At 41.3% G+C, this 72,089-nt stretch overlaps 1 protein-coding gene across 1 annotated transcript; it reads left to right on the top strand.

Moving 5' to 3' along the window:
• The first annotated feature begins 18,070 nt into the window (after positions 1-18,070).
• On the top strand, positions 18,071-67,762 carry LOC126259372 (dnaJ homolog subfamily C member 22). The gene is made up of 5 exons (XM_049956111.1): positions 18,071-18,416; positions 19,031-19,178; positions 39,951-40,152; positions 44,257-44,524; positions 64,237-67,762. Exons 1-5 carry the CDS (start codon positions 18,177-18,179, stop codon positions 64,441-64,443), a joined length of 1,065 nt encoding a protein of 354 aa, XP_049812068.1. The 5' UTR covers positions 18,071-18,176; the 3' UTR covers positions 64,444-67,762.
• Positions 67,763-72,089: the final 4,327 nt, after the last annotated feature.

Raw genomic sequence — 72,089 nt, 5'->3', positions numbered from 1 at the left:
AAACTTTTCGATTATTCCCTCTCTAAATGGGCTCAGATTTCACCCATTCCATAGCTTAATAAGAGTTACATTACTATTTCCAACACTATCCATGTTAAAGTTACTGTATTTTCGTGCATTTTAGAGAAGTGTTCTGCGTGTTGTCTTCGCATTTGGTTGATACAGCACTCGTTCTGCAGTAAGTAACGAATTTTTTCAGGCATGTCTGGATAATCTCGTTAATCTTAACAAGTCCGTACACCTAGCTGCTATTTTTCTTCTACAATGCCCACATTTGAGAAGGTCCCAGACCAAAAGGTCTAGGGAATTGAGGACTGGTGAACTTGGAGGCTAACGTGGAGGCTTCGCCTGATCTGCTCATCTCTCACACAGTTGGCGCATTATATCTTCGTCTTACATCAGTACAAAGCGTTCCGTTGCCCCGCCATGCCTGTAGCTCATTCCCCAAACATGACCCATTAGTAAAACTTGAGCCCAGTTACAGGTAGCCTTAATCAAAAAGTTTATACTTTTTAAACACATTTGGACAATATTTTATACTGAAGTCAAAAATGGTTCAAATGGCTCTGAGCACTATGCGACTTAACTTCTGAGGGCATCAGTCGCCTAGAAGTTAGAACTAATTAAACCTAACTAACCTAAGGACATCACACACATCCATGCCCGAGGCAGGATTCGAACCTGCGACCGTAGCGGTCGCTCGGTTCCAGACAGCAGCGCCTAGAACCGCACGGCCACTCCGGCCGGCTACTGAAGTCAGTGGAGCCTCGAAACCATAGTCTCGGAGTTATTTTGCTAACGGCTCTTTTGCAAACCCGTGTCTACTGTAGCGTTTTGCTTCTATAAGAGGCAGTCAGACGAAAACGAGACAGATGGGAAAAAGGAAAGTTTATTATTTCGAAAGTAATCGCCATACCTGTTAATACATTTATTCCACTGTGAGACAAGACAATGGAAAAATATTTGAATTTGCCTGCGCAACCGTGAGTGCAGCCAGCCGTGCACCTCTTCGTACGAAGCAAATCGACGACCACGGATGTATTTATTCAGGACTACAAAAGTATGGTAATCGTATGGGGAGAGATCGGGACTCTACGGAGGATGTGTAAGGGCTTCTCAGCGAAACTTCCGCAGCGTAAAACCTTGTTAGGGCTGTCATTATTCTGCAACAGAATGATACCGTCCGTGAACATTCCTGGGCATCTGGACTTAATTGTCCACTTTAATTAATGCACATTAGTACGTGGACACTATGCAAAAACTAAGCACGCCGTCAAGTCCAGCTCCCAGGAATGTTGACGGATAGTATTTCCCGTTGCAGGATAATATCCGCCCACATGTTGCCAAGGTTGTTTCGAGAACGCTACAGACCTTCGGCTGTGAAGCCCTTACACTTTCTCGATAAAGTCCCGATCCCTCCCTCTTACATATTTTTGGAACCATGAAGAAAGACATAACTCCGCTTGGGATCAGTTGCCTTGCAACGGCCACCGCCGGTCCCTAGCCCGGATGAAGGAGGAGCGTTGGGCATTGGGCTAACTATCCAATCCCGTATAAAGGTGTTTGTTACAAAACACAAACTTGCCTTGGACATGGACGGGTGTAATGGAAGACGAAAAGTGCAATGGGATATGACCTACAATTTATAAATTTAAATTTTGGGTCTTGGCATGTTCAAAGACTATGTAGATCAGGAACCATCCAGAGTATGGTCTCAGAAATTAAGCATTACAATGTAGACTTTGTGGCAGTACAAGAGACAGTAATGGTACTCTCAAAGATGATAAATATGTGATATTTCATGGAGGGTGTGTAGATAAACGTACTTCGGTTCTCGTTTTGTGATACATCACAAAGCAGAAAATTCAGTTAAAGAATTCAAAGCTGTTAACAAAAGAATATCCTACATAGTAGTCGAAAACCAAGTGTCAGACATCACACTTATCAGTATTCACGTCCGACAGAAGACAAAACAGACGAGGAAGAGTTCTGTGACCAACTAGAACAAACAATTAAGAGCACACCAGCTAGAAATATCAAGATAGTTCTGAGAGATTTTAATGCAAAAGCAGGCAAAGAGTAATTATATATACCAGCAGTAGGAAGGCACTTTTTCACGACGAGAACAATGAGAATGGTCAGAGGATGATCAACTTATCTATCTCAAAGAACCTGAGAGTAAGTTCTACTTACTTCGAACACAAGAAATACGCAATGGAACGCGGTGCTCACCGAATAGAAAGACTACCAACCAGATACACCACGTCTTAGTGGACTAGCACTATAGCCAGAGAGTTATGAACATTTCAGGTCGTATAGAGGAGCCGACTGTGCACTTGCTCATTGTGCGTAGACTTAAACTCATGTTCACCTGCATGCATAGGAAGAAGAAGGAGACACTAGAACCTGTGTAGTGTCCCTTTTGCAATATTCACCCTTATCGAGGTGAAACATAAATAAAAACGACTGTATGTGACTCAAAATGAATTGCAAACATTGATTTTTCATTGATTTAACTGTAAAAATATACAATATATATCGATAAATGCAGAAAAGACATTATTTTTAGTGTATGAGATTATAATGTGTAAGTAATTAAAAGAAGTATTATCATATCTGTAAGAGTATAAAACACAATGCAATGTTCATTCTTCTGTCTAGTCTGTTTTGTTCTGTTCGTTCTGGTGTTAGCTGGAATAAGGTACGCAAGCTATTGTGCTGCGCTAGCACTTGTTTCTGTCGTAACGTAATTGCAAATATTTAATCGTGTAAACTGTGTCCTAGTAAGAATATATTAGTATAAAGTGATCTCCGTGTGTTATTTCAAGAAACTACGCCACATTTATCTTATGAAAAGAATATTTAATGAAAATTATTTAGCATGTTTCCAGCTGCTGCGGAGCGAGTAACAGTGATCTCTGACTGTTAACAATTAGCCGCCATTACGCGGTACATTTAAAAATATTTTTTCACAGCACGTCTGATAGCCGGAGCGGAAGAAATTACGTAAAAATATTCAGTGAGATTAATTGAAGTAATCCAGTGAAATAATTTTATCAAAACTTGTCTATATTCTGTGATAGTAATAATTTCAGAGCTGAGTAATACTACACTATTGCATTTACAGCAATTTGTAGGGAGCCTGGCGCTCGGTAAAACCAGATACAATATGTAATTGGCAACCTACGAAATTCATTATTTTGCTTATTATATCTCTTTTGTATTTTTTTGAAAGCTAAACGTAAAAACTAACTTCACTAAAAATCAGTAACAGTTCACGATAAATCAAAGGACAAACAAATTTACTAGGAGAGTGTTTCCACAAAATAAAATAGTTACATTTTTTTAAGAGATATAATACCTGCTTTCAATGTCGGGAAACTGAGAAAAAATGCAGTTAAACAACAATATGGTATAGAAATAAAAAACCATTTTGAGATCCTAGAAAGCCTAGAAGCAAGACAAAACGTAGATGAAAAGAAGGAAGAAATAAAGGCTACAGTACTAAGTGTAGCGGAGGATAAGTTGGGAAGAAAGAAGAGAATGAAGAAGAGAGGATGATTCAATGAGACGTGACAGAAGGCTGCCAGAAAGAGAAGGAACATGAGGAAGGAGTGGCTGGCTGACAGGGAAAACAAGCAGACAAGGCGACATTTTCTCAACATCGGATGGGAGACAAAACGAATCCTGAGAACAGAGAAGTGAATATATCTAATAAGTTTATTAGAACAAGTTGAAGCAGAGAGCCACGACAGCAATTCAAGACAATATTTCCAATGAATCGAAAATCGCTAACGTGAATTTTAGAGCCCAACCTATTTCATTAAAGACAAGAACAGCAACTTGGCAAACGACAAGGAGAGAATTGTAGAAAGATGGAGAGACTACTTCTCAAAACTCTTGAATCGTCCAGACCCAGATGAAATGCTACCTGCAGACACCACGGAGGAAAGGAAAGATGAAGAAGAATGGAAAATGACTGAAGGGATGGGAAGATTGCAATAAAAAATCTCAGAAACAACAAGGCCTCAGGGGAGGACAGAGTAACAGGAGACTTAATCAATGACGGAGGATAGAGCTTGCACTTAGAATTATATAAACTGATCCAGATGATATGGAAAAATGATGCATTGCCTGAATAATGTAAATTGAGCATAGTATGCCCGATATACAAGAAGTGAAGCAAAATGGAATTTGGTAACCACAGAGGTATCAGCCTGCTGAATGCAACCTACAAGGTACTTTCTATCATTATCCTCAGAAAATTACAACAATTAATAGAGAATAACATACAGGAATACCAAGCTGGTTTCGACCAAACTGATCGACAATAGATAGCATTTTCACCGTAAGACAATTGTCTGAAAAACACTAGGAATATGATGAAAATATCTATATCAACGTTCTACGACAGCATCCACAGGAACAGCCTATACAATGCACTATGTAACTTTACAATCCCTGAGAAGCTAGTGAGAATAGTGCAAACTTGTGTGGATGGATCAAGGGCAGCTGTGCGTTTGCGAGGGTTCGCGAGAGAAAAGTTCGAGACTGAGACAGGTCTCAGACAAGGGGATGCCCACTCATGTGTTCTGTACAATGTCATGTAGGCAACAGGAATTGGCTGGAGTACAGATGGATGGTAATTTCAATTGTCTAGCACATGCAGGTGATATAGTACTACTAAGTGAGTCAGTCCATGAGTTGAAAGAAATGTACAAGGAAATGGATAACTACCCACAGAAGATTGGGTTAAAGACGACTCAAGACGAAACGGAGTTTTTGTAATTAGGACGAAGACAAGAGCAGCAAGAGTTCCTTGAGATACATGGCATGAGGTTCAAGAGAGTTCACCAGTTCAAATGCTTGAGATCTTGCTTTACCAGCAACAACAACATAGAAATAGAGTTCAAGGAAAGAATAGCAGTGGGAATTAAATGCTTGTATTCTCTCACGGAGACGCTCAACTCAAAATCTATTTCAGCGAATACTAAGATGAAAATCTATAAAACGGTGATATGCCCAGCTGACGTGTACGGTTCAGAAATATGGAGCAAGTCAAAACGCGAAAATGAAAAAGTATTAATATTTGAAAGGAAAGTAATGAGGAAGATATTGTGACGAATCTTAGATAACAGACAATGGAGAAGGAGGGGAACGAGGAAATCTACCTCTTGATGCAACAACCAAAAGTAGTACTGAAGCTGAAGAGCAAAATAATCCAGTGGGAAGGCCATATAGCCCGCATGCCAGAAGCATGACAGGCGAAGAAAGCATTTGAAGGGAAACCAAACACCAGACGCCACATAGGACGACCAAGGCAGCGCTAGCTGGACGACGTGGCGGAGGACATAGCAGCGCTGGAGCTTGAAGACACCTGGAGGAACCGAGCACAAAACAGAAAGGAATGGAGGCAATTTGTGGAAGTAGCGCGTGGTCTACAGGGCCTGTGACTGCTAGGTATGTATGTACGAAGAAAAACCTTCGTGGGCGTCGATTTGCTCCGGACGAAGAGGTGCACGTCTGGATACCATCATTGTTCCATAGCGTAATACTAATAACCCAAGGGAAATTCTCTCTATTCCAAATTGACTCTGTGGATGCCGCTCTCACTATTAATACACTACTGGCCATTAAAATTGCTACACCAAGAAGAAATGCAGATGATAAACGGGTATTCATTGGTTGGTTCAATTGGCTCTGAGCACTATGGGACTCAACATCTGAGGTCATCAGTCCCCTAGAACTTAGAGCTACTTAATCCTAACTAACCTAAGGACATCACACACATCCATGCCCGAGGCAGGATTCGAACCTGCGACCGTAGCGGTCCCGCGGTTCCAGACTGTAGCGCCTAGAACCGCTCGGCCACAACGGCCGGTAGGTATTCATTGGACAAATATATTACACTAGAATTGACATGTGATTATACACTCCTGGAAATGGAAAAAAGAACACATTGACACCGGTGTGTCAGACCCACCATACTTGCCCCGGACACTGCGAGAGGGCTGTACAAGCAATGATCACACGCACGGCACAGCGGACACACCAGGAACCGCGGTGTTGGCCGTCGAATGGCGCTAGCTGCGCAGCATTTGTGCACCGCCGCCGTCAGTGTCAGCCAGTTTGCCGTGGCATACGGAGCTCCATCGCAGTCTTTCACACTGGTAGCATGCCGCGACAGCGTGGACGTGAACCGTATGTGCAGTTGACGGACTTTGAGCGAGGGCGTTTAGTGGGCATGCGGGAGGCCGGGTGGACGTACCGCCGAATTGCTCAACACGTGGGGCGTGAGGTCTCCACAGTACATCGATGTTGTCGCCAGTGGTCGGCGGAAGGTGCACGTGCCCGTCGACCTGGGACCGGACCGCAGCGACGCACGGATGAACGCCAAGACCGTAGGATCCTACGCAGTGCCGTAGGGGACCGCACCGCCACTTCCCAGCAAATTAGGGACACTGTTGCTCCTGGGGTATCGGCGAGGACCATTCGCAACCGTCTCCATGAAGCTGGGCTACGGTCCCGCACACCGTTAGGCCGTCTTCCGCTCACGCCCCAACATCGTGCAGCCCGCCTCCAGTGGTGTCGCGACAGGCGTGAATGGAGGGACGAATGGAGACGTCTCGTCTTCAGCGATGAGAGTCGCTTCTGCCTTGGTGCCAATGATGGTCGTATGCGTGTTTGGCGCCGTGCAGGTGAGCGCCACAATCAGGACTGCATACGACCGAGGCACACAGGGCCAACACCCGGCATCATGGTGTGGGGAGCGATCTCCTACACTGGCCGTACACCACTGGTGATCGTCGAGGGGACACTGAATAGTGCACGGTACATCCAAACCGTCATCGAACCCATCGTTCTACCATTCCTAGACTGGCAAGGGAACTTGCTGTTCCAACAGGACAATGCACGTCCGCATGTATCCCGTGCCACCCAACGTGCTCTAGAAGGTGTAAGTCAACTACCCTGGCCAGCAAGATCTCCGGATCTGTCCCCCATTGAGCATGTTTGGGACTGGATGAAGCGTCGTCTCACGCGGTCTGCACGTCCAGCACGAGCGCTGGTCCAACTGAGGCGCCAGGTGGAAATGGCATGGCAAGCCGTTCCACAGGACTACATCCAGCATCTCTACGATCGTCTCCATGGGAGAATAACAGCCTGCATTGCTGCGAAAGGTGGATATACACTGTACTAGTGCCGACATTGTGCATGCTCTGTTGCCTGTGTCTATGTGCCTGTGATCATGTGATGTATCTGACCCCAGGAATGTGTCAATAAAGTTTCCCCTTCCTGGGACAATGAATTCACGGTGTTCTTATTTCAATTTCCAGGAGTGTATTTTCACGCAGTTTGGGTGCACAGATCCTGAGAAATCAGTACCCAGAACAACCACCTCTGGCCGTAATAACGGCCTTGATACGCCTGGGCATTGAGACAAACAGAGCTTGGATGGCGTGTACAGGAACAGCTGCCCATGCAGCTCCAACAAGATACCACAGTTCATCAAGAGTAGTGGCTGGCGTATTGTGACGAGACAGCTGCATGTCCACCATTGAGCAGACGTTTTCAATTGGTGAGAGATCTGGAGTATGTGCTGGCCAGGGCAGCAGTCGAAAAAAATCACAGCTCACACCTGTCTAGAAGAAGGGTAGTAGAAGTGAAACTACAGTCCAGTATCCTTGACATCGATTTGTTGTAGAATCTTAGAACATATTCTGAGCTCAAACATAATGAGATATCTTGAACAGGATGACCTCCTCAATGCCAATCAGTAAGGGTTCCGGCAACATCGATTACATGAAATCCGATTCGCACTTTTCTCACATGACATAATGAAAGCTTTGGATCAAGGCAATCAGGTAGTGCAATATTTCATGATTTCTGAAAAGCATAAGACTCAGTACCACACCTACGCTTATTGTCAAAAATACGATCGTATGGGGTATCACGTGAAATTTTTGACTGGATTGAGGACTTTATGCTAGGTAGGTCATAGCATGTTATCTTGGATGGAGAGTCATCGTCAGATATAGAAGTAACTTCGAGCGTGGCCCACGGAAGTGTCTTAGGACCCTTTCTGTTCACGTTTTATATTAATGACCTAGCAGACAATATTAATAGTAGCATCAAACTTCTTGCAAGTGATGCAGTTATCTATAATGAAGTACTATCAGAAAGAAGCTGCGTAAATATTCAGTCAGATCTTGATAAGATTTCAAAGTGATGCAAAGATCGACAACTTGCTTCAAACGTTCAGAAATGTAAAACTGTGCACTTCACAAAACGAAAAAACGTGGTATCCTATGACTTACACAAATATCTGAGTGTAACACTTTGTAGGGATATGAAATGGAATGACGACATAGGCTCATTCTTGCGAAAAGTAAGTGGTAGACTTCGGTTTGTTGGTAGAATACTAGGGAAGTACAATCACAATACAGAGGAGATTGCTTAAAAATCGCTCCTGCAACCAGTTCTAGAATAGTGTGTGGGCCGGTACCAAATAGGACTAACAGGCAATATTGATCGTACATGTATACAGAGAAGGGCAGCACGAATGGTCATAAGTTTGTTCAATCCGTGGGAGAGTGTCACAGAGGTACTGAAGGAACTGAACTGGAAGACTCTTGAAGATAGACGTAAACTATCCGGAGAAAGTCTGTTAACAAAGTTTCGAGAACCGGGTTTAAATGATTACTCTAGGAATATACTACCATCCTTTACGTATTGCTCCCATAGGGACCGTGAAGATAAAATTAGAATAATCGCTGCACGCACGGATGCATTCACACAATAATTCTTCCCGCGCTCCATACATGAATGGAACGGGAAGAAACCCCAATGACAGGTACAACCGTACCCTATGCCACGCACCTCACTGTGGTTTGCAGAGTATAGATACATAGGCTGATGAAGATTGTGAAAACATAGACCGCAGAGTCATGGTATTCTGCTGGTCGGGGAACGAGGTGTGATCAAGTATTCTGTGGAAGTGTTACGCAACCAACGGCGTACGGATTTGGAGAACACAATTCCACAACGAGACAATGCCACGGATAGTATTGCATGATCTAGTTTAGAGACTGCTGTACACACCGGTAACTCTAATACCCAGTAGCACGTCCGCTTGCACTGATGCATGCCTATATTCGTCGTGGCATACTATCCACGAGTCCATCAAGGCACTGTTGGTCCAGATTGTTCCACTCCTCAACGGCGATTCGATGTAGATCCCTCAGAGTGGTTGGTGGGTCACATATCAATTTATCCCAGGCATGTTCGGTAGGGTTCATGTCTGGAGAACATGCTGGCCACTCTATTCGAGCAATGTCGTTATCCTGAAGGAAGTCATTCACAAGATGTGCACGATGGGGGCGCGAATTGTTGTCCATGAAGAAGAACGTCTCGCCAATATGCTGCCGATATGGTTGCACTATCTGTCGGAGGATGGCATTCACGTATCGTACAGCCGTTACGACGCCTTCCATGACCACCAGCGGCGTACGTCGGCCCCACATAATGCCATCCCAAAACATCAGGGAACCTCCACCTTGCTGCACTCGCTGGACAGTGTGTCTAAGGCGTTCAGCCTGACTAGGTTGCCACCAAACATGTCTCCGACGATTGTCTGGTTGAAGGCATATGCGACACTCATCGGTGAAGAGAACGTGATGCCAATAATGAGCAGTCCATTCGGCATGTTATTGGGCCCATCTGTACCATGATGCATGGTGTCGTGGTTGCAAAGATGGACCTCGCCATGGACGTCGGAAGTGAAGCTGCGCATCATGCGGCCTATTGCGCACAGTTTGAGTCGTAACACAACGTCCTGCGGCTGCACGAAAAGCATTATTCAACATGGTGATGTTGCTGTCAGGGTTCCTCCGAGCCATAATCCGTAGGTAGCGGTCATCCACAGCAGTAGTAGCCCTTGGGCGGCCTGAGCGAGGCATGTCGTCGACAGTTCCTGTCTCTCTGTTATCTCCTCCATGTCCGAACAACATGCTTTTGGTTCACTCCGGAACGCCTAGACACTTCCCTTGCTGAGAGCCCTTCCTGGCACAAAGTAACCATGCGGAAGTGATCGAACCGCGGTATTGACCGTCTAGGCATGGTTGAACTGCAGATAACACGAGCCACGTACCTCCTTCCTGGTGGAATGACTGGAACTGATCTGTTGTTAGACCACCTCCGTCTAACAGGCGTTGCTCATGCATGGTTGTTTACATCTTAAGGCGGGTTTAGTGGTATCTCTGAACACTCAAAGGGACTGTGTCTGTGATACAATATCCACAGTCAACGTCTATCTTCAGGTGTTCTGGGAACCGTGGTGCTGCAAAACGTATTTTGGTGTGTGTATATTCATAGATGCATAAATAATACTACCAAACTTTACTAGAAATACTTCGCTAGTTAGGTATATCCAATGCTCGACGTATAGCAGCAACAACATGATGTTGCCCGATACAATATTAATCACGTTCGAAGCCGTCCTCACACTGGGCAAGGCAGCTAACATTGACGTGGACGCGGACGAGATATCTCTACCTCACGAGAGATGGCGGCGTCTGCATACTGGGTGTAAAGAGCCTATATAGAGGGATGTGCTATTTAACATGATTTTTGCTCTAAGCGGATCAAGCGACCGTTGTCGGCTTTATTTGGCTCGCAAACCGCACAGTTTCTCTATCAGGGTGGACGCCTGTAAAATAACCGTTAACTCGCGAAACAGATTCTGTACTTGTCGATGGCTTGAAGAGTGAACTGCTGGAAGTGGAATACCATAAAACGCTGTGCAACGATCTGAGATACATACTTGTTGAAGTCATTCGTTAACTCTATCGTATTTTCATCTAATTTTCGGTTTTAAATTTAATATAGTTAAGATTGTTGTTGTTGTGGTCTTCAATCCCGAGACTGGTTTGATGCAGCTCTCCATGCTACTGTATCCTGTGCGAGCTTCTTCATCTCCCAGTACTTACTGCAACCTACATCCTTCTGAATCTGTTTAGTGCATTCATCTCTTGGTCTCCCTATACGATTTTTACCCTCCACGCTGCCCTCCAATGCTAAATTTGTGATCCCTTGATGCCTCGGTCCCTTCTTCTTGTCAAGTTGTGTCACAAACTCCTCCCCGATTCTGCTCAATACCTCCTCATTAGTTATGTGATCTACCCATCTAATCTTCAGCATTCTTCTGTAGCACCACATTTCGAAAGCTTCTATTCTCTTCTTGTCCAAACTATTTAACATCCACGTTTCACTTCCATACATGGCTACACTCCATACAAATACTTTCAGAAACGACTTCCTGACACTTAAATCTATACTCGATGTTAACAAATTTCTCTTCTTCAGAAACGATTTCCTTGCCATTGCCAGTCTACATTTTATATCCTCTCTACTTCGACTGCATAGTTAAGATATAGCGTCTAATATCAGTTTGTGCATGCGTAATATCCATAATCTCAATGCTTTCCAATAGAGTACTGAAGATTTGTTCCCATATAGTAAGCCCGGTATTGTCCGAAATATGTAAGGCATCACCAACTCAAGTCATTTTTCCAGAGAGACTAAAATATGCCGTTGTTAAACCTCTCTTTAAGAAGGATGGTAAGAGAGACGTCAGGAACTACTGACCTATTTCACTGCTGACATCATTTTCCAAATTTTTTGAGAAGGTGATGTATTCTGGAACAGTATCTCACCTTGGCAACAATAATATCCTCAGAAAATCACAGTTGGAGTTCCAGAAGGATTGCTCTACTGAGAATACCATTTACATGTTGACACTCCAGATATTACAAGCATTAAATAACAAAATAGCATCGGTAGGTATTTTCTGTGGCCTATCTAAGGCATTTTATTGTCTGAATCATAGTATACTCCTAGATAAATTGAAGTTTTATGGGACTGATGGTATGGCTAACCAATGGATCATGTCATATCTAACCAAAAGAATGCTCGAAGTTGTACCTAGTAGTAATTCAACCACAGAATCCAGGAACATAATTCTGATTGGGGAGAAATAACGTATGGGATTCCTCACGGCTCAATCTTATATCCACTACTGTTTCTGATATAGACTGTGTAAATGATCTACCATCTAACGTACTACAAGCAGAATTATTTTGGCAGATGACACCAGTATTGTAATCAATCCCAGTATACATACAGAAATGGAAGAAATATCGAACAAAGTTCTCAAAAGTATCGTTGACTGGTTTTCTGCGAATGGTCTCATCCTGAATTTCAAAAAGACACATCTGCACCTCTAGGGGTACTGCACCAGTGATAAGTGTAACACATGGCGATGAAATAATACATAGGGTGGAAACTTCAAAATTCTTAGGTGTCCACATAGATGAGAATTTAAACTGGAAAAATCACTTTTTGGAATTCCTAAAACAACTTAGTTCAGCCACATTCGCACTTAGAATCATAGCAAATTCTGGGGAGAGAGAAATCAGTAAGTTGACATATTTTGCTTATTTTGATTTAGTAATGTCAGGAATTATTTTCTGGGGTAACTCATCTTTAAGAAAGAAGGTCTTCATTGCCCAAAAACATGCTGTAAGATTAATATGTGGTGCTCATCCGCGATCATCGTTTAAGGGGGTGGACATTCTGACTACTGCTTCAGAGTATATTTATTCTCTCATGAAGTTTGTTGTAAATAATCCACTACAGTTCTAAAGGAACAATGAGGAACATAATTACAATACTAGAAAAAATGAAATTCATTACTCAACATTAAGGTTGTCTTTAGCACAGAAAAGGGTGCACAACGCTACAACAAAAATTTTTGACCGCTTACTCAGTGATATAAAATGTCTAACAGCAAAGTAAAATCTGAAGATAAATTGAAAAAGTTTCTCCTTGACAACTCCTTGTATTCTGTAGAAGAATTTCTGTGTTTGTAATGTGTAAAAGCTGGTGCGTAAGAATTGCCAACTCAATCTGTATATCTTGTTTTCATTTCGGGGAAAAAATATAATTATGATGTTTAGAGTACAAATATATTTACAAATTAATTTGCAATATGAATGTAAAATGACTAGTTCCACATCATGAGGATTTATCGTGCAAATTACCTACGGAACATGAAAGTAACTAACTAACTAGCTGAATTGACTACCGACCCTCTGAAATAACGTACGTCATCACATATGTATATAAATTTCAAGATCGAGATTAGTTTAGTAATTTCATTCAAATGGAAGGAACAAATTTTTCGAAGCAGCTGACATCACTGAGAAAGACATTTACCGGCAAGATACAAAGCTTAGCGAGTCCATAAAGTTAGAGACACCTATACATATTTTGCAGGAAGTTTCATAACAGCAAAAACTTCCAGTGTGTAACTTGTATTTACTTTCAAAGACTGGAAGTCACGTTAAGGTTTCTGGCCACAGGGAAAACATTCCAGTCGTTGATCTTTGCAACAAGAATTGCAAAAAATACATTATTTATAATAAATGAATCGCCTTTTAAGATAATGCTTCTGTTGAATGAATAAGAAAGACACAGAGTCTTTTAGAAAACAAAAGATGAGAAAAAAAATATTTCGAAAGAAATGCGGTCGATCCCGCTACGTTTTTCACTGCTGTGGGACGAGCACATTACGCTATCAGCTGCGCTACAAATGCAACTTACTGAATTACCGTATATGGTATAAACTCCGTAAAGACTGTAACTACAAATGTCACTATTTGATATTTAATATACAAATTGTAGCAAACAGGCGCGCGATTGGTATATCATTGTGATGTATCATTGAAACTTTCGTAGAACACAAATTTTCACAGTAAAAACATCAACTACTGGAAGCCTTTTCTCAGGCCAGCTGATATCTAGTTTCCCGTCATTTTATTTTAACAAATTGCAACTAAAACGAGACGCTTTCGAGAGATCATCAGCTTATATTCATACCATGAACTCTGTGAGAAAGAAAACCCAGTAATTACGATGTTTATCGCCATACAGTGGAACATGGAATCCCACGCTATGACGTCACCAGCTCCTCGTCCACGTGCGTTGTCACGTCCCATGAGAGGGCGGCTTTAAAGATATTTATGTTTTTCTGGTAGCCTGACACTGAACACGTTTCGTCAAGTCTTGGTCTATCGTAGACACATAACGGGAAGCGCTGACACTGCGGCGGCTGCTGACGTGTAAATTAACGATTGGTTACTGGCAATCATCAGTACTAGTGGTGGGCAGGAAATCGCGTATCTGTTAGAAATCGCAGTGACTGAGAAGTCACAGATATCACAGTAGCAACTTTACAGAATCTAACTGCGATTTCAGTCACAGTTAGCAGTAGTAGTATTTCACATTCAAAGACGTGAGCCATCTATTGGTCGAATTTAGCACTGCTTTCTGCGATTTCAGTGACAAGTCGCAACTAAGAGTCGCAAGTAGCAACTAAAAAGCGCGGTTAACAGTGCCATCTGTTGGCCAAAGTTCGTACTACGTCCATCTCTGCGGTACGCTATGGAGTCTAACTGCGATATCCGTGACAAGTCGCAACTAAGAGTCGCAAGTAGCAACTAAAAAGCGCAGTTAGCACTGCCATCTGTTGAGCAAAGTTCATACTACGCTATTCGCTACCGAGTCAAACTGCGATTTCTGTGACAAATCGCAACTAAGAGTCGCAAGTAGCAACTAAAAAGCGCAGTTAACATACTTTTCCTAGTGTCATCTGTTGACCGACGTACGTACTTCGTTATGAGAGCCTTGTGCCTCACGAGATCGATGTGCTGTGTGTGCATATGAAGGGCTTATTTCAATAGTGGTACAAGTCCATTTTTGTTAATTTTGAGATATAGAGTCGTAAAGTTAAATGAGCGCTGAAAAATCTGCAGTTGAGATACCAGAAATATTCAAGCATATGGTTTCTTGCTAGAGATGAACCTTTATTTATGTTTGTTTGGATCACTAATTTCAGAAGCATTATAGACAGAAAAGTGGAGGTAATGGACTTGTACCACTATTGAAATAAGCCTTTCATATTATATGACGACATGCACATTCAGCATCAGTTATGGTTGGTCAAATACTGCTGTGACTCTGAATGTATTATATTAATAAGAAGCAACATTGCCGTTTTCTCCTGAAAATATCAAGTAACGTAACAAATGTGTTTGATTCTGCTTCCAATATGACACTTTTGGTTAATACTCCACATGCCTACAGGACTTTGCAATGTTAACACAGCAGAACTCAGACATTTGTATAAGTGTAGAGAAATGAAAACAGTCATATGAATGCCTCACTTTTGTTCCGACACAGTTCAAGACTCGGGAGAAAGGTTTTACACCTGGTGTTCTACATGGCAACTTCACACACAAGAACTTTTTGCCGACACTACTACCACCTACATAAGTAAGCTTTTCCTGTGTTACTTTCAAGTAATGCACTTAAGCTATTCCTGATTTAACTGGAAGATCTGTACTTCTCACTTTCATATCAACAGCCTCAAAATGCATATTGTAGACTTCGGGATATGTTACAGGTCAGTGTCACACCAAGATTATGGAGAAAGGGGGCGGGGGGGGGGGGGCGGCATGTCGCTCTCCAACAAGTGTTTACCAATAAGTAAGTGGCGGAAAATTATGGGTATAGGACGGCTTAACATGTGGAAAATGAGATTTTTATTATTCACTCACTGTATTTGACATTTATTATTCCTTTAAAATCGCACTACAACTACAATAAAACACAGCTTAATCATTCACACACTTATTTCACAATTGTTTCACTTTTAAACTGCAAATCCTCTAAGAGCTGTCTTGAATCTCCACGAGTCTCTCCCAACAGCCTTGATGTGGATAGATACGTACAGCAACCAGTAATCAGAGTCAGAACTGTGTCTGCAAAAACACAAGGATTATTAAACAATTTTTGCTGTCATTAATTACTAGAAATATAACTGACAGAGTAGATTGCTAATATTTGCTATAATGAATATCACATTTGCAAGAACGATCTCACTGAAGTAATTAAGTCCATCAAACGCTTAGAAACTAACCTCTCGTCTGACGAAAACGGTCTAAAGACGCAGTGGCAATTTCTTCAGATCTGTTGACAATGATATTTTGAGTTATCACTTTACTGAGTGACTGAAATGTAGTTCAGGTACCTGTGAACATAACAATATGTTAGAATTCATTTTCTAAATACGAACTATTACGGTACTGTACGGCTACTTACATATTAATTACACTATTAATATTTTCACAGTTGTTTCTTTAATACAAAATTAAAGCCAACGGAAGAAAAAAACGTAAAACATACTTGCCAATGACAGGTTTGTTGCGATGCAATTTTCCGTGTTGACAGATGTAACTTTTTCATACAGTAGTAAGTCGCAGAAATCGCAGGAGTCACAGAAATCGCAGAAGTAGCAGAAGTCACAGAAATCGCAGAAGTAGCAGAAATCGCAGAAGTCACAGAAGTAGCAGAAATCGCAGAAATAGCAGAAATCGCGGAAGTAGCAGAAATAGCAGTGGCGGAGGGATACACGACCTATGTTCCTTAACTGCGACTCTTAACTGCGACAAATCGCAGTTAAGAATAACAGATACTGAAAAGTAGCATTCACAGAAATCACTGATATCGGAAAATCGCAGTTTAGCCCATTACTAATCAGTACATTTGCCACGTGACTAAACCACAATACCTCCTCCAGGGAATTTCCCGGTACAAGTTGCCAACCCTTAAAAATGTAATCACTTGCAAGGGCGTGAACTTGTGAAATCTTACGTACCGCTAAAGTTGTTTTTGCAGTAAATCCAGCAGAATATGAGGTCTCATGCCTACCTGTTGGGAACTGTGCTGCAGCCAACTTTTATTTTCATCATTTCCAATGGGATTTTCCGTCCCTTTGTCATAGAGATCAGTGGAGACTGAACATTATTGGTCCATCTGTACGTGGGTTGTTGGAAAGAACTGTTCGCCTTCTGAAACGAATGATACGATCTAACCTAGCAAACACGGAAAATCTGAATCGCGATGGAAGAAGGGGGACGTAAGCATCAACTTGTCCCGGATACAAATCTACTGTATTAAACTCTAACCGTACAATGTATTATATTTTAATTAATAAAGAGAGAGAAGGAAAGAATGCAATTTAAAAATAGTTTCTGTATGTTAGTAGAGTTAGTTATTCCTCGTCTTAAATACTTTCATAGTTGGGCGCATTCGTTCCTTTACGGTTACAGAGGATATCAGCATTTGAGGCCCGTCGAATTTCTCTCACAGCGTCGCAACATCACCCTGTTGACGAGGGAAAACAATACAGTATGTCCTGCTAAAGCGTAACTTGTAGCATAGATATTATGTCCGCTTCGAAGTTCCATAAAGCTACTAGGTTTCCGAGGTTTAACTGGAAGACTAGTTCAGTATTAAAATGGTTCAAATGGCTCTGAGCACTATGGGACTTAACTTCTGAGGTCATCAGTCCCCTAGAACTTAGAACTACTTAAACCTAACGACATCACACACATCCATGCCCGAGGCAGGATTCGAACCTGCGACCGTAGAGGTCGCGCAGTTCCAGACTGTAGCGCATAGAACCACTCGGCCACACCAGTTCAGCTGTTCGGTATTAGCGGGGGGAAAAAAAGGAAAGGAAACGCTTATTATCAATCATATCAATGTTCGCAATTTAAATGACATCGTAGATTACCTGATATTTACACATAAAATCTTACTTTATGGCATCTGACGAAATTGTAGTTCACGTCAGGATTCTGAGTTTACCCAGCTTTCGAAATTTCCTCCAAGCTTCTCGATCAGCAGAAACAATAGCCAAGCGGAACAGAACATCCCAATCACTCAAGTATGAAATCACGAAAACAATTTGAAAAGCAGCTATGACATATCTCCGAGTCAATTGTGTATTGCTCGTTATAAAAAAACATTTTATGTACGTAAGAACTGATTTTATCTTGTAACTTGTAAATATTACATCGATGAACAAAATTATTTAAGTCACCTGACAGTTGCGTTCATTCCACAGACGTTGGCAGCCGTGGGCCATGTGTCATAAGGCCGGAGTACCGTAAGCGCGAACGGTGAATGTGTGTCAACGAAACAGTTCTGAATGCTGTGGGTTTTGTAAGAGTAGGTAACCTATTTTATTTTCGCGACCAACGAGAAGAGAAGAAATGGCGAAGAAGAGTGTGTTTTTAACTTATCTATTATGGTTAGTTGGTGGTGTCTTTGGTTTGCATCACTTGTACTTAGGAAGAGATTTGCAGGCTTTTCTGTGGTGTTGTACCCTCGGTGGATATGTTGGATGTGGTTGGCTGCGAGATATATTTTTTATCCCGGAATATGTGGCAGATGCAAATGAAGATGAGAAGTTTATGGAAAAGTACGTCGAAAAAATCCGGAAACATAATACAGTAAGTATTCAGTGTTACATTAAATACTGTGCTTGCTAATTAAGCATTATATCTATTGATGTTTTCATTACATCATTTATTGTGATAAAGTTAAATGCTCTAGATAGCAACGACGAACAATAATAGACATTTGTTACCTACAGTTGCGTAATAAGGAACTTCTAATATATGCATTTTTGCGCTGTTAGCTGCAGATGGTTTGTGGGGACATAGCGTATAAACAATGGTTGACGAACTTTTCAAATGTTTGTCAATACCTTTTTTTTTCCGGGGTGTCATAAGATCTTTTCGGAAAATAGTTACATATCATTGGCCTTTGAGCACAGAAGTGCTCTGACAATGTAATCTTGTCACCTAACGTTCCCAACAATAGAACAATTGCTGTCAGAAGTTACTCAATGTTATAGTTTAATTTTTTGTATAGTTTAATTTTTTATTTCAGTAACTCTATCAATAGGAAAACAGAGCAAATAAATTGGGACATTCAAGTGACATGTCTGTCTGCGTTGCTGTATTCAATGATCGGAAAAGCCTAATGGGGAAGGGTATGAAAGAAACTAACATTTTGAAAATTAAATCTTCGTGCCATATACTTATGACTTGCCCAATTTCAGCCTCCATTCTCACTGACGAGGTACACAGGAATGATAATTGTGGCCTACGTATTTACCTCTGTTTTGATGTTAGCCATACCAGAAGAAGAAGTTGGTGGTATTGACTGGAACTGGTTGGTTGTCTTCGTGCCTCTTGCATGTGCCTTAGGTGAGAAATAATTTAAAATACCTACCTGAGCATCACTTAATGAGTGTTCCAAAATGAAGTGTGCTATAAACATTTTATCTTTCTGTCTCAAAGAAATAAATGTGCTCTACAAATAACAAACATAATGATGGAATTTGTGTTTCATTGATAAGTGAAACATTTGTGAATAATGTTCCTTTTAAATACAGAATTGTATGATGACCATAGGCTACGGACATTAATTTATTTGGATACAGTGTATCAGTTCAGTCTCATGGCCTGCTCTGCATGAAGTATTTAATCACTGGATTTCTGAGTCCAACTGTCTGGATCTTAATGGAAATATTACATGAACTTTTTCTAAACCAAACTCAACAATAAAGCAGTCCATTTCACAATAATTTTGCTTGTGTGGCAGCTTTTACTGATTTGTTCTGTAATTCAGTACTTTTCATGTATTGTTATTTTCTGGATTTACCTTTGTATGAGCTAAGGGCGAAAGCAAGAATAATAGAAACACACATTATTCATAAGTTAGGGAGTTACTTGTCCACACAAGTTACTGAGATACTGAATAGCTGCAAAGGAGGAGAGGGTCTGGAGCGCAGCATTAGGGTCATAAACAGTTTGTCTGAGAGGCCTTGTGAAAGATGCACTAAAAAAACTCAAAGTTATAACTTAAGTAATTTACAGGACACTGATGGTTCAGAGAAGGACACCTACTTAATGAATACAAAGACAATCAGTGGGAGCACAACTGACATCCATTGATAGCAGAGAAGTTTTGGTCATATATCTAGCTGTCACATGTCAAGTATCAAAACTACTGAATTTAAGAAGTTGTTTCTCTGTTAGGAGGAAGATACTGATAGGGATAAAAACTACAGTAACACATAACTAGAGGATGCTAGTAAAACATTTGTTCTGAGGCATAAATTGTAAGACACCAAAGCTAAACAAGATTAAGATACCAAATTCAAGATTTGAATTCTTGAATACTACAATTTTGGAAGTTCAGTCTTAGCAATCGCAGTCACTTTTCGCAGCAAGATTTGATTTTGGTTTTTTTGTGTTTGGTCCTGTTGATTACATACGTACACAAGTTGTACTAGTAATATCTACATCTACACAAATACTCAGTAAGCCACCGTACAGTGCGTATTGGAGGGTACCCTGTACCACTACTTGTCATTTCCTTTCCTGTTCACTCGTGTTTAGAGCAAGGGGAAAAATGACTGTCGGTATGCCTCCAAATGAGCACTAATTTCTTGTATCTTATCTTCATGGTCCGTATGTGCAATGTATGTTGGCGGCAGTAGAATCATTCGGCAGTCAGCTTCAAATGCCAGTTCCCTAAATTTTCTCAATAGTGTTTCACGAAAAGAATGTCACCTTCCATACAGGGATTCCCATTTGAATTCCCGAAGCATCTCCATAACATGTTTTGTTCAAACCTACTGGTAACAAATCTAGCAGCTCACCTCTAAATTGCTTCGACGTCTTCCTTCAGTCTGACCTGGTACGGACCCGAAAAACTCAAGCAGTGCTCAAGAATAAGTCGCGCCAGTGTCCTATATGCAGTCTTGTATAGTGAAATAATACAAAACTATGTGAGCATTTTATGTATCGTACAAATACTTATTTTCTATAAATGATTGATTGTGGACAATATTACAGCCCACATTCTACTGGTAAAAGTTTGATTGAATGCTTAAAGTAGCAGAAGGAATGGAAGTACACACTTTTATCCCTGTGCCACAAATAAATAATGAAATTTACATTTTGTCATTATGATTTAAATTAAAATACAAAATTTTTATCTTCATCACATAAGTCAAATGAATACTTAATAGTGTAGAATGAATGGTAGTACACATTTTGACCTGTAGTAGAAATAACTTGACATTTTATCACTATTATTTGTTATAAGTACGCAATTCTGTCTTCATGACGCAAGTAAAAAAAAAATAAATAAAAAAATAAAAAAATAAAAAAAAATCTGCTATTTTTACTCACAAGGATGCCTTTTTACTCTAGGAGTTCATTCATTTTATAATACATTTCTTCTCTGAGTAAGGTTTTTAGTTTAGTGCTTGGAGCAACTCCTTATGTGCTGCCTGCTTCTGTCTTCTGAAGAAGAAACTGTCTACACATTCTGAGTACTAGGAATTCAAAATTTATTTGTTGGTCTTTGTATTAACTGCTCATGGTTTTTATTGTATTTGGTTAGTATATGCTCGCTAGTTAACTCACATCGTGTTTCTGTTGATTTATGACTGTCTTCAGTGTGATAGATTGCCAACAACATTTTTTGCTATTATGAAATTGAAGTTGCATAATTGTGAGAAGCTGAAAAAAAATGGGTAATCTGCATTGGTGATGTAGGCTACATGGTTGGGTTGAAATGTGGTAACTCGTCTTTTTGGAGACTGGAGCATTAGTTTGTTCAGTTACTCATTTATCGAGTTTCATAGATTCCATCAAGGAGAGCCTTCATAAATGTGAGCAGAATGAGGTATACATTTTCAAAAGACACAGAAATTAGTAAAGATGGCATTTATTTGCATTAGCAATAAATTACCACTACACTGCTTAATGCTATTCATATCTATGTCAGCTATAATCAAATAAATTACAAAGAAAGTAGGTAGGCCCTACTATCAAAAAAGTTTCTGGCTCTTCTGTTAAACTAATTATCTCCTATTGTAGTGTAATTTTTGCATGATTGTTGGCATTCTTAAAGGAAATGGCATCTTACATCTATAAATACAGGCTATTAAAAACAGTGTCACATACTCATACAGGAGATAGTAGTGATCAAAACTAGAAGAAAAATTCCTCTAACGATATATGTGGAAACCAGTACTATATTGAGATAAGGGCCTGTACATCCTGTCCTTCCCCGTATGTCTGTTACATTAAGGTAGACACTGTAGGCAGTGCTGCTTGTGGTTAATGTGCTTCCTGACTCATCCTTCAGCCCTCCCTTGCAGCAAATCGTGAACTAATTCAAATACATGTGGCCATATACAGAGTGTGACACATGCATCTGCAACATGTGTATGCAGTGCCTGCACAATAACCATTGTCAGTGTGTCAGGATGTACACAAATGCCTTGAAATGTCCCCGTAGTCAGATATCCGTGGATTAAGGTACGTTGAACAGAGAGGCCATTGGGCACCTTCAACTAATCCATCACTTATGAAACATTTCAGTGAGGTGACGTCACATGAACTGTATAAAATATGATGGTGCTCCTGTCACGCATAAACCAGTCATTGTCTTCTTGCAAGAGTAATCGTCTCCAATAGCACTGGTATTTCATCGCACAGTGTAGTGCAATAGTAAGATGGCTACCCACTACAAATTTCTCATCACAAGTAGAGTGGCCAGATGCAACAGGTATTGGTTTCCGGGCATGCAGTTACAGGAATTTTTTGCCAAAGTGTCACATTTCATGCTGATGTTGGCAGTCCATAGGCATTGGTTGTAGTCAGTTGGGTGATAGTGTACAGAAGCCAATGACTGTCACTGAATTTAATAATTTATTTTGCCTCTAGTCACGAATTGATTACATTTATTTTTGGGTAATTTCTAAGAATAGGTGGGCATCAAAGTTGCAGACCCACTGCGAGCGATATATTTCGAACGTTTGACTCTGTCAAGTCTCAAAGTACTATGTATGTCCAAGCTCTATTGTATTTGTCTTATACAAATATGCAACATGCCTAGATGTCTTGTTACTGAACATCACACTGTACATCGAGAACCAGTCATTACATGGGTTTAGCAGTTCTATTTCATTAATGGAAATTCAGTGGGGGAGTTACTGGTAGAAGGTGGCAACATGCTTAGATGTTTATCAGACATCGTGACAAATGTTTTCAAGGAACACACAAATGTAATTACTGATGGTTTCAGTCGCAGTAATTCAACCTGTACACTTAGGTTTCTGCATAACCGCATATATGTATATCATGATACATTAGTAGGAAATAGGAATTGTAGCTTTCCCCTTCCACTTCCATTAATTAAATAAAACTGTTACACCCACTTAGTGACTGGTTCTTGATTTATGTCTTGATATTCAATACCATATAGTATCTTTCTGTTTTGGATATGTTCATCTTTTGTTGCGTGTCTTGTCAACATCTCTGGAGGCAACTATTTGATATGTATCAAAATAGGTCAGCTACTTCAATGTGCACAGATTCTTGGAAATTACCTATTTTTGGTATGGAGAAAGCGAGAATTACTTTTACTGAACTTTTAATATTGGTTACCGTTTTCGTATTCCTTCATATGGCTGGCAAATTCCAGATGAGCCAACAGACCTACCTGTAATAAAGCCTGAGGCCTAGGTTAGATTGGAATGTTGTAATTTGCTTATGAGATGACAGTCAGTGAATCTCAGCATGAAAATAAAAGATTGCCATAGTAGATTGATGAGTATTGTAGCTTGTGGTATATGGTTGTCATTGCAATAACTGATGTTTTATTTTGATGTTACCGAAAATTCAAATGAGTAAATTCTAACCTAATTGAGCAAAGTACCAGCTAACTTCATTTACAAATTGTAGGAAATCTCATTGCCGTCTACATCTGACTCATAGTTTGTCATGGTGACTTCCCATGATCACCATAAGTGCACTTTTAGCTTTAAAATTTTCTTCTAGTGTTGGCCAATGCTACCTTCTGTATAAAAATGTGGCATAAAAAAAAAGGATGGTGCATAAAGCTCTGTTTATGACTCATTGTGTGTTGTGGAGCTTTACAACAAACCCTACTACCTGCCACATAGCTCCAGAAATCCCCCTGCGGGTCCGGGGGTTAGATAGGCCCGAGGTATTCCTGCCTGTCGTAAGAGGCGACTAAAAGGAGTCCCTCCCCCTCAAGGGGGTAGGTAGCGCCTGCGTCCGGAGACGGACGGTTCCACGACCTATATTTGTGGTCATTTTGGTTTTTCTGGTTTCTTCCTTCCTTTGTTTGGTTCCTTTCTTTGTTCTTCTCCATCTCACTGTCTTACTTACTCTTTCCCTTGCCTCCTTCTCCTTGCCTTCTTCTCCTTGCCTTCTCTGGTCTCCGCCTCGGCGTTTGAGACAGTCTGTCCTTTCTCTCCCTCTCTCCCTTCTTTTTCCTCTTCTTCCTTCCTCCCTGTGCGTGCCTGAAGGCCGACCCACGCGTAGCCGGTGACGGGGTAACGCGTAATTCCCCGCCCTGGGTAGACAAGTAAGGCACGCACGTACCCCCTGGTAAAGGCCAGGCCCAGGGAGGGTGATTGCCTGAGCTGACACCTTCCGACCATGCCAATTGGTCCCTCCGTCCGTTTCTCGGGAGGTGTGACCTGAGGTGTAAACATTCACCTAAGGCGGGAGTGCCCTCTGAGAGGGTCCCCACAAAGAAGGAGCGCGCCATCAGAGACGCTGGCAATCATGGGGGATTCCTCCGCAATGGATTTCTCTTCTCCTCCTCTCTCGACTTCTGCCCAAAAACGGAAACTTGACCAGCCACCAGTGACAAAAGTACTACCACCTGCCCCACAGTTCCACGTAGTTTCTCGATCTGAGGACGGAAAGGATTTTTCCTCTGTCAACCCTTTCGTTATCCAGAAGGGCGTAGATGCCATAGCCGGATCTGTCAAGTCTTGTACCAGGTTGCGTAATGGTACCTTGTTACTAGAAACTGAGAGCGCCTTTCAGGCGCAAAAACTGCTTCGGGCCACACTCCTGTACATGTTCCCTGTCCGGGTGGAGGCTCACCGCACTTTGAATTCGTCTCGTGGTGTGGTATATACTAGATCACTCGGCGGATTGACTTACGAGGAGATTCAGTCTTTCCTCGCTGAGCAGGGCGTGACGGCTGTCCATATAGGGTCATGAAACAGGTCAACAATGACCTTGTACTGACCCGGACACTTTTCTTGACCTTTGATAGTGTTCAGCTGCCGTCGCGCATCAAAGCGGGCTACGAGGTTATTTCTGTTCGCCCCTATGTCCCGACACCTATGGGCTGCTACCAGTGTCAGCGTTTTAATCACACTCACCAGTCTTGTTCCAATGCGGCTAAATGTGTCACTTGTGGCAGGGATGCCCATGAGGCTGACTGTCCACCTCCGTCTCCTCATTGTGTGAACTGTCAGCGTCCTCCCGCGACTGTCCCATCTACAAGGAAGAACGCTGTGTACAGGAAATTCGGGTGAAAGAGAAAGTGTCCACCTCGGCTGCTCGCAAGCTATTTGCTAGTAGGAAGCCCACGCTGCTCACAGCGGAGAAATACAGTACTGTCCTCGCCTCTCCTTGGACTACCAGGGAGGTGGCGACGCAGACATGCGATCTGACCTTCAGCACTAAGGTCGTCCGTTCGGCCAGTGCTAAGATCTCCCGGTCGACGTCTCCTCTTCCTCCCGTCACCCCTCAGACAGAAGCACCTTCATCAGCTTCTGCCAAGACGAAGACCCAGAAGTCAGATGCATGGGCCTTCAAGAAGGAGCCGTCCCGTGCAGACTTCCTACGTACCTTGGACTCCCAGCCATCGACCAGTACTTCCACTAAACGACCTTCCAAGAAGGCGTATAGGAAGCACAGCTCTCCTTCTCCGCCACAGCGCATTTCTTCTCCTGCGCCACCCAGCGGTTGCCGCCCCAGGCCGTCATCCGTTTCGCTTGGCCACACCGCTGGTAGCCGAACATCTGGTCGTTCACCGGCGGAGGAAGCTCCCCCTCCCGGCCATTTTAACAAGATGGCCAATGAACCTATAGAACCAATGAACGATGACTGTCCGCCTACTGACAGCAGTGGCAGTGCTCGCTCGAAGCCAGGACCACAGCGGCCTTCGAAGTGACCCCTTCTTGCATCTTCTTTTTCTTCTCACGATGGCACTTATTCACTGGAATATTCGCAGCATTCGCTCCAACCGAGAGGACTTAAAGTTGCTGCTCCGCTTGCACCGTCCGCTAGTCGTAGCCCTCCAGGAAACGAAGCTACGCCCATGCGATCAAATTGCCTTGGCACACTACACCTCTGTGTGTTTTGACCTACCCCCTGTGCCAGGTATTCCGGCTCATGGAGGGGTTATGTTGCTGGTCCGGGATGATATTTACTACGATCCCATCACATTGCACACCGGCCTGCAGGCAGTTGCCGTCTGAATTCCTCTCCCCACTTTTACATTTTCCATTTGTACCGTTTACACTCCATCGTCGTCTGCCGTTACCAGGGCAGACATGATGCAAATTATTGCTCAGCTACCTGCACCATTTTCGTTAACTGGAGACCTCAATGCCCACCATCCCCTTTGGAGCTCTCCAGCATCCTGCCCGAGGGGCTCCCTGTTAGCAGACCTTTTCAACCAGCTCAATCTTGTCTGCCTCAATAATGGCGGCCCCACTTTTCTTCCGGACACAACTCACACCTATTCCCATTTAGACCTCTCTATATGTACTACCCAACTTGCATGCCGGTTTGAGTGGTATGCACTTTCTGATACATATTTGAGCGACCACTTCCCGTGTGTTATCCATCTCCTGCTTCATACCCCCTCTCCGTGCTCAACTAGTTGGAACATCTCCAAAGCAGACTGGGGGCTCTTCTCTTCCAGGGCAACCTTTCAGGATCAAACCTTCACAAGCTGCGATAGTCAGGTTGCACACCTCACGGAAGTCATTCTCACTGCGGCTGAATATTCCATCCCTCACGCTACTTCTTCTCCACGTCGCGTACCGGTCCCCTGGTGGACCGCAGCATGTAGAGACGCTTTATGTGCTCGTCGACGTGCTTTATGCATCTTTAAATGCTACCATACAGTGGCGAATTATATCAATTATAAACGATTACGTGCACAGTGTCGTCGTATTATTAAAGAAAGCAAGAAAGCCAGCTGGGCTGCTTTCACAAGCACCTTCAACAGTTTTACTCCTTCTTCTGTTGTCTGGGGTAGCCTGCGCCGGCTATCTGGCACTAGGGTCCACTCACCAATTTCTGGCTTGACGGTCGCGAATGACGTCCTTGTGGTCCCTGAGGATGTCTCCAATGCCTTCGGCCGCTTTTTCGCAGAGGTTTCGAGCTCCGCACATTACCACCCTGCCTTCCTCCCCCGAAAACAGGCAGAGGAGGCTAGGCCACCTAACTTCCGCTCCTCGAATCGTGAAAGTTATAATCCCCCATTCACCATGCGGGAACTCGAAAATGCACTTGCCCGGTCACGGTCCTACGCTCCAGGGCCTGATCCTATTCATATTCAGATGCTGAAGAATCTTTCTCCTGCGGGTAAAGGTTTCCTTCTTCGTACTTGTAATCGCATCTGGATTGAGGGACATGTTCCCGCATGCTGGCGCGAGTCTATTGTTGTACCAATTCCTAAGCCGGGGAAGGACAAGCACTTGACTTCCAGTTATCGAATCATCTCGCTTACCAGCTGTGTCTGTAAGGTGATGGAGCGAATGGTTAACTCTCGTTTGGTTTGGCTGCTCGAATCTCGACGCCTACTTACCAATGTACAATGTGGATTTCGTAGGCGCCGCTCTGCTGTTGACCATCTGGTTACCTTGTCGACCTTCATTATGAATAACTTCTTGCGGAAGCGCCCGACCGCGGCTGTGTTCTTTGATTTGGAGAAGGCTTACGACACCTGTTGGAGGGCGGGCATTCTCCGCACCATGCATACATGGGGCCTTTGCGGTCGCCTCCCTCTTTTTATTCGTTCCTTTTTAATGGATCGACAGTTCAGGGTACGTGTGGGTTCTGTCCTGTCAGACAACTTTCGCCAGGAGAATGGGGTGCCACAGGGCTCAGTTTTGAGCGTCGCTCTCTTCGCCATAGCGATCAATCCAATAATGGATTGCCTCTCAGCTGATGTATCAGGCTCCCTTTTCGTGGACGATTTTACCATCTATTGCAGCGCGCAGCGTACATGTTTCCTGGAGCGCTGTCTTCAGCGTTCTCTTGGCCGTCTTTACTCCTGGAGTGTCGCCAATGGCTTCCGTTTTTCTGCCGAGAAGACGGTCTGTATTTCTGTATTACCTTCCGGCGCTACAAAGAGTTTCTCCCACCGTCCTTACGACTCGGTCCCGTTGCTCTCCCATTCGTGGAGACAACAAAATTTTTAGGTCTTACATTTGACAGGAAACTTAGCTGGTCTCCACATGGGTCATATTTGGGTGCCCGTTGTACCCTTTCTCTAAATGTCCTCCGTGTTCTCAGTGGTATGTCGTGGGGAGCGGATCGAAATGTCCTACTTCGCCTATATCGGTCGATCGTCCGCTCCAAACTGGATTATGGGAGCTTCGTATACTCCTCTGCACGGCCGTCCATCTTACGCGGCCTCAACTCCATACAACATCGGGGTTTACGTCTTGCGATCGGAACGTTTTATACTAGTCCCGTCGAGAGTCTTCATGCTGAAGCTGGTGAATTGCCACTCACCTACCGGCGCGATATACTGCTTTGTTGTTATGCCTGTCGGCTACTGTCAATGCCCGACCACCCATCTTATCGTTCCTTTTTTGACGACTCTCGACCGTCAATACGGGTTGTATGTCTCTGCCCTGCTACCCCCTGGAGTTCGCTTTCGTCGCCTCCTTCAACACCTTGATTTTTCACTCCCTGCAACGTTTAGAGTGGGTGAGAGCCACACGCTATCTTGGCTCCAGGCTCAGGTTTGTGTTCACCTTGATCTCAGCTCACTCCCAAAGGAGGTTACCCCCGGTTCGGTATACCACTCCCGTTAATATGACCTTCATTTATACAGATGGCTCTAAGACCAATGACGGGGTTGGGTGTTCTTTTATTGTCGGAGCACAAAGTTTCAAATACCGTCTCCTTGGCCATTGTTCGGTCTTCACAGCTGAGCTCTTTGCCCTCTACCAGGCTGTTCTTTACATCTGCCGCCACCGACATTCTGCTTATGTCATCTGCTCCGATTCCCTGAGCGCCATCCAGAGCCTCAGTGATCCGTATCCGGTTCACCCTTTCATGCACCAGATCCAACGCTCTCTTCAGCAGCTGGTGGACGATGGTTCTCCGGTTAGCTTTATGTGGGTTCCTGGCCATGTCGGTATCCCTGGGAACGAAGCTGCAGATGCCGCAGCCAAGGCTGCGGTCCTCCAGCCTCGGACAGCTTCTTGTTGTGTCCCTTCATCAGATTGTAGCAGGGTCATTTGTCGGCGCATTTTATCGCTGTGGCATGCCGATTGGGCTGCACTTACGGACAACAAGCTCTTGGCCTTGAAACCTCTTCCCACGGCTTGGACGTCCTCCTCACGCCCTTCTCGGCGGGAGGAGGTCGTTTTGGCCCGGTTACGAATTGGGACACTGCTGGTTCAGCCATCACCATCTGCTGACGGCTGCGCCGGCGTCGTTCTGCCCATGTGGGCAATTGCTGACGGTCTGCCACATTTTAATGTCCTGTCCGGATTTTAATACACTGCGTCTTGATCTTGGACTGCCATGTACTCTGGATGCCATTTTAGCGGATGACCCAGGAGCAGCTGCTCGCGTTCTTCGTTTTATCAACTTGACAAACCTGTCTAAGGACATTTGATTATGCTGTTTTTTTTTTAATCCTCTGCCTATGTCTTTTATCTTTTAGCTGCTGTTTTAACCTTGTGCCTCGCGGTGCATTCCTAACTAAGTCTGTGTGCTAATGACCATTGTAGTTGTGTGCCCTAAAACCACAAAAAAGCTCCAGAATTTTGTATTCCTTAATTCTAGATACACAGATAATTTGTTGAACGAGTGGCTAATTGGTATGTTTTTAATTTTGTTTGAACTGTTTGAGATTCCCAGTTTCTTGCTTTTGTTAGATGGCTAGTGTACACCATAGTTCAGCTGAAGCTGATTTTTGTTGCCAGCAACAAAAACAATCGAGGAGAAAATATGCAACTGAGTGTAAGGATTCTGAAGATGTCAAAAAGGCTTTTTCATGATGTAGAATCATCTACTTCACATGGTATTTTTTCTACTTACGTCTTCTGAACGAACACTTGATTAACTTTATGTACACTACCCCAGAAGATCATTCCATGAATGGAGTTCAGACGTACTTAATATGCCAACACCGTTGTCATTGGCTCAAGACAATCAGAGGTGCTTAATAAGCAGAATATGATGAACTTGGATTCGTAATTAGTGTAGCTATGTGTTGACTTCATTTTAAATAATTGTCCCACAAGAACCAAAGGAATTGCGGAGTATTTCACCAGTTCTACGCCCATTGAGGTCTCCTGGTGCTAGCAGGTTATTTTTGCTCGTTGAAGTTGCAGAACTGGCCTATAAATGGTTCACATCTGTTACCCGAGTTATGTTTATGTCGACAAACATAGTTTTTCAGCTATACCTCAAATTGTAAACTTTGCAGCTGTGGGTTGACTTCCATGTTTCGACAATACCGATAGCAGTGACATAAGTACAAGAACATAAGAGAACTATCTGCAGAGGGGCCAGATATATAGTTCCTGAAGAGAGGCAGCAGCCTTATTAGTCCAGTCAAATGGTGCGATCAGGAGGAAAAATTTGTAGAAATTTTTTGATAAGTTTCCTTTATATTTTCAAGTATGCTGAATCCAAATTTTCAAAGTCTCCTCAAAATTTTGGCCTGGGAATGGATCAGAAACAGAAGAAAAACAAAAAATGGGCCTTTTTTTGTTTGTAACTCTGAAATGATTCAGTTTTTGGCAGAGTTGATTATGAAAATAAAGAGGATAAAATTTCCCACAAACTAGGTATAGTGACCATTTTCACCAGACCAACCATACGGCATGTAGCACATGTTGAAGTTAGCCACCCCCAAACCGAACTTCACATCCCTCAGTATGCTATGATGTTCATTTAAAGAGCAATATGAAAGCTTCAGTCACACCTTCAGTTACAAGGTGTTCAAATAACTTATGTAAAGACATAATAATATTTCTTTATATGGCATTTGGAAATAATAATAAGAATCATCTTTATATTGTTAATATAATGACTTTAAACAAATTACATATATGTTAGTGCTAAAAATAGGTTAATTTCAGTTCATACCTCATAATAGGAAAATAATTATTTACCTACTAAAATTATAAATGGTTATAATACATTAGAGTTGAAATCAAAGTGTAGTGCTTCTTACAATAATGAGGTCATGAGATTTCACAACAGGAAATTATAACAATAATAATGTGAAACACAGCTTGCCTTTGGCTATAACCATCCTCATTTCAGTCTCCTGTTTCTTCTCTACTTCCAGTATGGGATATGCTAAGTGTTGTGAATTGAGGTGCCTGACATTCTCACAAACCGTATTGCATTTGATGCAGAGCTTCAAGCAGTGGAGGCCTGTTGTTTGGAAGCTACAGGAGCAGCCACGACACCCTGTTTTGCATTTGCGTACAATGTGGGTCAGAATAACACTGGGTGCTGGCAGCTGAAGTATAGTGACTGGAATCCAGCAATCCTTAAACATCATCCTACCCCATTCCGGAGACTTTTACTTCTGCCCAGCCACTATTTTACCTGGTACAATGGACTCACATTTGGGAGAACGACTGTTCAAACCCACATCCTGCGTTTGTGACTTAGGTTTTCAGTGATTTAAGGAAATCACTTCAGGCAACTGCTGGGAGGTTCCTTTGATAAAAGGCATAACTGATTTCCTTCCCCATCTTTTCCTAATCTGAGCTTGTGCTCTGTCTCTAATGACCTCATTGTTGATGGGATGTTAAACACTGATCTCCCCTCCTCCCTGTTGTACATAGTGGTACACTGAGAGAATATGCTGGCAAGCCGCATCCTCAGTTGATGGCAGAGAAGCAATGTTGGTGCTATTTTGAATGTCTATTTGATGTAGCTTCTGTATCTGAGGTGGTTTAGAGACTCTCCACTTACACCACCACACACTTTGATGACGGATCGTTTACCACACTCCACTAGGGCTTCCTTGTCTGCTTCCATACCTTTAAATATACCTGTTACAATTCAGGGTTTTTCTTCAATGTAGTGATACATTTCACTTCACCCGGATTGTAAACAGCAGAGTAGTGTCACAGCCAGTGACTGCATTCAAAAATAAGATATTCTCTCAAGCAGGCTGCCAATTCCATGAGAAGAGTAAAACTGCTGTAGGGTTTTGTCTCCCACTGGTTTCATCAGTAATACACCACTGCATGTGTTCAGCATCAGTGTCCATTAACTACTCATACACTGCAAGTGGCAGCACTAACAGAGGAGGGTATATGAAGTGTGTTGGGTATACGCGGAAAAACTGTGCAATCATTGTTGTAATGTGGCAATTGAGCAGTTTATCTGACATCGTAAAGGATATGATAATTGGCCTTCGGGCTGAGAGTAGAAGCATTTCTGAAATGGTTATGTTTGTAAACTGTTCGTGTGCTGCCGTGTTTGATGCGTACTGTGCATGGAACAATGGGGCTATCCAAAACTGGCACCGAAGCAACTGTGGTGCACCACTGTCATAGATGACAGACGAACAGCAGTTGCGGAGATGTGTACGGCTTAATAGACATTCAAATGTTGCTCAGATGAACCAAAGGACTACCAACAGTGTCTCCTTAATGACAATTCAGCTAACATTGCTTTGTACGGGCCTCTGCATCAGGCACCTGGTTCAAGCACTGATGCTGACTGCTTTTCATCAGCAGAAAAGGTTGGAATTAGCATGCCAATACCGCAAGTGGATGTCCACTGAGTGGTGGCAGGTTGCGTTCTCAGATTAATCACATTTTATGCTCAATTGGACAGATGGCCATTGGCGTGTAGGGCATGAAATGTCTGAAAGTGAACACCCTGCAACAATCATTGGGGCATTATTGTCTGTGAAATGTTTTCATGTCATTCCCTGGGTGATCTAACTATTCTAGAAGGCACAGTGGATCAACACAGATATGCATGTATCCTTGGGGACCATGCTGTTTGTTTTTCCACTGCATGATATCTACCAGCAGGACAACACAACATGTCAGATACCTCACAGTTTATGTATGTGGTTCGAAAAGCATCAGTATGAGTTTTCCTGGCCACCAAACTCCCCGTATTTAAACCCAACCAAGAGAGTGTGGGATGACCTCAATTGGGCTGTTCACAACATGTGTCCTAACTGAGAAACACAGTGCAGCTGGCCTTGCCACTGGAGTCAGCCTGGCTCTATATCATTGTCAGTACCTTCTAAAACCTCATTGACTCTCTCTTCCAGCACATCTTGCACTGGCCTGTGCTGCGAAAGGTTATCAGGTGTCTGACAGTTAGTCACATTAATGTGACCGGACAGTGTACATTACTTTGTTGATTGAGGCCTTTGAGAATGATAAAAAGGCCTACAACTATGATAGTTGAATGTGTAGGGGTCATAGATCTTGCAGTGTTGATAATCTGGATATCAGCATTGTCCATAACTTGTTTGGAAGCTATACCTGCTTTGGCCAATTTGTCCATTAAATTGATACTAAGTGGTCCTTATGCTTTGAATTAGCGAGAAATTTTTCCTGAGTGACAGTTCTTACTATCATTTCATTGAAGATTATTTCTGCAGATCTGTGCTCATAGGTCTTCCTCGCTCACTAGTTCTTTATGCTCGTGCTCAACTTACACAAACAACTCGATGCAACAGGTATCTCTCCCATCAGGAGAGCGCGTCAGTGCCATCTGACACAGCTTACTCCTGACCACTGCAATTACCAGCTACCAACCAGACCAATAACACTGTGACACTTCTGGAGCACGGAATTCGGTAATGTCTGTGCAGTTAAGCACGGTAAGGTGTGGAGCGAAGGTCTTGAGACAACCCATCCCTTAAAATTGAAATCGTGGATCTTCCAACATGCACCACTACAATGATGATGGTAATAATGGCACATAGAAAAAGTATTTACAAGTGCAGAAAATACATATTTTCTGATACAGCAATTTCTGGGGAGGTAAATTGAAGAAGACTGCACCAGGTAAGAGAACTAGGAAATCGGGAAGATTTAGTTAGAAAGGAGAGTGTAATGGGGCAACGAGTATGTGCAGGGACAAAGTTAGACATTACTGTTGATTCAGTAGATATGCCGTTATCTGTCTTAAGAAACTAGAGATGTTATTCAGTTCGCTGATGTGATGATGTATTCTAGTTCCTGCTACTGGAAAGGACTTCAAGATAATGGCTGAGTGTTAGAGTGGGACAGAAAGGAATTTGCGTTGATGGGAACAACTGTTTCTACTATGTTAATCAGACAAAACCATTAAGGTCAAGGAGAGACAAGAGCAACACTATATGTTATAAGACAATAGAGGACGCAGAGTGTATGGAAACCTACGTGCCTGTCTTCATGCGGTCAGGATAGCTGTGCATGTGGTAGTTAACTTTGAACAGTGCTGACATCTCAAACACAGGCATTCATAACCAATACCAGGTGCCATGAGTTTTCCTGAGAAAGAGAGAAAGACGTTGCAGGATAACATAACTGTAATCAATTACTGGCAGTATAAGCATTTCTGCAAGTGTCTTTTTTCAGGTCAAGAAGGAAGAGCTTTTTATATTTTGTTAGGGCGCAGAAAAATGCTGATGCCTTCTTGCACATTGCAGCTATTTGCTCCAATTTAGATTTTCGTCTGTTGCTACTCTATTTTGAAAAGACAGTTGCAAGTGCTGTATTTTTGTGTTTCTTCAGTTTCTGTATTTGAAATGTTCTTATGTCTGGAATGCTGTGTATAGGTTCAGATTGTGATGATGATGCTGATGATGATGATGATTGGTTTGTTGGGTGCTCAACTGTGCGGTCATCAGTGCCCATACAAAGTCACAATTTTTACCCAGTCCATTTTTTACTCAGTCCAGTTGAGCCACTGTCACGAATGATGACGACGTGATGATGATGATGAGGAGGAGGACACAAACACCCAGTCCCCGGGCAGAGAAAATCCCCAACCCATCTGGGAATTGAACCTGGGACCTTGTGATCCAGAAGCAGCAACACAAGATCTGCAGATGGTTCAGATTGTGAAGTTAGTTGCTCTCAAGTTGTGAACTGCTGCTTCTTGAAATACTACTCAGACAATCAAATAGCTTTTCTTAAAGTGTACTTCTTCACTGCTGCAGCCATTCTTGTGCTGGAATCTTGAAGCTTTTATAAATTCTGACTTTCTTCTGTTTATTAGAATGTATATTTCCTCTGACAAAAGTTAAATTGTGTCTTCTGCTACAATTGATGTGTAACGGACCATCACATTTACGATGAATGTTCATGCGTTCGATAGGATGTTCCATAAACACAGCCTGACAGTACTGATAACAGTTTTGTAACAATCTGACAGATAGAATGCAATGATTGTCATATGTCCTCTGTGATGTTAGCACCATTTTCTTAGAGGCTCCTTTACTCAGTTGCGCGCACCACTTCTTAGAGCTGTATTATCATAGCACAGAAAAACTGCCAAGTGAGCGGATATGGCAGTGCACATCAAAATTGCCATTGTTGTTGTACTTTGGGGACTGCAGTAACTAACCTTCTCATTGTATAAGCACAACCAATAACCAACTTAACTTTGAGACAGTTTACAATTCTAAACAAACCAGCTAATAATAAATCCTTTCACTGTTTAGATCTTTTGTTGTATATCTAGATGTTCAATAATACTCGCTTTACCAGAAGCTATATGTTACAACACAGGTTATTATAGACAGTGCACTAGGGCAACTCGTACATGTACCTGGGTGTAACACTTTGTAGGAATATGAAATGGATTGATCACGTAGGTTCAGTCATGGGTAAAGCAGTTTATTGGTAGAGTACTGGGGAACTGCAGTCAGTCTGCAAAAGAGATTGCTTATGAATCATTTGTGTTGCCCATCCTAGAATATCACTAAAGTGTGTGTGACCGGTACCAGATAGGACTATCAAGGGATATTGAACGTGTATAGAGAGGGGCAGCACGAATGGTCACAGGTTTGTTTAATACATGGGAGAGTGTCACAGAGATACTGAAGGAACTGAAGTGGCAGACTCTTTGAAGAGAGACGTAAACTATCCCGAGAAAGTCTATTAATGAAGTTCCAAGGACTGGTGTTAAATGATTACCGTATGGGTATGCTACAACACCCTAGATATCGCTCACACAGGGATCGTGAGGATAAGATTAAAATAATTACTGCACGTGCAGAGGCATTCCGACAATCATTCTTCTTGCATTCCATATATTAATGGAACAGGAAGAAACCCTAATACCTGGTACAACAGGATGTATGCTCTACTATACACCTCACGGTGGTTAGCAGAATATAGATGTAGATGTTGATGAGAAAGAGTTAGACTAGGTGAAAAAATAGGCTAAAGTGCAATTACAATACACCATGGCTCTTCTGTTCCATGATTATAATGGCAATTTGTTGGTGTTTGTAACCAGTCAGGTGGCAGTATGTGGTAGGCAATGAAAATCATCCAATTTTGTAATTCTGGTTGTCACAAATAGATCATTATTTTTCCCAAATTTGTGAAGATTTCCATGGTTGGGACATAATAGCACAGTTTGAATTGCTGCAAACCCACATGTGACTCATGATTTGTCATATTCAGTTGCGTCATTCATTATGTGAACCCTTACCAACAGCAACATGCATTGGAAAAACTGTGGAACACTGTAGGTATACTTTTACGAAGAAATAATTAGGCTGTAAACTTAATTAAATATTTTTATTTACTTACTCCAAAATTTATTCTTGATTAAGACTCTTGGTCAGTCATACATACTACTAGGCACAATATTATGAAAAGGAAAGTTACTACTCACCATATAGTGGGGATGCTGAGTCACAGATAGATATAACAAAAAGACTGTCACAAATAAAGCTTTCGGCCATTAAGGCATTCATCAACAATAGAAGAGACACACAAACAAGACGCACACACTGTGGCAGTGTGGTTTCACATTCTATTCTGGATTTTCCATTGTTTGATACTGCTAGGTACCTAACATTTTACAAACTATACATATATTTGTGTGCAATTAATTATGAACACAAGAGTAGAATGAATCTGCCAGTGCAGTGGATTGTATATTGTTTTGAAATGAAAATAGTTCACACACATGTCTTCATTTCTACCAACCCCTGTCTCCTACTCACTCCTACATTAGAATAAAAAATGTCATGACTGAGAGAAAGGGAGACAAAGGGAAAAAGTGAACAAAAGAAGGTAGTATGGTGTAGCAAGTCTTCACATTATGATAACACTTTTGAGATCGTTTAAAGAAACATCAAAGCATTTGCTGTGAGTGATTTAGCAAAACAACAGAACCATTAAATCGGGATATTGCACACATTTCTGAACCATGTATTTTGTGAATAACTCTAGTGTTTAATCACTGCGCCTACCCAGTATAATAAATAGGAAATTCAAAATAATTAAATAGTTTTGTGTCCACTGCTACTGATACCAAAAGTGCCAATTTACTTTTAAATAAATTACCTGCTACTATGAATACACCTTTATTTCTGAGTAGTTATTTTCCTTGAATAACTCCAGCTATATACTCCTCAAAATTTTCAATAACATGTCACTGATTTTCCCCAGTAGTGAAAAAGAAAAGTCCAGACTAGCTGCAGTAAGTTTAATATTCTGTACCTCAGCTTTTGTGGCTTTATTGCCATTCCCAATTAAGTTCTAATGTGATCTGACTCCCATATTGCATCTGTAGTAAACTTCCATTGGCTAATTAATTGTGATTATGTGACATGATGATGATGATGATGTCCCATACTACGAGGAGCGTAGGGGACGATGCGGGAGACCCGCACCGTCATACTGGCCAAGGTCCTAGCAGAGGTGGTTTGCCATTGCCTTCCTCTGACCGTAATGGGGATGAGTGGTGGTGGTGGTGGTGGTGGTGGTGGTGGTGGTGGTGATGAGCGTGACACAACAACACCCAGTCATCTCGAGGCAGGGAAAAATCCCTGACCCCGCTGGGAATCGAACCCGGGATCCCGTGTGCGGGAAGTGAGAACGCTACCACAAGATATTTAGTAATTGTAAACAAGTGAAATACTCTTTTCACACTTACCTGATAGCATATTTCATCATAGGAAACGAACTATGAAATAAATAATAAATCTTACTTTTAAACGAACTCTTAAAATTTCCAAAATGCTGTAATGTTTGTGATGTGGCTTAATTCTGGATTAGAATGACATCAGTGATGTAGCCCTAAAATTATGTTAACTGTTTTGTGACCCTTCTTGAAAATGAGAATGTTGTACATTTTCTACTAAAAAATTCTTAGTAGAATACTAACAGTAGAATGAGTAAAGACAACTGCTCGGTGTGTAGTTGTGGCAGTAAGTAATAGGTGGGCACATAAACAAAAAGTGAAACACAAATGGTGGATTTAAATACTTGTTATTCTCCAGAAAACACACACACAGTTATTGTATGACACACTTTCAAATTTCAGTCCAATAAATTGTGATAAAGATTATACTTGTATGATGCATTCATTTTCTCTTTGTTTCCCATATTAAGCCTTAAAAATAGTGTTGGGAGGTTTTTTCCCTATCAAATGCTGTCTCAGGTTTTCCTGTTTGTGTGCTCCATGTTTTACACTCTCTGTTAGAGTACTGGTAGACTTTAGTCAGATTTCTCCAGGAGGCACAGTGTTGTTGCATGCTCGTAGCATGGCTGCCAACTATTACGGACGTTCAAATTGTTAGATTTGTCACCTTAATTATGGAGTTAGGGAAGTTACTAAAAGATTACAGAAATCGACATTTTACAATTTGATGTTACAAAAAAAAAATCAGAATAGGTACTGTTCACCTTTTACTAATTATTTGCTAGTAAAGTGTGTTAACAGATGGTAATGGTTTTCTTCCTGAGTATATAGTTAATGTGTCAACAAATGATTTCATCGCCACGGCATGGTTATTCTGTGTGACGCCAAAAATTTTTTGTTCTGTTTATATCAACTGAAAGGGTAGGAATAAAACTGCTTTCGTATAAAGTGACATCACAAGGTTCAAGGCATTTGTCTGTAAGCTGCTGCAGTTTTTCTTAACAGGTGAAGTGACAAGACGTGCAGTTCCTCTGTTCATCCGTACTTAGTATTACACTCCACACTGATGCTATTATAGTGACGGCTGTCTCCTTAAAGCTTTCAAAATTTTTTCGGAAGTAAGTTATTATAGACTGATGATATTTTCAGTTATTTTGTGCATTATGTGTGTTCAGTGATTTTATTCATCTTTTTAGATTTAAAAAACACTGTTTTTTAGTTGAGATATATGTGTATTGATTCTTTAGTATTTGAAAATTACTAAACTGTTTCTACAGCACTCTTGATGTTAACTAAACAATTTTTTAGCCTTTTCCATTGAACCTGATCTTTTCATTTGCAATTCTTTTTCCTGCAAAATCTTCTTTATTTAGGATCAGAAAATGTGTGAAATGTAGTGCCTGAAGGACTAAATCAGGCTCCTCATTTACAAAATGTTCTGGGGGGATGGCTCCTCTGGTCCCCTGCATATTTGCCATGTAATTAATAACCGCCTCTTCTGAAGGTTGGCAGCTATGTTATTGGACATAATAGCACAGGACAATTCATATCAGACGCCCTTTCATGTAATTGTCGTTCTGTAAAGATGATGTCATTTTATTTTGTTCTTAATGTTCTTGCTTATCTTCATTGGCTTGTAAAGATACTATCTGTCTTCCCACTTGTACACTATCATTTTTGTGTCATTTTATTGTGCTAGTTTACATTTCTTCTTTACTTTTTTTGTTCTCATTTTGTCACCATTACATTCTCAATATTTTGGTGTATATTCACTGACAGGTGTTTGGGCTGTGGGTAATATTGGGCGACAGAAAGGAACAATATGGTGGGCACTAGCCGCAGCCTTTGCAGTATATCCTTTCCGAACATACTTTCCAGATGATTCCACATGGCTTACTACAATGACTTTTTTATCAGCATCAGCATTTGATAATAAATCCAAACAATGGAGGAGGACACACAAGAGGAGGTCTCTTTGCAGGTAACTGTGAAACATTATTTTTCTTAAATCAGAGATGAGTTAGAATTTTTTTTTTTTCACCGTAGGAACCATCTGTTAACTTTATGGAAACTTTATCAACCACTCCTTTTCTACAGGAGAGGCAGTGGTATAACTGTTCTACTCTATATCTATTGCTGATGCTTTCCTTTTCTTACAGATAAATTATAATACTTTTTTCTTAAATATGTGTGCAGTCCCTGCAGAATCAATGAGCAACTCATTGACCCTGTGTTCTGTGCCCTGCCCCTTGAGCACACTTGTGAACTGGTGGCACAATTGCTCTGCAATGTCATATGCGGCTATGTTGTAGGCTATAGCTCTCAAAACATTTTGTTTGCAGTAGCAGTATCAAAGTCCTGTATGAACATAGATTTGAAGATAGATTTGAACATTTCTTGTTGTTCTGTGGTTATGTGAAGGTGTAGTGTAAAGCCTACGAGCTTCCTAGTACGAAATGCTTTACAACAACTGCATTTGCCTCTGGCATTGGTAAAAATTGTTACTGACTTGGGTAGTGATGTCTTTAACAATAAAAGATTCCTTCTGATCTATGAGCACCTGATCAAAATGCTGATTGGGTGACGCACAAGAATCTTAGGGGATTGACAAACTGTTGGCAGTTTCTTGCTGTGTATGTCCAGATGAGTGCAGCTTTGATAATGCTTTGGTATGATCAAGACTACAGACCACAGTCGTGGCAGATCAGTGCAAAGAGGACAAAAAGGAAGAGAATGACTGTAAAAAAAAAAAAAAAAATTCTCAATGGAATTTAAGTCTATATATTGTCATTGTGATTATTCTTTTAATATATGCTAGATGCATGGTGTCATCATTTACAGTACTATTCAAGTATCATAATTCATTATGTGCTTCAGTTTTATTTCCTGTCGTAATGATCCATTCTACAAACATCCCCCCCCCTTTTCTCTCTCTCTCTATCTATCTATCTATCTATCTATCTGGATGTCATAAGAACTGGGTAGTTAAAATTCTTACTACATAAATCATGTCCATTTTAGATATGTTAAAATTACAGTAATCACACATACACAATGCAGTGCACACTGCACACCTAGCAATTAAGATGCAACATTTCATATGAGGAGCTGAACCATTCAATGAAGTTTAGAATACTAGTAACCCTAGACTACTCCTTAACATCTTCCTTTCATAATTACTACCTAGCAGAACCTTTCTGAATTTTTACTCAAAAAACCTCTGCTGACTTGCATATGTAGTCAGAGCATTCTGACTGCCGCTTTTCTATGCAGGTTGTGTGCACAGTCTTGTTCACAATATCCAAAGTGCTGAAGTTGCAATGACTGTCTAGATTAAAGGTCCCTCATGTAATACATAAAAATGTGTAATTGTTTTTGTCTTCTGGCATACCTCTTGTGTTCATCTGATTACTATGAAACTTTTGTGAGTTGTTGTGTGCGCCAGCAACAGTTTTGAACGAAAAAGGAATATTTCTTTGTTCATCATTGTGTCTTAAGCTATTCGTAAACTTGGTGAAACAAGTTTGCTCTTCTGATGTAGGTCTTCAGGCTTTCCTGGTGAGGTGTTGCCATCTTGAAAAATTGGGTTTTCTGCCAGTAATCCATGTTCTTCTTGCACGATATTTCAATAGCATAACTCGCAGTCTTCATCAAGTCCTCCGTAAGGCTGAATCCGTTGTGGAACAGTTCCAGTATTTATGCCTATGTGGGGCTAGGCACTCCGTCATTAGTCCATGGCCCGCCAGTCTGAATTACTCGCGAGTCAGTAGCAGCAACCATATTATTTTCTAGCTGTTGCTTTTCTGACTGTTGTGCACGTTCTCTTTGGCTGTTGTAATTTTGTCGTCTGACGTTCCGTACAACTTCCAAGTTGTACTGGGTGTTCAGTCTTCTGATTGCCTTCATTTAAGCAGTGCTGTGCACTATAGTGTTCTATTACTGTAGTTGATTGCATCAGGTGCTCATCTGAGGTCCACAAACACTTGGAGTGACTGTTGGATTGTTTTCTAGCTGCTGCTGTTCAAATTGTCATTCATTCTTGAAATGACCATCCTCAGGTACTTGTTTTGCTATCTGAAGTACCACCATCTGTGCATTCTATGTTGGTTTTGGTGGATTATGTGGTCTCACAATTTCCAAAGTTATTTGCTCAGTGTTTGGACGTTGCGTCATTAGGACGTAGACTGTGTGACATTCGCCTGCTTTATTTCTTCGTTGATAGTCCTCAGTGTTGACCTGCTACATTGTTATACTCACTGAAAAATAGGGGGGTTGGAAGTTAAACACCGACTACTGTAAATAATGTAGCTAACAGCTGCACAATTGTATTTCACAGTTCTTTACTTTCACTGTTCACAATCCCACAATATTGCACAATTATATGGCCATTTCACTATTGGTAAATGTTGATAAGCCTCATTAATAGGTTGCAGGCAACATCAGCATACTGCTACAATAGATTGATGTTGAACATCTATGAACAGTAAAAACCTAACCACACAGTTCACAATTCTTGCAGAATAATACATCCACAATTCTTGCAGAATAATACAGAACGTATTTTTCAAATAAATTAAACAGACATTGTCATTAATTGTTCTAACACACGGCCTATTTGTGTTACACTTACCCCTCTGTTAAGCTGATACATTGGTGTTATCTAACCAGTACATGTTTCACGTCTGAAAAATGGACGTAAACTGACTGACTCAGGACTAAAAATCGGTCCTTTATATATCCTCACAATAATAGGCACTGAAACTATACAATGTTCAATGTTTAAGTTACAGAAATTACAATTAAGACATAACTCATTCAGTTAACTAGGTACATCAAAAAATTCCTTTTTACCAGTTGCTTCTACCCTAAAGGTTAGGCTGAATTATTTGTTGAAATAATGAAATTAACATATATAAAAAACAAAGATGCTTTAACTTACCAAATGAGAAAGCGCTGGTATTTTGCTGGACACAATAAAATAAAAAAAAACTCACAAACACACACACAAAATTCAAGCTTTCGCAACGCACGGTTGCTTCATCAGGAAAGAGGGAAGGAGAGGGAAAGACGAAAGGATGTGTGTTTTAAGGGAGAGGGTAAGGAGTCATTCCAATCCCGTGAGCGGAAGTACTTACCTTAGGGGGAAAGGAGGACACATATGCAGAGCCTCCTGAATATCTCTGGAAAAATATCCTTTCCTGTAGAACACAGACTTCAGTTGTTCTTTCTCCATTATCAAGTTGTCTGGAACCAAAAGAGTTTGTGCCCGATGAACCAGAGTTCTGAGTACACCATTGTTCTGGGGTGGATAGTGGCAGCCACTGGCTCAAGGATATAGATTGGTGTGAATTGGTTTTTGGTAAGTGCTGTGATCAAAAGTGCTATCTGCCTTCCTCTGGACAGGAACATCTAAGCATGAGACATTTTTGTCCCTACTTCTCCATTTCCATTGTGAATTATATGTCAAATGACAAAATTATTAACTGACAATAAACAGCAGTCTGAACAGCTACGTTGCTGCTAATGACTGGCACATATGTTGGATGGAGAGCCTTGTGTAGCGCAGACCGATGACGGAGCGCGTAGTCCCACAAAGGCATAAATACTGGACCCATTACACACTGGATTCAGCTTCGGGGAGCATCTGATGAAGAAGGCGAGTTATGTAATCGAAATATTGTGGACATAAAACACAGGTTACCAGCAGAAAATCCGATTTTTCAAGATGACAAGCTGAATCTTAGCTTTGGCCCATCACAATATTTTAACCATGATAGCTATAACTGTAATTACATCAGTTAACACTCTGAATGTTTTCATGTCTAGTGACAAGTTATATTGGTCAGAAACCCTAAACAGTGTGCACATCATTTTATGTTCTTATGCAAGGCCCTAATTTCATTCGTTTTCAGTAATTTATCCATGATAATGTTGTTATGTGATCAGCTCTTATTGATTGCTTTCTTGTATTCTTACTTATTTCCGTCCACAGTGAAATAGTGTGTGTGTGTGTGTGTGTGTGTGTGTGTGTGTGTGTGTGTGTGTGTGTCCACCATGGTAATAATTTTCTTTTCTATTTTCTCAGGCGGCTGACTGTGTTCACATTGTGTTTATCACTGTATATGTCATTGTGGTGTAGCTACATATACTTCAATGCTAAACTCACAGACAGTAATGGTGAAGAAGTTAGAGTGCATGAAGCTTTGCATCATCTTTTTACATCTCCACTGTGGACCGACCTAAAACAGTCATTAAAAGACACGTACAACTTCGCTCAGCATCATGGATGGTATGAGACATGGAAATTGGTTGTTGACTTGTCAGACCCTCATGGGGAGCAAAATGCCTACAAGGTAAAATTTTCTTCAAATCTTTGAGTTCTTTTGTTACAGTACTATGATGTTAACATAATTACCAGTGATATTGTTGCTGCTAATTTAATTACAAAAAATATGTTTCAAGATTCTAGTTTGGAGTGTGGTAAAGTCCTTCAACCTTTTTTTTCTTTAGAAATGAGGAGCTAGTATAATACTACATGACTACTAGGGTTGACATTTATATGTCTGTCTACCATTAAAAATGTCGTAGAACTTGAGATAGCATTTATGTAATTGGTTATTGATTATTCAATCAAAGTTGATGCATCACCTTGCAACACTCTTCGATTGTAACCTTAACTGATATTGCATAAATGGGTCAGTCTGTATGAAGTGGTCCAGTAGTGGTTGCTTAATCATTTTTAAATATTTTAATTTGCCCTATATTTTATTTATATTTATTTATATATTATATTATATTTATGTGATTGCCCTATATTTGAGAAGTTCAAAACAGTTTATTAAAATTATTTATCTTGCACCTTTACTGGATGGTGGCCATTTTTAATTTCTGGGCCATTTTTCAGTCTGGTGACATTATCGAAAATTTGAATCTCTCTGCACTGGGTTAAGTTAGAACATTGCAATTGACATGATTGTTTTTAGAGAAGTGTCCTTTACAACATTGTCAATTACACAAAATACCGTAAATTCAAAAATAACCGGTCAAAATGACCTCCAAAGTTTGGTATCCAAATTTTCAAAAATCCACTTTTTAGGCCCAAAAAATAACAAACCGAGGAGTGATTTATGAGAGTCTATTTTTTCCTAGAGTTAGATATCATACACTACTAGCCTCATATAGAGCAAGAACACTTACAAATGTTTCCTTAATTTTTTATGAATTTTTGAAGTTTGTAAATTTTCATTTTTTTGTAAAGTTTGGGGTTAGTTATCTCAGGTGGGACTGAATATAAAAATATGATTTTTGCACAGTTTGTACATCTATATGATTGCAACGTACTGTAAAAATTTCAACTTTGGTATCAGACTGTGAATGTAGTAACACGGTTCACGTTTTCCGTCGCACTTCAGAGTAGACCAAGAACTGTCTCATAGGCATGCCCGATGTGAACTGACTGGGCACGGCCCGTGCTGCCTGAGTTGTTGTTGTTGTTGTTGTTGTTGTTGTTGTTGTTCCGCTGGCAGAGGTCGCGGCCGAATTCTCGCGTGCCCTCTGGTGGATGGGACTCTATTTGCGGCAACTACCGTCCGTGACGCGCCGTGCCGATGTGCACCTCCTGCGATCTTTCTGGTGGCTACTGCAGTGAACAAAGATACGAATTTTTGAAAATTAAGAAATAATTCACATTACTCTACAACTGATCTTATGGCTGTTGCCTATTTAAAAGGTTTATTGTTTAATTGTAGTAAAATTTAATTGCAACATATATTTAGTTCACACTATCATCCAATATTCATTTAGTTTATTTATTTTTAATAATGCAATAGGAGCTTTCACTTTTGTTCTATGGTAATAAAAATGTCCATTTACATTTAGGTTTATTGTCAATAAAGAAGTACATTATTGCTGGGTGTGGCATTGTTGTAGTCAGTCTGTTCTGAAACCTCTGTTAGAGTGGGTGTACATACTTAGAGAGTGTAGAATGTGTTATGTGCTTTGTTCTGTGTGTAATTTGTGATTAATTTTCAGAGATTAACTGTAATGCAATAATATGGATGAACAGTGCTCTGTTGGACAGGTAGCAGGTGTAGGGTGTCACAAAACAGTTTACAGTTCAGTTTCAAAAAACTTGGAAAATGAAAATGTTAATTTATTATTTATTTTAAGTGTGCCAAAATAATATAAATGTTAATTTCAGTGATGTTTCCACTTTTTGTATGCAATTCAGTACCTTACTTCAATAAAAATTGATTATATCCTGCCATTATCACACATGAATAGGCAACAGCCATAAGATCAGTTGTAGAGTAATGCGAATTATCTCCTCATTTTCATAAATTCGTGTCTTTGTTCAGTCAGATATCAGTGTTCAAATTTTTACAGTACGTTGCTATCATATAGGTGTACAAACTGTGCAAAAATCATATTTTTATATTCAGTCCCACCTGAGATAACTAACCTCAAACTTTACAAAAAAAATGAAAATTTACAAACTTCAAAAATTCATAAAAAATTAAGGAAACATTTGTAAGTGTTCTTGCTCTATAGGAGGCTAGTAGTGTATGATATCTAACTATAGGAAAATGTATATAACAGAGGGAAACATTCCACGTGGGAAAAATATATCTAAAAACAAAGATGATGTGACTTACCGAATGAAAGTGCTGGCAGGTCGATAGACACACAAACATACACACGAAATTCAAGCTTTCGCAACAAACGGTTGCTTCATCAGGAAAGAGGGAAGGAGAGGGAAAGACGAAAGGATGTGGGTTTTAAGGGAGAGGGTAAGGAGTCATTCCAATCCCGGGAGCGGAAAGACTTACCTTAGGGGGGAAAAAGGACAGGTATACACTCGCGCGCACACACACACATATCCATCCGCACATGCACAGACACAAGCAGACATTTGTAAAGGCAAAGAGTTTGGGCAGAGATGTCAGTCGAGGCAGAAGTACAGAGGCAAAGATGTTGTTGAAAGACAGGTGAGGTATGAGCGGCGGCAACTTGAAATTAGCGGAGATTGAGGCCTGGCGGATAACGAGAAGAGAGGATATACTGAAGGGCAAGTTTCCATCTCCGGAGTTCTGACAGGTTGGTGTTAGTGGGAAGTATCCAGATAACCCGGACGATGTAACACTGTGCCAAGATGTGCTGGCCGTGCACCAAGGCATGTTTAGCCACATGGTGATCCTTATTACCAACAAACACTGTCTGCCTCTGTCCATTCATGCGAATGGACAGTTTGTTGCTGGTCATTCCCACATAGAATGCATCACAGTGTAGGCAGGTCAGTTGGTAGATCACGTGGGTGCTTTCACACGTGGCTCTGCCTTTGATCGTGTACACCTTCCGGGTTACAGGACTGGAGTAGCTGGTGGTGGGAGGGTGCACGGGACAGGTTTTACACCGGGGGCGGTTACAAGGGTAGGAGCCAGAGGGTAGGGAAGATGGTATGGGGATGTCATAGGGATGAACTAAGAGGTTACGAAGGTTAGGTGGACGGCGGAAAGACACTCTTGGTGGAGTGGGGAGGATTTCATGAAGGATGGATCTCATTTCAGGGCAGCATTTGAGGAAGTCGTATCCCTGCTGGAGAGCCACATTCAGAATCTGATCCAGTCGCGGAAAGTATCGTGTCACAAGTGGGGCACTTTTGGGGTTCTTCTGTGGGAGGTTCTGGGTTTGAGGAGATGAGGAAGTGGCTCTGGTTATTTGCTTCTGTACCAGGCCGGGAGGGTAGTTGCGGGATGCGAAAGCTGTTTTCAGGTTGTTGGTGTAATGGTTCAGGGATTCCGGACTGGAGCAGATTCGTTTGCCACGAAGACCTAGGCTGTAGGGAAGGGACCGTTTGATGTGGAATGGGTGGCAGCTGTCATAATGGAGGTACTGTTGCTTGTTGGTGGGTTTGATGTGGACGGACGTGTGAAGCTGGCCATTGGACAGGTGGCTGACGTGTTGAGACGTCATGTGATTTTATTCCAGTGATTACTAAATTGATCAAAATTTAAGTATAAGTTGGCATTATGAGCCCCTTTATCAATACAGTGTTACATCCCCTATGGCCTGGATGCATGCACTGACTTGTTTGGGAAGGATGTCGTAAAGCTGTTGTATATTTTGAGGAAAGCTGGACCACTACTGTTGTAAATGGTCCTTGATATCCTGTATCTCACATACTGAAACGGAGTCAGAGTTGATGTCCCAACTCGCCCCATGCTTGATCTAGGGATCTTGTTGGACATTGGAGTACCTCTACATTATGCAGACAGCTCATAGACGTGTGCCATTTGGATGAGTGTTATCCTGTTGAGATGTGGCACATTGCTGTTGTAAGAGAGGTAACACAAGAGGACGCAGAATATCCGTGACGAACATTGTGCAGTCAGAGTTCCCTCAATCAGTGCCATCCATAATCCAGTATCTGATGGCTCCTCTTACCATGATACCAGGGTTAACACCACTGTGCCTCTCCGAATCATTGGAATGATTGAACTTTCCTCCAGGTCATCACCATACTCACCATTGGTGGTCATCTGGGTTAGTGCAGAAGTGCAGTTCATCATTTAATGACATTTATCAGCAGTCCGTGCATCCCTGTCACTGCAACACTCCAAACAGAGTGGTTTGTGTTCCTGTGTTGACAGCCTACACATGGGATGATAAGTCCCTAGTCCAGCTGCTGCTCATATCTGACCAATGTTTCAGTGTGAGACAAAATATTGCAGGAAGTCCATTATTTGTTGTTGGATGGCAGGAGCAAATACGAAGGGGTTATGATGTGCTTGGTGCACAGTAAGTTGATCCTCCCTAGTGGTGATCAAATGTGGCTGACCACTACCTTGACAACGATGTTCCTATGCAGTCCAACATTCATCCAAATGACCCCAAAACTGTATATTAATATAATAGAGGGAAACATTCCACGTGGGAAAAATATATCTAAAAACAAAGATGATGTGACTTACCAAACGAAAGCGCTGGCAGGTCGATAGACACACAAACATACACACAAAATTCAAGCTTTCACAACAAACTGTTGCCTCATCAGGAAAGAGGGAAGGAGAGGGAAAGACAAAAGGATGTGGGTTTTAAGGGAGAGGGTAAGGAGTCATTCCAATCCCGGGAGCGGAAAGACTTACCTTAGGAGAAAAAAAGGACGGGTATACACTCGCGCACACACACACATATCCATCCACACATATACAGACACAAGCAGACATATGGTCTTTAAATATGTCTGCTTGTGTCTGTATATGTGTGGATGGATATGTGTGTGTGTGTGTGTGTGTGCGAGTGTATACCCATCCTTTTTTCCCTCTAAGGTAAGTCTTTCCGCTCCCGGGATTGGAATGACTCCTTACCCTCTCCCTTAAAACCCACATCCTTTCATCTTTCCCTCTCCTTCCCTCTTTCCTGATGAGGCAACAGTTTGTTGTGAAAGCTTGAATTTTGTGTGTATGTTTGTGTTTGTTTGTGTGTCTATCGACCTTCCAACGCTTTTGTTTGATAAGTCACATCATCTTTGTTTTTAGATACAAAACTGTATATTGTTAGATGTGAGCACTGAGGTCCACAATGAGACCCCCACCAAACACCTGTCAGGTGCTGATAAAGCTGTCTCACATGTGCACTCTCTCTGTGTCTTTCAGAGATCACTCAACATCTGACACTTTCCTTGGCCCCTTATGTACTCAGTCAGTCAGGCCTGGTAACGACACTAACATGAAAAACACTGACACACTCTGGTGGCCGCCCCACCTGTCAGTGATTTTTAACTCTATATCATTCACATACCCGCCAATGTGTTTGTGTATATGTACAAAGTTACATTGACATCCAACAATGTCTTCTTAGTGCTTCAACTTTTTGTCAGGAAGTATGCTTAGTGCTTCAAATTTTTGTCAGGAAGTATGCTTTTGAGTAGTATTGTAAAGTGTTTTTGATTTCTTAGTGATTTTTAAAATTTTTATGTTTATTCTTTTTTATTGGTCCAGTAATAAGGTGTATAGCTGTATACAAAGTTGAAATTAAGAGGACCTTCAAGTGACGTTGTTTCTGCATCATAGATGAATTTTTATCATAACCAGTTGACATACTTTACACTATATCATGTAACTTGAGTGGGGTGTCATATGATTCGCTGGCACAGCTCTAGAGCACTAACATGGTCTGTGTTTGGATAGGAGTTGCAAACTGTTCTTGTTTTGGATTGTGCTGGCTACAGTAGCTGTGGAATTATGTTATTCTCTTCAGTAAGTTATACATTTAAATATTTGTGGTAAGCTACAAAATTCATGTGTAAACGGAAAAATATCCCTGTCCTTTGAAAGTCATTTTACTTACGCTCTGTAGAAGGAACATTAGCTTCAGCTGAAATAAGTGTTTTGATAAGATCTGCTGCATCAAAAAGCTATTTTGCCACACATTGTCAGAAGAGATATGTTTCTGTTGTGTTCTACTCTTCCATCTGCTGCTGTGCCCCCCCACCCCCTCACCCCACCCCTGCGGGTTCGAGGGTTAGAATAGGCCCGAGGTACTCCCGGTTGTCGTATGTGGTGACTAAAAGCAGTTTCACACGTTTCGGCCTTTATGTGATGGTCCCCTGTAGGGTTTGACCTCCATTCTTCAAAATTTTTCCAAAGAGCGAGCCAATTGGGGAAGGGCGCCTTACAAGGTGCATCGTGTCCATTGTGCATTGAGTTCTTTAGCCCACTTTCTCGTTGTCTCTTTGCAGTCCTGCCCATTCTCCATCTCTTGGGCAAGGACACCTTCCTGGGTGCATTTTCCACCGTGCACTATGCAGTTTCGATTTCTACATCGACAATGACCATGGACTTCTTTGCACCTGATACCCAGTACGGTAGCCAGTCCGTTGTGATTGGGCCGCCATGTACCCTATTGGTTGTAGCCCCCTGACCACACAGGGTTCGCTGTGCTGATGCCTGTGCTATTATTTCCCCACTTATACCAAGGGATAGATGCCCATCTCCCTGGGGCGTCAGGACTCCCGGCAATGACCATCCTGCCAGGTGGCCTTTGCTGCGGCTGGGTGGCGCCCATGGGGAGGGCCCCTGGTTGGGGTGGGTGGCATCAGGGCAGTGACACGTGATGAAGCATAGTCCTTCATCTCTTGCTGGTGGTGAAACACCAGCAGTCTCTAAGCGATCACGAGCTCAATTGAACGCATAGAAGTACGACCCCAAATCGTTCCCCTCCCTGGCCACACTATGGGAGGAACGTCAGGCTAAGGATGGCAGCGGATCTTATTCACTCCGGTACCTTGTATGTTCGAGAGCTGGTGGGGAGTCTTTCATGACGATGAAGCCTCAGTTTTTTGTTGAGCATTTAGAGGACAAGTTCGGGAAGGAGGAGGGCTTGTCCAAAATGAGATCTGTGTCAGTCTTGATCAAAACAGCATCCTCTCTGTCACGGGAGTTACTCACTTGTGACAAGCTGGGGGATGTTTCTGTAACCATCACGCCCCATAAGAACATAAATATGGTCCAGGGTACCATATTTCAGAGACCTTCATTTGCAGTCCGACGATGAGCTGTGCGCCAATTTAGAGCAGCGAGGAGTACATTTCGTCCGATGTGTCCACCGGGGTCTGAAGGATAATCAGGTTGCCACCGGTGCATTCATCTTGGCCTTTGAGGGTGATACATTACCCGAGAAGGTCAAGGTGATGGTCTACCTGTGTGATGTAAAGCCCTATATCCCTCCCCCCGATGCGGTGCTGTGCTGGAAGTTCGGCCATGTGTCTTCCCGCTGTACTTCCAGCGTCACATGCAAAGATTGTGGACGCCCATCACATCCCAATACTCCATGTGACCCAACTCCCATCTGTGTCAACTGTGGAGAGCACCATTCGCCTTGCTCGCCTGACTGCAGGTTCTCCAGAAAGGAAGGAAAATCATGGAGTAAAAGACACTGGACAGACTGACCTACACTGCTCAGGCTAAGAGAAAATTTGAATGCCTGCATCCTTACGCCGCCGCTACAACAGTTCTGGCACCATCATCTCTGCCAACTGATGTCACCTCTCAGAGCCGAAAGACTACACATGCCCCCTTGATGGTGGGGGCATTTCCCTCCTGGTTGCTCCTGCACCACCTACTTCAGGAACAACAACCCCCAACCCCAACCATTGGGGACGCCCGTCCCCACTTCCAATCCGGAGAAGCGTAAGTCTTCTTCGGCTTCTCTCGCTAGGAAGGGGTCCTCCCTTCCCAGGTTTCTTCTAGTGGGAAAGATGACACCCACCAGTGGCTGGAGAGCCCAAAAGCAGCTGGTCGTAGGGCTTCACACTGCTCCTTAGTCCCGGAGAATGAGCCAGTGAAGTCCTCCCAGCCAGGACGCCTGGGAAACCCAAGGAGCAGCAAGAGAAATCCAAAAAGAAAACCTCTAAGACCAAGGAAATTGCGGTGGCACCCACACCACCGCTACCTAGAAGCTCTGCGGCTGAGGATGGGGTGGAGATTTTGGCGTCCACTGAGGACGTAGATCTCACCAGACCCTCAGACACAATGGATATAGACTGCTCAGGCAATAACTCGGTGGCAGCAGGTGACTCTGAGGTGTAATCTGCCTCATTGAATGTTCCATGCCTTCCCAGTCTCACGATGTCATCCTCCAGTGGAATTGCGGCGGTTTTTTCCAGTGCCTGGCTGAGCTATGGCACATGCTATCTGCATTGCCCTCCAGGAAACCTGGTTCCCAGCAATGTGGACCCCTGCCCTCCGCAGCTATAAGGCATATTACAGGAACCGTAATGACTATAATCGAGTGTCATGTGGAGTTTGCATTTATGTCCTAAACTCGGTCTGTAGTGAACATGTGCCTCTTCAAACCCCTCTTGAAGCTGTGGATGTCAGAATAAGGATGATGCAGGAAATAACTGTCTGCAAAGTATATCTTCCTCCAGATGGTGCAGTGCCCCTGAATGTATTAGCTGTACTTATTGATCAACTCCCTAAGCCTTTCCTACTTCTGGGAGATTTTAATACCCATAACCCCTTGTGGGGTGGTACCATGCTTACTGGCCTTGGCAGAGATGTCGAAACTTTACTGTCGCAATTCACCCTCTGTCTCTTAAATACTGGGGCCGCCACACATTTCAGTGTGGCTCATGGTAGTTACTCGGCCTTTGATTTATCAGTTTGCATCCCAGGACTTCTCCCATCTATCCACTGGAGAGCATATGACGACCTGTGTGATAGTGACAATTTCCCCATCTTCCTGTCACTGCCCCAGCGTCAGGCACACAGATGCCTGCCCAGATGGGCTTTGAACAAGGCGGACTGGGGAACTTTCACCTCTCCTGACACCGCTGAATCTCCGATGTGATGGTTGAGCAGGTGACTAGCTCAATTGTTTCTGCAGCAGAAAATGTGATCCCTTGCTCTTTAGGGTGCCTGAGACGTAAGGCAGTCCCTTGGTGGTCGCCAGAAGTCGCTGAAGCAATTAAGGAGTGTCAGCGAGCTCTACAGTGGCATAAGCGACACCCTTCCCTGGAGCACCTCATAGCCTTTAAATGGCTCCGTGCCCATGTTCGCTATCTTATCAAACAATGGAAGGAGGAGTGTTGGGAGAGATATGTTTCCACCATTGGGTGCCACACATCACCTTCCCAAGTCTGGGCAAAGATCAAACGTCTTTTCGGGTACCAGGCCCCAACATCTGTCTCTGGTGTTACCATAAATGGTGAGTTATGTACCGATGCAAATGCGATTGCCGAGCACTTTGCTCGAGCCTCTGCGTCGGAGAATTACCCCCAGCCATTCACACACTCAAACAGTGGCTGGAAGGGAACGTCCTCTCATTCACTACATGCTGCAGTGAATCCTATAACGCCCCATTTACAGAGTGGGAGCTCCGTGGTGTCCTTACACATTGCCCTGACACAGCTCCTGGGCCTGATCGCATCCACAGCCAGATGATTAAACATCTCTCATCTGACTACATATGATATCTTCTCGTCATCTTCAACCGGATCTGGTGCGATGGCGTCTTTCCATCGTAATGGTGGGAGAGCACCATCATTCCAGTGCTCAAACACGGTAAAAACCCGCTTGATGTGGATAGCTATCGGCCCATCAGCCTCACCAGTATTCTTTGTTAGCTGCTGGAATGTATGGTATGTTGGCAATTGGGTTGGGTACTGAAGTCACGTGGCTTGCTGGCTCCATGTCAGGTCTGTTTCCGCCAGGGTCATTCTACCACTGATAATCTTTTGTCCATTGAGTCTGCCATCCGAACAGCCTTTTCCAGACGGCAACACCTGATTGCCGTCTTTTTTACTTCCATCCATATCCAGGAGAATGGAGTCCCCCAGGGCTCTGTATTAAGTGTCTCTTTATTTTTACTGGCCATTAACCGTCTAGCAGCAGCTGTCAGGCCCTCCGTCTCACCTTCTCTGTATACAGACAACTTCTGCATTTCGTACTGCTGCTCCAGTACTGTTGTTGTTGAGTGGCACCTCTAGGGAGTCATCCGCAAGGCACAGTCATGGGCTTTAGCCCATGGCTTCCAGTTTTCAGTCACAAAGTCGTGCGTTGTGCACTTCTGTCGGCGTCGTACCGTTCATCCGGAACCCGCAATTTACCTTCATGATGGTCCACTCACTGTAGTGGAGACATATCAATTCCCAAGACTGGTTTTCGATGCTCGATTGACTTGGCTCCCTCATCTTTGTCAGCTTAAGCAGAAGTGTTGGCAGCACCTCGATGCCCTCCATTGCTTGAGCAATACCAATTGGGGTGCTAATTGTTGTACACTGCTGCAGCTCTACAGAGCTCTTGTCCAATCCTGAATTGACTATGGCAGTGTGGTTTATGGTTCGGCAGCACCTTCCGCATTGCATTTACTTGACCCTCTGTACCACTGTGGGGTTCAAATAGCGACAGGAGCTTTTAGGACGAGTCCGGTGACCAGCGTACTGGTGGAGGCTGGTGTCCCTCCACTACAGATCAGACGTGCTCAACTGCTCACCAGCTATGCAATACACAGTCATAGTTCCCCTGAGCATCTGAATTACTGTCTCCTTTTCCCACCCGCGGCAGTCTCGGCAGCCCAGATCGGGGCAAATGATTGCAGTTCACGTGTGGTCCCTTCTCTCTGAACTGGAGTCCTTCCCTTTACCACCTCTACTTGCGGTCTGTTCACGTTCGCCTTCATGGTGTATGCCTCAGCCGCAGTTTTGTCTGGACCTTTTGCTTTGCCCTAAGGACTCCATTAACCCCGCCGCTCTCCGCTGTCACTTCCTCTCAATTCTTGACGTGTTCCGGAGCTCTGAAGTGGTTTACACCGACGGCTCAATGGCTGATGGTCATGTAGGTTTTGCATATGTTCATGGAAGACATATTGAGCAGCACTCCTTGCCAGTTGGCTGCAGTGTTTTCACTGCAGAGCTGGCGGCCATATCTTGTGCTCTTGAGTACATCCGCTCATGCCGTGGTGAGTCATTTATCCTGTGTAGTGATTCATTGAGCAGCCTACAAGCTACCAGTGGTACCCTCGCCACCCTGTGTTAGCATCCATTCAGGAGTCCATCTATGCCCTGGAACAGTCCCGCCGTTCCGTGGTGTTTGTGTGGACTCCAGGACACGGAATCCCCGGCAACGTACTTGCTGACAGGCTGGCCAAACACGTGACACAGAAACTGCTTCGGGAGATAAGCATCTCCGAAAATGACCTGCATTCTGTGTTACACCGCAGGGTTTTCCGGCTTTGGGAGACGGAATTGCATAACAGCACGCACAACAAACTGTCTTATTAAAGAGACTATGAATGTGTGGAAGTCTTCCATGCAGGCCTCTCGCAGGGAATCAGCTGTCCTCCGCCAGTTCCGCATTGGCCATATGTGGCTAACGCATGGTTACCTACCCCATCGCGAGGACCTACCTTAGTGTCGCTGTGGCTTCCAAATGACAGTCGTCCACCTCTTGCCGAACTGCCCACTTTTAGCCACTGTGCGGCAGACTTTTAACTTTCCCAGCACCCTGCCTTTGGTGTTGGGCGACAGTGCCTCCACAGCAGCTTTAGTTTTAAGTTTTATCCGTGAGAGTGGGTTTTATACTTCTATGTAGGTTTTAGTGCATGTCCTTTGTTCCTCTGTGTCCTCCACCCTAGTGCTTTTAGGGTGGAGGTTTCAATGTGTAGCAGAGTGGCTGGCTGTCCCTTTCTATTCTCGTGGTTGGCCAGCCACTGTAAACTGCTTTCATGTTTTACTCTCTTCTGTTTCTAGCGTCTGTATGTTGTTTTCTTCTCCTCTTTTGTTCCTTTTAGTGTTCATTGCCTTCTCTTCGTTCTTGTGGCTTTTCCTTTCTTTCCGTTTTGTGTTACATGTTTGGTCCATGTTATTCTCACACTTATGGCATTGTTTTATTAGGACATCGTAGTTTGGACCCTTCTCGCACCTTTAAACCAGCTAACCAATCTTCCATCTGCTGTAGAAATATAGTTACAGTGAACTGTAGCTAATTACATACTGCAAGTGCCATCTCATTTCATGACTTACTATTCGTGTTTTATCTATAGACTTGACTGCTGAATTATGTTATAAGAACCTTTATGTGTGCACTTGCCCCTTCCTCCTCCTCCTCCTCCTACTACTACTACTACTACTACTACCACCTCCCTCACTTTCCAACTACGGTTACACTCATCTCATCTAATATTATCTTTTCCTGTTTGAGGTTTCTCAGTCATCGAGAACAAGCTTCAGCTGAAGAATTTTTAAAGCTTATATTTTTTCTCCATGAAAAAAACTTTTCGACAACTTCAGAATATTTGAGTGCTCAGAAATGAAGCTTTGGCCTGGAAACTAGTACTTAACAAATAAAGAAACAGTGTAGCTATGAAAGACTTTATTTCCAGGAGAAGAAAAATATTATCAGTTACTGGTCCACAATAAAATTTACTTTCAGACAGGCTGATCACTAATAAACTTGTATTATAAGTATCTATTAAAGTAGAAGAGAGGGAGTAAATATAATATAAAGACTTTAGTTTGCCATTGTGTGTTCACTGATCTTTCTGAAATTCAAACTAGGCTCAGCAAATAAACACGAAATTTTTGAACAAAGAGAGTGAAATTTATTGCCTCTAAACTTTTGAATTTTCTACTGACGGCGACTTTTTCCTCCATATACCTCACATTTAGCATCACCTAATAACTTTACTGATTTGAAATATGGCTTGGACATCTCTTGGTCTTTTGTTGTTGATTGCCCTCCTGCTAATAATGGACTTTATGAACATATGTTGAATAAAGTATGTTGTACTGTAGCAAATGATTTTTCAAACTCTTCATATTTGTTTATGCACAATGATCTGTTCGTATGATCAGCTTTGTAACATGCAGCAATCTCAATATTTGAACCAGATCAGAAAGCTACACGAGTTGATACCATACCATGACGTTCATTTGTGTCAGAGTAACATATTATTTTAAGTGATTATGACATAGTAACCAAATGGTAGCAATGGTGAAATGTAGATCAGATGCAAGTTCCCAGCTGTGGCCTTACTGACTCACACATAATACCTGTACGTTCTGTAGTAGATTTGAACTACATAGTGTGAACTGAAAATTACATTATGAGACAGATTGTTTGTATGATGACTGCTAGCCTCTAACTCACATCAGGCTTTGTGTACAATGCCTAATTAAGACATGCATGATATGGATAATTACTGTTTGTTGAAATATGTTGCTATTACATTTTAGATATTAATACAAAAACCAGGAAAATTGAAAGGAACAAAGGTACAATTGGCAGTTGTGGAAGTTGTTTAACTAATAGCACTATAATTAGAAAATGGCAGCCAAATAATAGGTACACTTTTATAAGAGAGCACTTCATTGTGAAAGATGATTCCTAAAATTCACTGGAAGCTCTGGAATAATTAAAGGACTAATGAAACAATGGAAAATCCAGGATAGAATAATGGCAATATGAAAATGATAATTGCTACTCACCATACAGCAGAGATGCTGTCTCAAATAGGCACAACAAAAGGCTATCAAACAAGTAAGTTTTCGTCCAAAAAGGCCTTCATTGGAACAACGTGTGCATGCACGCACTACCAGTCACTTGCTGCTGAGGCCAAACTAATTAGCTGTTACCAACAGAAACATGCTTAACTTTTGAAATGTTAAGATTTTGTAATAAGTTCAACAATTTTTGTAAAGCGGAAAATGAGGGCTTTCAAATGAGCTGTAGCAATCTAGAAACATCTTTCAGCTCATCGTGGGTTTCGCCTTTGCATGGTTAACGTGTGTAGTAAGTCATGAATATTTCTCTAAAGTTGAACTAACTGTGCTATTGTCGTTAGTAATTGAGACTCAAGAGGACGTCGTTATCAGGAGAAAGAAAACTGGCGTTCTATGGATCGGAGCGTGGAATGTCAGATCCCTTATTCGGGCAGGTAGGTTAGAAAATTTAAAAAGGGAAATGGATAGGTTAAAGTTAGACATAGTGGGAATTAGTGAAGTTCGGTGGCAGGAGGAACAAGACTTTTGGTCAGGTGATTACAGGGTTATAAATACAAAATCAAATAGGGGTAATGCAGGAGTAGGTTTAATAATGAATAAAAAAATAGGAGGGCGGGTTAGCTACTACAAACAGCATAGTGAACGCATTATTGTGGCCAAGATAGACACAAAGCCCATGCCTACTACAGTAGTACAAGTTTATATGCCAACTAGCTCTGCAGATGATGAAGAAATAGATGAAATGTATGACGAGATAAAAGAAATTATTCAGGTAGTGAAGGGAGACGAAAATTTAATAGTCATGGGTGACTGGAATTCGTCAGTAGGAAAAGGGAGTGAAGGAAACATAGTAGGTGAATATGGATTGGGGGAAAGAAATGAAAGAGGAAGCCGCCTTGTAGAATTTTGCACAGAGCATAACTTAATCATAGCTAACACTTGGTTTAAGAATCATAAAAGAAGGTTGTATACCTGGAAGAATCATGGAGATACTAAAAGGTAAGACAGAGATTTAGGAACCAGGTTTTAAATTGTAAGTCATTTCCAGGGGCAGATGTGGATTCTGACCACAATCTATTGGTTATGAACTGCAGATTGAAACTGAAGAAACTGCAAAAAGGTGGGAATTTAAGGAGATGGGACCTGGATAAACTGAAAGAACCAGAGGTTGTAGAGAGTTTCAGGGAGAGCATAAGGGAACAATTGACAGGAATGGGGGAAAGACATACAGTAGAAGAAGAATGGGTAGCACTGAGGGATGAAGTAGTGACGGCAGCAGACGATCAAGTAGGTAAAAAGACGAGGGCTAATAGAAATCCTTGGGTAACAGAAGAAATATTGAATTTAATTGACGAAAGGAGAAAATATAAAAATGCAGTAAATGAGATCGACAAGAAGTGCAAAATGGCTAAGCAGGGATGGCTAGAGGACAAATGTAAGGATGTAGAGGCTTGTCTCACTAGGGGTAAGATAGATACTGCCTACAGGAAAATTAAAGAGACCTTTGGAGAGAAGAGAACCACATGTATGAATATCAAGACCTCAGATGGACACCCAGTTCTAAGCAAAGAAGGGAAAGCAGAAAGGTGGAAGGAGTATATAGAGGGTTTATACAAGGGCGATGTGCTTGAGGACAATATTATGGAAATGGAAGAGGATGTAGATGAAGACGAAATGGGAGATAAGATACTGCATGAAGAGTTTGACAGAGCACTGAAAGACCTGAGTCGAAACAAGGCCCTGGGAGTAGACAACATTCCATTAGAACTACTGATGGCCTTGGGAGAGCCAGTCCTGACAAAACTCTACCATCTGGTGAGCAAGAGGTATGAGACAGGCGAAATATTCTCAGACTTCAAGAAGAATATAATAATTCCAATCCCAAAGAAAGCAGGTGTTGACAGATGTGAAAATTACCGAACTATCAGTTTAATAAGTCACAGCTGCAAAATACTAATGCGAATTCTTTACAGACGAATGGAAAAACTGGTAGAAGCGGACCTCGGGGAAGATCAGTTTGAATTCCGTAGAAATGTTGGAACACGTGAGGCAATACTAACCTTACGACTTATCTTAGAAGAAAGATTAAGAAAAGGCAAACCTACGTTTCTAGCATTTGTAGACTTAGAGAAAGCTTTTGACAATGTTAACTGGAATACTCTCTTTCAAATTCTGAGGGTGGCAGGGGTAAAATACAGGGAGCGAAAGGCTATTTACAATTTGTACAGAAACCAGATGGCAGTTATAAGAGTCGAGGGGTATGAAAGGGAAGCAGTGGTTGGGAAGGGAGTGGGACATGGTTGTAGCCTCTCCGCGATGTTATTCAATCTGTATATTGAGCAAGCAGTAAAGGAAACAAAAGAAAAATTCGGAGTAGGTATTAAAATTCATGGAGAAGAAGTAAAAACTTTGAGGTTCGCTGATGACATTGTAATTCTGTCAGAGACAACAAAGGACTTGGAAGAGCAGTTGAACGGAATGGACAGTGTCTTGAAAGGAGCATATAAGATGAACATCAACAAAAGCAAAACGAGGATAAATGGAATGTAGTCAAATTAAATCTGGTGATGCTGAGGGAATTAGATTAGGAAATGAGACACTTAAAGTAGTAAAGGAGTTTTGCTATTTAGGGAGTAAAATAACTGACGATGGTCGAAGTAGAGAGGATATAAAAAGTAGACTGGCAATGGCAAGGAAATCGTTTCTGAAGAAGAGAAATTTGTTAACGTCGAGTATAGATTTAAGTGTCAGGAAGTCGTTTCTGAAAGTATTTGTATGGAGTGTAGCCATGTATGGAAGTGAAACATGGACGATAACTAGTTTGGACAAGAAGAGAATAGAAGCTTTCGAAATGTGGTGCTATAGAAGAATGCTGAAGATAAGGTGGGTAGATCACGTAGCTAATGATGAGGTATTGAATAGGATTGGGGAGAAGAGAAGTTTGTGGCACAACTTGACTAGAAGAAGGGATCGGTTGGTAGGACATGTTTTGAGGCATCAAGGGATCACAAATTTAGCATTGGAGGGCAGCGTGGAGGGTAAAAATCGTAGAGGGAGACAAAGAGATGAATACACGAAGCAGATTCAGAAGGATGTAGGTTGCAGTAGGTACTGGGAGATGAAGAAGCTTGCACAGGATAGAGCAGCATGGAGAGCTGCATCAAACCAGTCTCAGGACTGAAGACCACAACAACAACAATTGAGAAAGTACACAGGAACTATGAAGTTATGTGAATTCCATTTTCAATAAGAAATTGGAAATCATCCTACAATTTAAATTCCAACACGATTTCTGACAATTTACATTTCTTCTCTCTGAAAGATTATCTTGAGTAGAAAGGTGAATTTTTAAAGGACTGTCTAAAAGAAAGAAACCTTATACAGTGGAACCTCGCTTAACGTGCACCTCCCATAACGCGAAGTTCACATAACTAGCAAAACAAATTAATGAGTGACAACGATTTAATGTAATATCACCAGCCGTTTGCACATGGCTGGGGAAACATTCAACAGTATGAACACCTTTCATTGTTGGCAGAAGCATATGATCAATATCTTTAGTACATACTGCAGTCTGCCAGGATCATCAGCGGCTGAAGAAGTATTTAAGGGACGCCATGGGTGGTTCGAGAAGTTTAAGAGAAGAACCAGCATCCACAGCATTGAGGATGGCGAAGCGGCCAGTGCCGACACAAAGGCAGCTGAGAGCTTAATCAGCAACTCCAAGATGTTAATTAATTCTGAGTGTTACCTGCCGTAACAGGATTTTAATTGTGACGAGACGGGTCTAATCTATAAAAAGATGCTGAAGCGTACCTTTATAAAAGCAGAGTAGAATTCATTGCCCGGCCACAAGCCAATGAAAGACCATCTCGCATTACTATTTAGTGCCAGTGCAAGCGGCGATTTGAAAACTAAAATGCTGCTTGTTTACCATTCAGATACGCAAATTGCCTTCAAGAACTGTAAAGTCCAGAAGTGCAGATTAAATGTGATGTGGAGGTCCAACAACAAGGCTTGGGTGATGTGATCTTTTTTTTGTGATTGGATCAATGAAGTGTTTTGTCCTTCGGTGTAAAAATATTTGCTTGAGATGAATCTGCCACTCCATGTCTTGCTTGGTATGGACAACGATCTTGCCCATTGTCCAGGCCTAGAAGACCATCTCCTTGAAGAATTTCCGTTCGTCAAGATTCAGTTTCTGCCTCCCAACACCACCCTGTTACTCCAGCCTATGGATCAGCAGATTATTTATAACTTCAAGAAGCTTTACACTAAAGCATTCTTCGAGCATTGCTATGAGTTGACTGATGCTACTACTCTCACTCTGAGAGTTTTGGAAATATCACTTCTACATTGTTACTTGCGTCAATATGACCCAAAAGGCATGGGAAGGGGTTACCAAGAGAATTCTCCCTTATAATTCGAAGAAGCTCTGGCTGGAGTGTTATTGAATGTGATACTGAGGCATTTGAGTCAGTACCTGTGGAGCTTGTAGCCAACAAGATTGTGTCTTTGGCCTATAGCATGGGGCTAGAAGTGGATAACAATGATATCGATGAGCTTGTGGAAGATCACAGCCAAGAAATGATCACCGAAGAGCTTATGGAGTTGCAGTGTGTTTCACAGCAGGAAGTTGTGGAGAGAAGTTTGGAGGAGGAGGCGGCGGTATCAACAAAACAACAATCTTCTGGTGCAATAAGACAAATGCTGAAAGCATGGAAATCAGTTGTATCATACATTGAAAATGATCACCCCCATAAAATAGTGGCTACGCACGCTAAAAATTTATTTAATGATGATGCTATGTTGCATTTTCGCCAAGTGTTGAAGCGTCGGCAGAAACAAATGACTAGAGATAGCTTCCTAATAAAAAAGAATTAGTTATGTATCATGAATAAAAAATGCATGATACTGCTTGTGCAATTTTTTTTTTAATTAATGGCATGAATAAAATAAAACTTTTAGTACTTTCTCTGCATGGAATGCATTATCATGTTTTACATGAATTTGTATGGTATAAATTGTTTCACTTCATGAGTGTTTCATGCTATGAGTAAGATTCTGGAGTGGATTGTGCAAGGTTCCACTGTACAGTCTTCATGTTAATAAAGGAAATAAATTTTGTACACAGGCCCATGATATATATTCTGTTGATAAAACTGTCTATATTGGTTAAGATATGTATTCATTTATAACATTTTTTTGGCTGCTGCCGTCATCAGATCAAAACTTAGAACATGTAAAGCAAGGTCCAGTGTTAGTAGTGATGAAACCTGTTGTTACTGTCATTGAACCTTATTTCACAAGTTCTAAGTTTTGATCTGATGATGACTGTTGCAAAACGATCTTATAAATCAAGAGATATCTTGAGTGATGTAATTGGTTTTTGTTCATCAAATAAGTCATTCTGGTAGAGATGAAATTCTTTTTATGCCCAACACAAATCATCACATTCCAAAGCATAAGGACAAGTAGTCAATCATTTGACTTCTACTGTGCTGTCAGCTGTCCTACAAAATGGTTAATTTTGAAAGAAGTGTCCCTGGACAAGGCTACTTCCAAAAGCTGTTTATGTTTTTGCAATCTTTTAAAATATCCTAATGCAGTCTGAAGCACATTGCTACAGTGAAGGTATCAAGTGTAACAAAGATATTAAATATCAGTATGTGACTATGATATTCAGTATCAATAGAAAACTCAACTTAAAATACGAACTGTTTCTGTGTTTGTAAGTGTGATACTCATTGAAGCTTACAGAATGCTTTGCATCTGACGATAAATTCTTTGTTGTAATTTTCTAGAGGAAGTAGTTTGATGTGTGTTTGTGTTTCCTCATTGACAAGGCTTTCAGTCCTGCTCTTCTCTTGTTTTGGCATTTGGTTGCTGTTCTTATATTTGGAATACCATTTACTCTCAACTCTGTTGGAGACAAATTTGGTTTAAAAGGCTATTGTCCTATTTTGTTTGTGCTGTTCATTGTTTATTAATGCTTGCTAAGCTATTTTCACATGTCAGGTATAATGATCTTTCATTGACTTATCTGATAATATTTCACTGCAGGTTTTGGAAGTATCAAGCAGTGCGACACAGGCTGAGATAACATCCAGTTGGAGAGCTTTGTCAAGAAAATACCACCCAGATAAAGTGAAAGATCCAGACAAACAGCGAGAGGCACAGGAAAAATTCATGGAAATTCAGCAGGCATATGAAATTGTCTCCAGCATTAGGGCAAAGAGAAGTAGCAGAAACAAAAGATACAATCCTTAATGTTGGAGAACATGGATCCCTGTGAGGACTTTCATTTTTGTGTGTGTGTGTGTGTGTGTGTGTGTGTGTGTGTGTGTGTGTGGTGTAGAGTTTTTCGTGGTTTATTTATTTTATAGTGTTTACTAATGTTTTTACCAAAGCAGTATATCTGAGTTCTGTGAGGGGAAATCAATCTTAAAAATAGATTTAAGTGTCCTTTTGACCCGGTATTGTTAATGATAAGTGTAACTATGAGTTCGCCTAGCATTTCGTGAGAAGAGTTCAGGCTGTAAGGAATATTTCCATGTTTTGTGATCTGTTGAGACAGTGAGTGTCATGTGATTATAAACATGTGACACACAAAGGAAGTAATTCAGACAATGTTTCTTATTTTTATATCTGAAAGGTTCTTGAAACCTTTTTTGTATTGGGCTATTGTTGATGTAAATAATGGAACAAAGATATTTTATTGAGGTAATAAGCATGTGGATCATAAAGCTGCTTGCATTCCTGGTGTAATCTATGGCTTTGACTATATTGCACACATAGAAGTTACACTGTTATTGTTGGTTGAACTCTGTAGATTGTATAGTTTTCTTCCTTTTCCAGTGTCTCAGTTATTCAGGTGATTATCTACAGAGATTAATTGAAAATTTCATTTTATCTGCAATTCTGCTGACAGCAGCAAATGGGTGAACCTCATACTTTCAGGATATAAGGTGCCTTTTCAAAACATCAAGAAATAAAGTGAGATTGACAGCTTTCTATGAAGCCATGTCCAAGTTCATCTGCATAATAATATAACGGATGTGGGAGGTCATCGCAACGTAATATGATATGTGAACAAAAGGAGATGAATACCTGTTGAAATTGTGAAGTTCTTACTTTAGTGGTTGGTGCAGCTATTTCCACTTTCTTTATTTTTCAAATAATAATTACTGTTTAATGATTGTGAGCTTTGCCTAAATTAGTTGTAGTAAGGTATGTTATTTAGTATCACATTTGTATGTGCCACTAAAATTTAGTGAAACACAGGTGTGCCTAAGTAGCTCCATTCTGTTGACTTCTACACTCCGACAAAAGAAATAGTCCTGTGATGGGGAAAAGCCACTTACGACACTCTTATACAGGAAATTGTGCATATAGTTTACATATCATAAATGTGCCTACTTTCCACAACTGTCGAATAATGTAACTCTTTTTACAGAACTTGATGTATGACTAATGGATATGGAAATCAAACTATTAGTTCCTTATCCAAAGAGTTTCCTAGGTGTTAGAAAGAAACACATTAGAAATGGAATAATACTGAATCTAGAACCTTTCTATAGCAAGTTCATTAAGTGGTTTGTCTAATGGATTTACAGTTGCCAGCCTATCCTGGCAAAGAAATGGTTAAGTTTTGGAAAAGCAGAAGAAGTAAATTTGGCCTACTTTTTTGCTGTTCCCTAACTTAACTTAACAAATAAATATAACTTTTCAGGATATGGTATTGAGAAAGACACAGGAATCTTTTAGCTACTACACCCACATACATATATAGTTTTCATCTAGAAAGGCCACAAATTTTCAATTGTCACTACATGTTAAAAAAGAACTGGCCAGTGGATACTTCTGTGTTTGCGTTTTGTGTAACAAAAAATTAAATACCTAACTATTCTAATAGCACAATATACACATTTAAATTTGATAAGACACGTGGTTCATATCTTTTTCCTAGCAAATTATCTGTCAATAGAAAAAGGTAGGGTGTGATCACTCTATATGGTCATTCAGTATTTTCATGCAATGGTACTTCAGTGTTACTGAGCCACATAAGCAGTTTTCTTTTTATAACTCTTTGTACCTTACTAATATCAGTTATAACTGAAAGAAATTTATCATTACTTCACTGAAAGCTTAATCTTGCAAAACCTCAGTATTTATGCTTGACAAGTTCATCTTTTTAGCAAAACTTATTTAATCACTTTCACTTTACTTACTACCACAAAGAGAGTAAAAATATTAAAATCGTTAAATTTGTGTGAAAACATTTACTTAAGTGCTTCAGCAAAATTTCACCTCAGTGCATTTCTACTACTTAAATCGTACAGTACTGTTATGTGTGCCGTAACAATTAGTTCACAACAATTAGTTACAGTCATTTATTCAGATATGAAAATTAGTGCTTGTAGATACTGAATGAAGTACTTCAAATGTTTTTATAACAGATTTACTCGGAATAATCAAACACCAGCAAAGGACCCTATATAGGTCAATAATTAAGAATAAAACAACAGGATGAACAAAATTTTATGATCAACACAATAATTATTAAAAAAAAATAATTTTGAGTTAATGGTTCACGCTTATATTATTCTAATTATACAGTTCTTAACCTGTTGGGCATGGCAGATAGTAATGGTGGCTATACTATCCATGGTATGGCATACACGTTTCTTGAAGTTCTTCTTGGCATCTTTTAGCCTAACAACCTACATCAAAGCTTTAATAATCCAGCAGTTCTGATCAGAGACAGTTGTGCAACAATTTCCAGGCAAGGCATTGCCTGCTTAGTCCTCTTTCACTTCAGCCTACAGACTGTGCCCTCTCATTCCTGCTTTTTGTATAGGTAGTGCTTCAAAAGCCCAAGCCACCTTTTACACTTCTCACAGTGACTACCGGGCAGTTCAAGAGCTCAACATCTTGTACGTACCGCATATCCTACACATTGTCCCTAAGCGTGTACCATTTTATACAAATGACAACTTGCACAAATACATGAAATTACATACACAAACATTTTCAGTTCATTAATTCATGACAAAATATTATTTAGTAACTGACAAAATATTATTTAGTAACTTACACATTTCATGTATTTCTTTACATAAGTTACAAACACACATGAGCAAAGCACTCTAACATCACATATATCACATCTCCCATATAGTCTTTGCATATCACAATTATATTATGCCAAACTCTAAAAACAAATTTTTTTTATAAATTAGGTGACTGATAGCACAATAATGTTACAAACTGTTTGTAAATTATTGTATTACTCCGTCCTTCTCGTCATGTTTGAACATGGTATATCTAAGTTTTCATGTGCAATACAAAGATATCTCTTGCTCAGTAGTGAATGCAAGCGTAAAATACTGTCTAAAACAAGTTCCTGATCCATAGGATTAGTGTTAGAACTTTGTTAAAAATATCAAGTGTTACATGTTTGCTTTTTAAATGAAAGTACCAGTTCATTCTGAGTACAGTAATTAAACATTCGTACATTCGCTAATGATATTCTAAATTAGTCTCTAGCATTTGTTTTGGAAGTTGCACAGCACTTCAATATGTTCATTGGCTCAAAGATTTTTATACACAAAATAATTTCTTATATGTATACTCTTGCAGAAATAATATTTTTTCACAAAGTTTGGTTTCTGTGTCAAATTTTTCTCTTGCCCTTGTAAGATATATGTACATGTGTGAGCTTTTAACTTCATGCATGATAATGATCTGGAAGCAAATGTGTTTTGTAATTGTGTGTTCATTGTAATCATTTTTCTCCAATTTTGCTGCATATATCTGTATATCTTCACATACACTCTGCAAACTGCCATGATATGCATTGCAGAGGGTACTTCCCATTGTATGAAACATTGGGGTTGATTCCCGTTCCATTTATATACAGGGCACGGAATAATGATAGCTTACCGCCCTGGGGATGAGCCAAGTAGCTCCTATGTCGTGCGCATTGTGCTCCAAAAGAACAAGTGACGAGGACCAACGTCAGATATTTCTCAGCTTTGTAAATGTATTCCAGTGTTTTGTATTAAGTCTGTCATCTCTAAATAAAATTATAAACAGCCGACCAGTTGCAATGTGTATGTAATGGTGGTTTTGTCACGATGTATGTTTGCTACTACATCGGCCCTTATGTGATTTTGCCTGGCTCTAAAATTTTGTTTTTTCCTGTGAATGTGTATTAACAGGATCGTGTACCAGTGTTCGTAATTCTTTCTTGACAAGAGCCATTATTGTCAATTTTAAAGTTCTGACATGTATACCGTTTGTGGGCTTCACTAATATAGTAATGTATATTTTTATATTTTGGCTGTATATGCCACTGGGCGTAAGTCTCTCAGCGTAAGCGCCACCTGCCTTTTTTTATGTATAACTACATTATTTGTACCAATGCTCCCATACTGTAATATTGCAACCGGTCGGCTGTTTGTAATTTTATTACATGAAACCGTTGCTGTTGGGCAGCTATGTTTAAAATATGTCATCTCTATGAAGGTACTCTAATGTTCGTACTGGCGCAAAAAAATATGGGGCAGCATCTGTCACTCATATTGGCTGGAAAGGATACAGACAACATTGCGTGTTACTTTATTTGTGGTATTTAAGTTGCAACATGCAAAGCCACACAGTCTCACACAGTGCAAAGAGAACAGATTGTCGTCTGCTACAAGCTTTGTATTTATATTCTAGATGGTTTTACACTACAGTACTCAAAAATAGAAAAGAGCTAGCTAACATCTAATTGCTTAGAAACTGAAAAAAAAGTGAACTTTCTGTTTTGCAAACAGGATCATTCATTTGCTATTTGTGAAAGTCAAGACACTAGGGACAGAATTCTTTTGATGCCAAAACACAAAGTGACTGCATCCAATGTCGATGTCAGAAGGAAAATATGAAATCTGTATTTCGAATTCTAATAATAACAACCAGATAGTGGGCTACTACCCTTTTGAATGGAGACACAGTGGAGGAATACAGATTTTTTTTATATATTTTCATTATGCTGATTGTAAATTCGTATGTTTTATGTAAAAAGCTAAGGTGCTCTAGCAATCATCTTGACTTCATTGTTGAGCTGACAGCAGCTTTGATAAACAAAGGAGGTCTGTTGAGTGAACTTCAACTAGAAATCATTCACCTGTAAATGGACTCAGTGGAAGACATTTTCCTAAATTGAAACTTCCTGGCAGATTAAAATTGTGTGCCAGACCGAGACTCTAACTCGGGGCCTTTGACTTTCGCGGGCAAGTGCTGTACCATCTGAGCTACCAAAGCACGACTCACAACCCGTCCACACAGCTTCAAGTCTGCCAGTACCTCGTCTCCTACTTTCAAAACTTCACAGAAGCTCTTCTGCGAACCTTGCAGACTAGCACTCCTGCAAGAGCACTTGCCCGTGAAAGGCAAAGGTCCCAAGTTCAAGTCACAGTCCGGCACACAGTTTTAATCTGCCTGGAAGTTTCATATCAGCACACACTCCGCTGCAAAGTGAAAAATCTCATTCTGGATTTTCCTAAATTGATTCCAGCAACAGAATGTCGAAACAGCATCGGAGATTATGTAAGGTTTGTGGAGGATGAAGCAAGACAAGTGGCTATTACTATTGTGAAGAATGTGATGTAGGATTTCGTGTTCCAAAATCCTTTAAAATCATACTGATGCAAATGTAACTAAGTAATTTTGATTAAAAAACTAAATTTTCAAACAGCTTTATTTTTAGTACCAATAACTTTGAATTCAATCACCATTTAGGGAACAAAAAATAAAAAACAATTTTTGTCGTGAAAACAACAAATTTTCAGTTTAATATAAGAAAACGGGGTCTGATGTAAGTGTGTTTCTTTGCACTATTTCATAGAAAAAAGTATTTCAAATGCATCAAAATGATGTAAGTTCTGTGCAGTAGAATGAACTAGACAAAATATAGTAAAGATGGCATAAGAAGACTCCTGACAGCTCGTAGCACTGTTGCCAGCTTTCAGCTACAAAGCACATATGGCTGCAGTCTTAAACAGTATATTAGCTGTGTGCAGAGTTGGGAACACTGAGGTGTTGCCATAGAGACTTTTACAAGATCATGTTACATTATTGGTTGAGGAAGATCCACAAAGTTGTTCACTGCAACTGTCAGAGGCCAACTTGGGCCGACTCGACTATAGATTTCTCACTTAATACTGTGTCTTGAAACTTTGTATGTTGGCTTTAACGGAATAGTTGGTGTTCATCTTCGAGCATCTGCCACTTCAGATTTTTCAGGGGTCAAACCGAACTTTGTAATCATTTATGCTGTCTTTCTTTGTAAAAGTTCAGTATGCCCTGTTAGTGTTATTTACTAAGAGTCTCAGGCACTTGAGTAATACTCTATGCATAGTAGCACGAGTGTTTAGTAAGCAGTTTCTTTCCATAATTCCAGTCAGTTATCACAAAGCAATTTCCATTGTCAGCTGATTGCATTTTTACACTATCCTACCATTGAATGTGTGGTGTCACCGCCAGACACCACACTTGCTAGGTGGTAGCTTAAATCGGCCGCGGTCCATTAGTACATGTCGGACCCGTGTGTCGCCACTGTCAGGATCGCAGACCGAGCGCCACCCCAAGGCAGGTCTCGAGAGAGGTACTAGCACTCGCCCCAGTTGTACGACGACGTTGCTAGCGACTACACTGACGAAGCCTTTCTCTCATTTGCCGAGAGACAGTTAGAATAGCCTTCAGCTAAGTTAATGGCTACGACCTAGCAAGGCGCCATTAACCATTTGTAACGTTGCATGTACCTCAAGATAGAGTCTCACTTGTGTCATCCAGAATGCTGTATACCAAAGGACAATATAAAAGTTAAGTGTTCTAGTAGCTACGTTCTTTTCTTTATCACATTCATTACGAATCCTGTTCCAGAATTCGCGCCAGTCGGCGTGTGTGTACGTGTGCCCTTTCGGCTACTTCACTGTGGACTGGCTGCCTTAACAGTCCACTACAGAATGAACTGAAGTGTCATATGCTTCATTTTTGATTATCCTTTGTGTTCATTTCATTTCTTGTCCCTAAAAACTGATCATCCAGATGAGTTTACGTCTAATTGTGACCCACTGATACTGTAATCTGGGATTCTGTGTTTTTACATTTATGTTTTTGAACATTTTGAGCAACTTGCCAGTCTTTGCACCACTTCAAAATCTTGTGAAGATATGAAAATATTTGTGCAGTGGAAAGTCTGTGGAGTGGCCTGCTTAGTGCACATTAGCTCAAAATGTGGCGCAAAAGGTTTCAACCCAAGTCTGTAATTACAACTAAGTTTGTGCACAGTTCATACAGTAAACAGTAGAGTCAATATTCGTACATCATCACAACACAAGGGGCTTAGTAGTGCTCTGGCTGCAGTTGTGGAATCTTCTGAGACAACAGCAAAAGTCAGAAGAGTCCACTATCAATGGACGTCTATGTATCACAGGGCTCATCTGTGTGATAATAATGGTGAGACATTTGGTCATGGTGGCTCAGTTTTTTCGTAGTATCAATTACGCGCCCACAAGAGTATTTACATATGGCTAGATGCTCTTTGCCTGAAATTCTGTGAAGTTCCATCATCTTGTAGCCAGTATCTGAGAATCTACTATCATTTATTTATTTGTGTATTTATTTCTGTTCTGTTGATCCAATAAACAAACGAGATATAGAACGAGTCAGATACAAAAAAGAAAAAAAATGAAGTATTATCAAATAATGACAAATTCAAGATGGAATGTAACAATATTGTGACAAGGAAAGATGCCATTCACCATATAGTGGAGATGTCGTCTATTTTTGACAAAGGCCTTGTTGGCCAAAAGCTTATTTTGTGACAGTCTTTTTGTTGTCCCTATCTGCGACTCAGCATCTCCGCT

The sequence above is a fragment of the Schistocerca nitens genome, chromosome 5 (assembly GCF_023898315.1).
Source record: "Schistocerca nitens isolate TAMUIC-IGC-003100 chromosome 5, iqSchNite1.1, whole genome shotgun sequence".
Classification (NCBI taxonomy): Eukaryota; Metazoa; Arthropoda; class Insecta; order Orthoptera; family Acrididae; genus Schistocerca; species Schistocerca nitens.
This window is presented reverse-complemented; position numbering and strand designations above follow the sequence as displayed.

Bases quoted from the DNA above. Each gene is read 5' to 3' on its own strand.
- LOC126259372 (XM_049956111.1), top strand. From the start codon at position 18,177: ATGGCGAAGAAGAGTGTGTTTTTAACTTATCTATTATGGTTAGTTGGT. The intron at 40,153-44,256 runs GTAACTGTGAAA...CTATTTTCTCAG, and splicing joins AAGAGGAGGTCTCTTTGCAG to GCGGCTGACTGTGTTCACAT. The intron at 44,525-64,236 runs GTAAAATTTTCT...ATTTCACTGCAG, and splicing joins GGGAGCAAAATGCCTACAAG to GTTTTGGAAGTATCAAGCAG.